The sequence below is a fragment of the Tachypleus tridentatus genome, chromosome 1 (genome assembly GCF_004210375.1).
Source record: "Tachypleus tridentatus isolate NWPU-2018 chromosome 1, ASM421037v1, whole genome shotgun sequence".
Classification (NCBI taxonomy): Eukaryota; Metazoa; Arthropoda; class Merostomata; order Xiphosura; family Limulidae; genus Tachypleus; species Tachypleus tridentatus.
The window spans coordinates 23,412,098-23,484,186 of record NC_134825.1 but is presented as its reverse complement, the minus strand read 5'-3'; the positions used below and the strand labels follow the sequence as shown (position 1 = coordinate 23,484,186).

The window sequence follows — 72,089 nt, the reverse complement described above, 5'->3', positions numbered from 1 at the left end:
TATTTTCTATGTAAAAATGGAGAAAATTGCACATTTTCATTTACATAAGGTTGAAAAACAACATATGAATCAAGATTTACATGTATTTATACTAAAGTTATACAAAAAATGTTTAGAAGTGAGTAGTGTTTCGAGATTTGCGACTTTAATCTAAATCACTTTCACGTATCAGCCCCCAAATACAGTATCCCATCATATTTTTGTTATACGCTCCTTGGTGACGACTTTCAAGCATGTTGTTACATTAAACACTAAAACCAAACAATCAAACAAACAAATTGTTACATTTAAGAGGAAGACCAAATAATCAAACAAACAACTTGTTATATTTAAGAGTAAGCAAAAACAATCAAACAAACAACTTGTTACCTTTAAAGAGGAAGACCAAACAATTAAACAAACAACTTGTTACATTTAAAAAAAAAGCCAAACAATACAAACAAACAACTTGTTACATTTAAGAGTAAGACCAAACAATCAAACAACTTATTACAGTTAAAACTAAAACCAAACAATCAAACAACTTGTTACTTTCGAACTAAGTAAGATTACAGTACTTATTAAACTTTAATATATTAATGTGTGTTATTCTTTAAAAGTATTATATTATAAAAACAGGCTTACATCAGAAAACTTTTTCCAGTTTAATAGAAATTTTCCTTTTCCAATGAGGTGTAAAACATGTATATATCTTTAAGATAAATACGTATTTTTGCATAAAGCAACATAAATGTGCGATCTACGTGAAATCAAACTTTAATTTTAGCATTTAAAAACATTTCAAACTTTTTGCTTAATTATTAGGGGACAGAAAAATAACAGAAGTTTTTTTTTTGAGTACGTTTACCGATTATAAATATTTTTTTAAGTTTTAGCATTACTAACAAGGAAGAATATTTTAAAAATATCCTTTTTTACGGTAAAAGCTGTAAACATAAAATAACTAAATATGAAATAATGTTACTATTCAATAAAAGAATTTTATGGGTTTTGATAAATAATTTTGAATTTATTTAGAAATAGCCAAGAAATTAAAGATTTCTAGAAGAGTTCTATTATCCCAGGTGTCATCCTAGTTGCTCTTCTTTGAACCGACTAATAATTGAATGTTTCTTTCTCAAAAAAGAATCTTCAAAACTGTACACAGTAAAGTAAATAATACCTTACAAGTGATCTATAAAGAAAAACAATAAAATACATATTCTTGTCTTGAATATTTCTACCCAATATGCTACTTAAAATCCTATTATCTAACTACAATTCACTGTTTGAATCCCTAAGATATTTCTAAATCACACCGTCAAGATCTTTATCTTGAACCACATTGATTAATGATTTCCCATTTAAATTGTAAAAAACCTATATGCATCATCTTATCTTTTGAATAGTTAAACATCATCTGTGAAATGTCTGGATACATTTTTCAGTATCAAACAAAACGCTTTCCAAGTAAACTTCAATTATAAGTTTAATTCTACTATTTAACTTTAGCCTAATTCTTATTAAGTAAAACAAAATGTTTTAAAGCATGTACAAATATACCATTTTAATATAAATTGTGTTTGAATACATGAAACTGTGGAATTTAATTCAGTAAAAGAAACATGAAATAGAACGATAAAGCCAATAAGAACCATCATCACCATAACATAGGAATGGAATGTGTTAAAGGGTATAATTTACATAGTGAGGGTACCTGTGAAATGAGAGAAAAATCAAAATGTGAATTAAAACGTAGAAACAGTTATAAGTGTTGAAACCTACAACGTCTCACATTTAAAACTATTATTCACTGAATACAGTCATTTAATATTAAAGAAACACACAAAAACAAAGTAGGAAACGAACTATTAAAAGTGGACAACAATGGATTAGTAGTCAAACCCCTTACACCATATACCTCCATAAACAGTGCCTAAAGATAGTTAATATATCTAATATAATAAGTATTACTATTCAACATTAATAAAAGAACTTTTGCTGTATTTATAAATTCTAATAATCTAACAGAGCACCGACCTTTGATATTATGCTGTTAAAATAATCCCTTGGTTGCGTAAATGATTGTCAGTTATCACGTCGTACAATGTTAAACAGATATAGTGTAATATCAATAATTTGTCGTTACAATGTTTATTTACTGTAGCAATTTTTAAAACTTTCGAATATAAGTAACACTACAGTACTTATTAAATTGTAATATATCAATGTGTGTTATTCTTTAAAATATTATATTCTAATACAGGCTTACATCAGAAAACGTTTTCCATCTTAATACAGATTTTTCTCTGTCCAGTAAGGCGTATAACATGTATATATCTTTAAGATAAATACGTAATTGTTTGTAGTTTTGAATAAAGCTATAGAAATGTTTGATCTGCGGGAAATTATACCCTGAATTTTAGCACCAAAAAACCATCTTAAACTTACCGCTGAGTTATTCAGGGGGTATAAAGATTATAGAAGCTTTTTTTTGAGTTTATTTAGTTATTATAAATATTAGTTTATTTTATGTTCCAGCACTTGTAGCAAGGAAGAATATTTCAAAAATATCCTTTTTTCTTTAGGTAAATGCTGTTAACATGTAATAAAATAACAAAATATGGAAGAACGTTACTACTTGATAAAAGAATCCTATGGGTTTTGACAATTATCAAAACAGTTTATCAACAAATTTTTGTTGTTGCTTATGTTAAAGGTATTTAGGTGTGAGGATATAAAAACAATGTAAGGGAACAAGCTTTTTCTAACAAATGTGTAACAAGGTACACTAGAATACCAAGGATCCTATTAAATCAAGACTCTTCATAGGTCTTGTCAGTTAAAGCAGACTTAGTGAGTCTAACTTTAAAAAAACACCCAGCAAAATAGAGTATATAATTACTTTTTCAGTGACACATTGAATGAGAGACAGCTAAACAACAACACCAAATGCCAACTCTTTTCAGAACGAATAGTGGAATTAAACCGTCATTCCACTAACGCACTCGCTGCCCCACATGACATGATTTATATTTATTTGACTAAAACGGAACTGGAACACGGAACCTTACCTCTATAGACCAACACGATGACGACTAGCCGTTCTCGGCTCTAGGTGCTGTTAATGGTAATGTTTTGGATCTAATTAACATCTATAATGATGATATAATCATTTGGACGATTACTATAAATAACCGAGACGTGAAGTGAAATGTTGATAAATATATAAATATATTATTGATAATAAATACAAAAAGATGTATTTTTATTATTTATACCTAATCTTTGGAAACCTTTTTGCACATATTCTGTTCTATGAAAGTACAAATAGTTTAATATCCACGATATTCGATGCATTAACGTTTCCCTCTTTGTAGCAGTATCAGTTTTTATTAGACCAGGAACAATGAGAGCAAGTTAGAAATATAAAAACTAATCAATTTTTCCTTCATTCACTAGATCTTATTACCACATCTGTATTTTAGTGTAAAAAATGGCCTACCCATATAACATCGTTTGTTGTCATCTTGTCTACTTTTACACGTGGCTAATCATCGTACAACAACTCCGAGCATCTTGAAAATAAACTATAAACTAAATTTTCCGTTTCATTACTATGAATATTGATGTCAAGTCTACGGACTTACAACATTAAAATCAGGAGTTTGATTCCATTCGGAGGACTAAGTAGAATGCCGTTGTTGCTTTGCTATAAGAAAAAAATACAGAAACTCTCTAATTACTAAAACCAGAAATCGTATTATAGCTGTAGTACAATGGAATCAACATTTTTTTTTTAATCTGTTTATTGCTGGCAGTAAGAAAGAAAACGTGTTTACTGTACGACGTCCAGGAGAAATACGGATGTGACAAGAAACGTAAATCCGATAATAACAAACTCAGTTTTAACTAGAGAATCTTCAACTCCAGAACTTTTAGTTCATGGAATATACACTGAATCATTAGAGCTTCTCTTCCAAATCTTAACACTTGTTTATCTCTATATCATAACCACCTGTTTAACGGAAAAGTTAATCCGATTCTCTAGAACAAGTGCATCCTACCAATAACGATGTCGTATAGCTTTGATAGATAGAACAAGTATTAATAGTGTTAAGAAACTAATTAGGTTGTGCTGCTCTTTGAAGTTCAACACAAAGCTAAACAATGGGTTATCTACGTTCTACACACAACAGGTATCGCAACCCACTTTCTAGCATTATAATTCTCCAGATAAAAGGCTGTGTCCCAGAGGAAGGATTTGGTTACACTGATATTTAAGAGAAAAAGTGTCACTTATGTATTCTAAAAGAGAAAGCGTTTTAAAAAAGGTTCATTTGGACTTGGTAATCCTTGATATTTTTACCAACAGCTCAGGATGAAAATTAAAATATTTTTGTTGTTATTTTAAGGAAAATCTTTTTATTCCGTTAAAGTATGGAAAAAAAGTACATATTTTATTGTTTATGAAGCCATTACGTTTATATATTGCAATTTGTCAACTTAATATGATTTTTAAAATAGCTTTTTCAACACATAAATTACTACAGCAAACTATAATTGAATCAGAATAAAGCTGAAGTAGCATATAAATGTTCGTGTGTGTGTGGCCTCCATAAATCCAAGAGGAATGAACCTAGAAACCTGAAATTTTGCGTGCGTTTTAAATGGATTTCGAATGTGTGTACTTGGGTGTTATTCACGAGTGTGCCTGCATATGTGACTCTTGGTATTATACCCTGTGGTCAATCGGGGAGATTAACAACTTCTAATATAGGGAAAAGCCAATGCGTTTCAACAATAGCCTTTACGTCAAATTGCTTAGCAACAACAAGAAAACCTAATTAACGAAACCGAGAAAGCTCATATCTGCAGCGTGAATCAGACATATTAAGAAGAAAAGATTATTATTGGAAAATAAATATGTTTTATTACAGATAACAGTTCTTTATTATTATATAGAAAAAATAACTCAGTATTATTAGATCCTTTATTTATGAAATTAAAGTGTCTTTTAGCCTCCAATATGCTCTGCATAAATAATGCAAAATCTAATACTGACATAAAATTATTAATAAATGCATATTTTTCATCATAAAAAAATCTATGATTTGACTGACAAGAAAGAAGTTTCTGTGAAGCAATGTGCGGTGTTATATTGAATGATTAAAACATATTTGTTTTATATAAAATTTTACACTTAATATTCGACCTAGACATCATGTTTTGATTTTACATGGTTAGGAAAGAATACAGTTTTTACACTGACAAGAAAAAGCAAAATTGTGGGAAAAAAATAGATCACGTTAATAATAACAATTATATAATTTTATTCAAAAAAAATACTAGAAACAACATTCGTTTTAATTAAATGATCTTTGTACATACGCCATGACAACATATATATAAAAATATAACCACATGCTGCTAATAATCCTCATGTCAAACTTAAACAGTTTGCTTGTTTGAGAATTTCGCGCAAAAGTAGAGTTGAATTTGCGAAAATCTTGCCTAATGTAAGACGCGGGGAAACAGTTTATTATTGTTTGTTTGCTACAGTTGGTACATAAGAAGATATAATTGTGACAAACTCTACTTAATCGAAAAACTAGAGATACTTGACATGAAACGTTCACAGATTTCGAATCTTACGCACAGCATGACTATGTGAGTTAGGCACTCAATTCATATTCCACAGGTTCGTAACACGAAATATGTTCCCACTTTCAGCCTTAGGGGCGTTATAAGTTTCCATCAATTCCACTATTCGTTGGTTAAGAGTAGCCCAGCTTTTTTTTTTACACTGTAATGCATGTTATTAAAACCATTAATTAATTATTGTAAGAGCAAGTATAGATATATTTTACTTTACAATAATGCAATATTTTATGTTTCCTACGAAGGATTTTTAGAAGGTTCTAAGAACGAAATAATAATTCCTTTTTTTTGTTAAATAACTGTTTAAAAATACGCTCACAAATAATACTGTAATAGAACAATATCTTTAAGTACCACTGAAACATCAATATTGTAAATATTGTGAATAATAAAGCTCGTAAATTCCATCTTTCAAATCACAGGAACAACAGCATAAGAAACTAATGACAAAACATTATCGTTAACATACGGAGTTTGGTTAATGACAAAATAAATCTACTTGTATACATAATATTGTCCAACATCTACATCTCACCACGTCTGTTTCAGTGTTCTATTAAACACTGCTATAACAACTCCGCCCAGATTGTTCTACAGACTTCATACTCTCCATGACCAGTAATAAAAGTGTCTAGGTGACGTCATACGGACGTCAATCTTGCATTCTCCACTAACTGAGTTCTCTATAAAAGCAGTCAGCCTATCATATCTGGTAGTCAGTCAACAGCACTGAACGAGTCCCACCAGCTATTTCAAGATCCTACCTGACAGAAGAGTGGAATTTTCAGCTGAGTCTCTGCATCACTCCAGAGGTAAATTCACATCTTTTAACTCATATAACAACCAAATCTGTACTTCAGTAACAACTTGTTATAATTAATAGTTGAAAACATTCATGGTTTGTTTGTTTATTTGAATTTTTAAAGTGGATGGGAAAGTGTTATACCTTTAAAAACGTAACATTCTATAGGAAAAAGAAACTAAAATATATACTAATTTCGTGTCGGTTTAATGTAATCATTCATGAATGTCATATAGTTCCATAATATTTGACTTATACTTTTTACCTAGTTAGAGTAACTTTCACATTTTAATCTGTATGTGTAAATGTGCTTTTTGATTGTTTTTATGTTTAAGAGGTACGAACAAATTACAAGTAAACTTCTGTTGTACCGTCTAGGACAGAAGAGATTAATATCAGTGAGCATAAAATAATTGTCTGAAAAACTGAAATATACAACACTATTTTTTTAACCTCGGGTGTATGTAGAGTTATATGATATAACGCAATGTGACGCTAATTACCAGATCAATCGTTTGACTAGTACGTCAAATGAACGATCAGTAGTTAGCTGCTATTTGCCTTTCATTAGAGCGATGTAACTTACAACTATCCTTTTAGATAATATTATCACAAGATATGTTGGCGAATGCTGTTCACTTTTTTGTCTTGCTTTTAGACTGTTAGTGTAACTATGGATTGATATCTATTTTTTTGTAGCTTTCCGCGAAATTCTAAGTCAAATAATGAAAAAATATTACATGGCCATTACAGTCACATGTGCCTTCGATATACAGGTAACAAAGCCTGTTACTTGTAACAGATGTAACATTACATTAAGTGCGAGGATCTTAACTTCAGAGACTATCAGTCTTACTACAATGTAATTTTGTTTATAGTGTTGTTTTCATAGGGTCGTTTGGTTGTGATAATAAAAGAAAGTGGCAGATCAAAAGTGGTTGGAAGTTTACGTTAATAAAATTATAAATTCTAGTGATGTGTTATCAGATAGACTTAATTTCGTTAATAGCATAGAAAGAAGGCAAACTTACTAGTCTTCAATAGGGCCTTTTGTGTTTTTATTTAAGATGCGTGTTTGTAATAATAAGTTTAGATAAAGTTTGGATACGTTGTTGTAATTCCATATTTCAATATTAATATAAATATGCAACATGTCCATTTAATGAACTATAGATCTAAACAGCATGTCCTCTATATCTTGTGTAGTTTTTGGTGTCTTAATTTCTCTGCTATCTGCAGACTTAATCAAAGTTGGACATAATGTGATATACTTTATATAATACCATTATTAACTTATACTTTGTGTCCTTTATTCTTATATAGACACTATGGTCAAAATATCAGTAATCGTTGGTTTCATTATCATGTTTCTCCTGATGTCAGTCTTGTCAGCTTCCTTGCCTCAGTACAGGTTGGTTACAGAATATTCTCGTTATTTTACAGTATAAGTTTCTTACACATATACCTTAAATTAGTGTTATACTTTACTCTTATTTAATATACTCCAGTTATACTATAGGGTGAGATATCTGATTGTACATACATACATACTTTATATGTCTCATGTACGAAAGCATTGAATTAACAATAACAACCCTATTGAGCCGAAGAGATATTTCATTACACAACATACTTACCTTAAACTATGTAAGTTAGAATTACTTTAGATTTAATTACTAGATTGTGAAGAAAGAACTACAATTAGTTAAATTATCTTTCTTTGATATCACTTTAGATTATTACTTTCTACAGCCTTGTTATCATGTTTGCTTTCGAATTCGTATTTCGTATTCAGCTAAGGAACGTTTATAACTATAGCTATATATAATCCTATTCGTTTAAAAGTGACTAAATAGTGAAAGAGTACTGGTTAATGGCTGCCTTATATTTTCTATTGTAAATATGACGCCATTCAATTTTATTACCAAAATCACGCTTCAGGCGAGAGAAGTCATTCTTAACATTACCTCATTTTCGTATTTCCAACTGAGAGGTGTAATTTCAAAAGGATTTGCTAATATCAAGTAGAATCCAAACCAACTACTTTTGCTTTAAAAGGGAAAACTGCTTATTCCAGGTCTCTTAGAATATGAGTTTCTGTCGCTGACTGCACATTGTACATTATAAATAGAAGGTAAATGCTTCATTGATTTATATTGTTGCATTGAGACAAATAACGTTTTCCAATTGAAGAAATGACAAGTAGTTGGGTGTTACGTAACAGCATTTGGATCTAATACTTGCAATATTACAGTTCATCAGGTCACTTAGAGCCGCGAACTACAGTAAAAATGTAGTTTTATGTGTAGCTGAAAACAACCTTACTTTCCCAAGAAGGCGCCAAATATTTGATTACAATATCAATATATCAGGATGTTGTTATACAGAACTAAGTATTTTTAGTTTTTGTAAACTCACTTTTAATTAAGAAGTAGATATTCAGGTGAGCTTTATTCTCTTCCACTAGCGATCGGTAAAACATTATCTGTATTGACATAAGAGTGATAGAAATTATTCTGACTGATGTAAACACGTGCTGACTGAGATGTTTTATAAAAATAACGTGTCTTTATGTACGACGTACTTAGTTTATTTGGATTGTAGCATAACGGTAAACACGAAGCTTTACATTGAAAACAAGGTTCTTTTACTGAAATATATATGATTTAAATCATTATGTAAACTAAGGGTTCCTGAGCTACGTTTAAAATTACATTAATGAAATACTTTTATCTAAAACTATTAATCTCTATTTAACAACAATAGACAAAGTAAATTTCTGTATCACATTTCTTTATTAGTAGAATTACGTATAATAATTTATTAGGTTAGTTTTGAAGTGAGTTTCATGTTCTATGTTCAGTTTCTAAATCATGTAGCCTGAAGAGAGAAAAAAAAATCAAATCGACATCTGGGTAACAACCTTTAAATATTATGAACTACTTCAGCTTTCCAATTATCGATAATTGTCAACTTTCATTCCAAAAATACAATCTATTTTACATATTTATCCAAGAGTGAACCACATCCTTTATTGATATTATAAATTTGAAATAATGATATAAACTCCTGTAACCATTCTTTTTAAAATTTGGAATAGATATATTTCCTTCCAAAGGAGGTGGTGTGAAGATAATACATTAGTTCGAAATGTATGGATTTGTCCTTTTTATAAATTTTCCAAACTTCATAATATGGGTCATATAATGTGAGGCTGAATATTTTTTATCAGTGTATCGTAAATCCTTAATTTGAATCAGAGAAAAAGCGGTAAAATACAGATCGCATGCATAATGTAAAAACAATTTAAAAATAGGATGGCTTTCATCTCATAATTAAAATGTTCGTGATTTCTTCACTTTGGTTACGTTCATTCTGCTCTTCAGCTTCGGGAATTTCTCTGTCTGTTTGAGCCAATTACTACAGCAAATAAAGTAAATATGCTTTTAGCAACATACACAAGAACTTTACTGGATAAAATACATTGGTCTGTGATTTGATCCGCAAATATAGTCGATAAATCTGGAAACTTATGTAAATTTAGTTTCTACAGCTTTACAGAGAAATAATGCACTCATTTCTGGTAGAATTATTGGCTATTGTTAAACATCACAAACTAGTAGGTATATGGGTTAGAGAGAACTCAATACAAGTCCTTGAGTAATTGGCATATACTCCAAATATCCTACACTTCTTTTTCTTAAGAAAAAAAAGTACTTATTATTCTCGAACAAGGGTACTCTACATCTAGATAAGAAAAATAAGGTTAATTATGACGTCGTAACTATCTACGTAGAAATTTATTTCTCCATAATAATATTTCTCGATATACTTTGTTTCCTTATGTTCCCGAAACACCAATAATTATGTTATACCATCTCAGGTTCATATCACGAAAATACATTATGATTTTTTTGTAATTTTATCTAGATATATTCTTCAATAAAAAGTTGCATGTTCAAAATGTATCTTTGACTATTCATGTGAGGTAGTTCTCTTTCACATTATTGACTAATATGCTTTTAGGTTTCAACGCGGTCTATTGGAAATTGAACATCCTGATGAAGCGAGGCGAGTATTGAACGGAGTAGTGGAGAGTCTGCTCGCTTCTGAAAGTGGTAAAACGTACGTAAAAAACTGTATTTGTTATTTAGTGTTTTGAAATCTCTGTACTTATAATTATTTGATTATAAGAAAAAGTATCTATAAAAAAAAAGCGAAAATTGCATTCTATTACTAATAAATATTAAAATATTCGATGAAATTGAAAGAAAAGGAAGACAGAGGTAAACTAGAGCTAAATATTTCACTGAACAATCATAGCAGCTTTCAGAACGAAGACTTTTCTGGTCTACAACTATTTTTCTTTCACTATTCAGTTTAATAAAGAAATATTATTCGGATGTATAAAATATTTTCCTTATACGTGTAAATTGATTTAGGAAATATTTGACTAAAATGTAATGAACTGCAAACATCACACAGTAAATTCACTATTTATCTGTAATACTGTTCTGCTGAACAGTTTTTGTTGTTAAATGTGTTTTCTTATAGTAATCCACATTGGGCTATTTCCTGATTTCAACGAGGGAATCTAGCCCCTGATTTGTTGTTAAATAAACAATACAACATGTTTTGATTATCTTTTATTCCGATATTATTTAGTGAGAAGCGAGGACTGGACTTAGGATTGTCCCGTGGATTTTCTGGAAGCCAAGCTGCTAAACATCTCATGGGATTAGCTGCTGCCAATTTCGCTGGTGGACCTGGTAGACGGCGTCGCGACGTTAACAATTAAGAATGAATGATAGAATTAGAGCTATTGTTGAATGTCAAGTAATAAATAAAATTAAAAAGAAATCGCATTTAAAATGGATGTTCCACATAATAAATGTAATATAGTGTACTTGTAAGAATAAAGTACTTTCTGCACAAAATACGATTTTCTTTCTTTCTTTATTTTTTGACAGCATTTTTTGTGGTAGATCATATAAGACGTTCAGTTTAAGGGTAAGAAATGTCAGGGTACATTTATTTAGTTATTGTTTTTGATTTTGTTTTGCTTATTAATCGGTGATCTAAATCTTATATTTGTTTAAATACGAAGCTGTTTTATTTTAATTAATTATTTACTTACTACCCTCAACAAGTAACGATATACTTTTTGATTTACGATACAGGTTTTCAATGCTACTGCTATTTAATCTTTTGGTATTGCTTTTTTAATTGGTACAAACAATCATAATTTAAAAGACAAACTGAATTACACATAATCTTGAATGCTTTAATACATACTATTTGGTTCTAAATTCGATTATGAAATACATACCAATATTTCGGCTGCAAGAGCTGTATTTACTTACTATGAGTATTGTTGTTGAAATGTTAGACGTGCAGGTAATTGCAAGCACGCTGTTTATTGAACTGTTAGAAATTAAAGTTTGATCAATTTATTAAATGGAAAATACAATTTGAGTAAAATTGCATATACAGTTTACCTAATTGCCCTATTACGCAAGGGACTTCCTATATTTGTTACAAATAATATGGAGAAGTCCAGAAAAAGGATGGAAAACTTTAAAGATAATATTCAACCTTAATAAAATTTGGTTGTTTGTAGATTATTTGAACTTTTCTACTTTTGTATTTAGAACACAGAGAATCTACACTCATGACTGTTATTTAAAAATTGTAATTTATTTCAGACCAGTAGCTAAGTATAGGTGATATGATATTGGTATCATTGATGGATTGTACATGATACATTATAATACATTTTATATGGTATCATGAAGAAATTTAAAAAATATGAAAGTTAATTGGATCAAGGTTTTCTTCCCACATGTCTAAGAATTATCAGCAATAATATGCAACATAATTAAAAAATCTTAGAATGTAGTGTGACATTTTCTACCTGTTCTTAGTTAAATAATATTTTCACATGTATAATAGTTAAAGTATCAGAAGTTGATGAATGTGAGGTTTATAATACGGTTTATGCGTGTAGACGATTTTACACTGGGTCTTGTGTGTGTGTTTTTCGTATAGCAAAGCCACAAAGGGCTATCTGCTCAGCCCACCGAGGGGAATCGGAACCCTGATTTTAGCGTTGTAAATCCGGAGACATACCGCTGTACTAGCGGGGGGCTACACTGGGTCAAAGAACAACAAAATATTGTACAAAAAAATATAAATTAACAGAGTCGGTCTTAGTAAAACATTTGTCAAACACGTTTAAAAATATATATTTGAATAATGTTAAACTAACACCTGAGGTGATATTAAAATATTAATTAAATACTGTAGGACTTACAAAATTAAAAAACAATCACTGTGATATACAGGGTCGTGGGTTTAGCTTCATAAGAAACGAAGTACGTGGTATTTATTTAAAACGTTGACATGGCCAAGCGTGTTAAGGCGTGCGACTCGTAATCTGAGGGTCGCGGGTTAAATTCCAGTCGCACCAAACATGCTCGCATTTTCAGTCGTGAGGGCATTATTATGTTACGTTTACTCCCACTATTCTTTGGTGAAAGAGTAGCCCAAGAGTTGACGGTGGATAGTAATGACGAACTGCCTTCCCTCTACTCTTACACTACTAAATTAGGGACGGCTAGCGCAGATAGCCCTATAGTAGAGTTACATGATATTCAAACCAAAGTACTGTCAGTTGCATATTTATGAAACTACATCGCATGCTGTAGGTGGATTTTCACCCGAATTGCTATGAATGTTCATTTGTTACATAGAACGAATTTAAACAAATTTTCATTTTGTGGTTTTTTTATGGGCTACTTTTTGACAATTACCTCACTTCTTATTAATGGATGTTCACTAAACTTTGTATGAACTTTCACGGGTCCGTGAGAAGAAACATAAATATTCAGTTTTAATTTTGCGGTTTTTGTCACAACATTTTTTTCTTCTCTTCTTAATTTATTCTACCGGTTTCGTTACTTCAAATATCATTCTTCAAGAAATAGTTTTACTGAGATTCTATAACAAATAACAAACAAATACCGTTTTAAACTAAAAATTAAAACTATGTTGTAAAGTTCATGTACAGATTAATTACAAGTGATCAAAAACAAGTAAAGGTTGAAATAAAGATGAATCTTTAGTAAAGGTAAATCAGAGTTATACCTGTTTAACAAATAAGCCTCTACGTATAGTTAATTTGTGAAGAAATTGAATTATGTTATGTTACTGAAAACAAGTAAAGGATAATTTATCACTACAAGAGCGGAAATCGCACAAAACCTTAAATGTTCCAACTTAATATTTCCAAAAATTCATAAAAATGAACAAGCAATTTTATAACAAGATGACGTATAAAAATTTAAGTAATTTTATTGGTTTACCAAGAAATGGTAGGTTTAAACAAATTCAAATGGAAAACTTCAATATCAAAACACTACCTTTTTTTTGACGAATTTAAAATGATTTTGTTTTCATAAAGGAAGAGATTATCAGAAAAAACTTCAAGAATTGGGTACCTTTATGTACTTCATCAAATATATAAATCAAACAAGGTTAATAACTTATCGTTCGAATTAAAAAAGGAATACAATAATATCAGCAAACGTCCAGATATTTCAGAAAGCTCGATTGTGGGTAGAAACTAAAAATATTATATAACATTTAAATCACGTTTTAGACATATTATTAAAATATTTCTATTTCATATTCCTATTGTTACTAAAAATTATTTGAATTTGTTTAGAAATTGCCAAGAAATTAAAGATTTCTAGAAGAGTTCTATTATTTCAGGTGTCATCCCAGTTGCTCTTCTTTGAACCTACTAATAATTGAATGTTTCTGTTTCAAACAAGAAAGTCCAAAACTGTACACAGTACGGTAGACAATATCTTACAAGGGATCTATACAGAAAAACAATAAAATATACCTTTTTTTGTATTCATTATTTCTACCCAATATGCTACTTCTAATCCCATTAGCTAGCCACAATTAATTAGCTCAAGATATTTCTAAATCACACCACCAAGATCGTTATCTTCAATCAAAATATTTAATGATTGTAAAAAGATTTAATGATTTAAATTGTAAAAAGGAATATTTGAATTGTGTAAACCTGTATGCATTATTTTGTCTTTTTGATATATAAACACCATCTGTCATGTTTTAGCTCAATGTATCAAATAATGTAAGTATTCCTGAAAGTCTACAGTATCATTGATATAGTTAGCCAACCAAAACATCTTTATATCATCTGCACACTTCACTATTTTGTTAGTAATTCCAAAGTCAATATCATTAATATCAATCACAAGCAGCAGAGGATCCAGTACAGAGACCTGAGTTACATCATTGTTACGGTGATTCAGCTTGATCTAACTATATTTATTACTACTCTTTGTCTTTTACTCTAAAAAAAAAAGGCCCGGCATGGCCAAGCGTGTTAAGGCGTGCGACTCATAACCTGAGGGTCGCGGGTTCGCATCCCCGTCGCGCCAAACATGCTCGCCTTTTCAGCCATGGGGGCGTTATAACGTGACGGTCAATTCCACTATTCGTTGGTAAAAGAGTAGCCCAAGAGTTGGCGGTGGGTGGTGACTAGCTGCCTTCCCTCTAGTCTTACACTGCTAAATTAGGGACGGCTAGCACAGATAGCCATCGAGTAGCTTTGTGCGAAATTCCAAAACAAACAAACAAAACTCTCAAAAAATGTCGAAAAATTTGATAAACAAGACTTTCCATGGTGAACCACGCTGGTTCTTTGACACTATATCAAACTGCTTTAAGAGCATCTTCAACCACATTAGTTAAACTACAGGTGTAAGTTTAACTGACCTATAATTTCTTGAACAATGTTTATCACTTTCTTTAAACATTGGACAAACATTAACCAACATTCAATATTCTAATACTCTTCCACAACTCATTGATATATATATAAAATATTAGCTCGTAGATAACAAAAAGTTTTAATTTATTTTATGACTGTGTCTGAAGAAAGTTAATGTATCTAAGTCAACAGATATCACTGTTCAAAGTGAGTGAAAGAAATTTTGCTTTTTTTATAAATTTTACTACTCTAGTATTGCACCGAAACTTGATATTATACTGTTATAATAGTCGCTCTGTGATGTACTTTACTCGGAGCTACAACGTGGTGTGAGACAAAAAGAGTCATAGTGTCATAGAAATAATTTATTATTAGAACATTTAGTTACAATAACTAATTTTGATACTTTCCATTTTAATAACATTACTATAGTTATTAAATTGTAATATTTGAATACATCCTATTATTTTAAAGTATTTTATTGAGGTTTTAATACTAGACTGGTTGGTCTCCCTCCAGTGGTACAGCAGTATGTCTGGGAAGTTAAACACTAGAAATTAAGTTTCGATAACCGATGTGAATAGAGCAATTGTCTAGCTTTAATCTTAATTGCAAAAACAGAGATTACACTATATTACGTGAGAAAAATTATTTCGAATTTATTAAAAAATATTCATTATATAAGAAAGGGTGAAAAATTTGAATACTTGTTTTGTAAAAACCTACGCAATATGCTATCTGCAGGTTAAGGTTTTGAAGAAACAAAATACTTAAAATTTGGTTAATAAGGTTAGATGGCATCAGAGGAGTATAAATCTATCCAGATATATAAATAATCGAACTTTATCTTACGTTCCTGAATTTTATGGCGTAAAAAATCAAAATATCTAATATTTGTACAGCTGGTCTGCAGTTTTAATAAATATTATTTTTGAATTATTTTAACATTGTACGCTTTTTATTTGTATGTAGTTTTTTATTTCGATGTGGAAGTGTTTATAAGATTTAAAGGCTCTTTTTAATATAAGGAAATAACTTTTTGAACTATGAATAGAAAATGTTAGACGTTTCTAAAGCTGTTGTTTTGAATTAAGCACAAAGCTACTGAAGAGTCTATCTGTGCTATGCCCACCACAGGTATCGAAAACCGGTTTTTAGCGTTTTAAGTCCGCAGACATACCGCTGATCCACTGGGAGGCGTTTCTAAAGCTTCATAATCCCAACACGTATATATAAACAAATATATATATATTAATAAACACTGATTAATCAGACTTTATTCCCAATTTTATTAAGTATTAAATTTTAATTTTACTAACAATTAATTTTTACTTTATACACCGGCTGGATTATATGTTTGTACATTTAAAAATACATGTATTTAATTTAAACTATTTATGTTTAGTTGAAAATCAATATTTGTATGTTTTCTCTTTACTGATTCCCAGTAAAACTATTTCCTATAGATTGCCGTTTGAAGTTAAGCAACCTGTAGAAATATTCATGAAAGTAGAAAAAGAACGTCTGATGTATAATTGTTTTCTTATTTGTATTCGCAGATGATTCTACTCCAATATATCTGGGATAAAAGTTTATAATTTTGAAACGTAACTAGTTATCATTAGTCACCACTTGTTGGTGAGCTATTATAATGTACTAGTGAAATTTGACCATTGCTGTTATAAAGCATGTTTATCTTCAAAGTGCGGCGCAAGTTCTTCTTCTAGAGTATAGAAGTAGTATTGGGAAACAAACCATGGATCATCATAACCTCGTATACATAATATATATATGAACATGACCTCCTTGAGCATGTTAAGTACATTTATCATAAGATTTATAAATATCATATTCATGTCTATCTATTTTTGATCCTGTCAACGATATATTCGCTCTTTCAGGCGAAACGTCACGAACATTAAATGAATGTACCTAGACAGATACATACGATCTTATAAATATCTACAAATATATATTTATATTAATAACATACTTGACCTCCCATCTATGTGTCTAATATAATGTGTAAGCCCATCTTACTTTTCGTCAATAAAGAGTAACCCAAGAGTTTGTGATTACCAACTACCATCCCCCCTAGTTTATCCCTTTTAAATTAGGAACAGCTAGGGTAAAATGCCCAGGTTCAATGTATTAACGCAAATAGGAGCATATTTATATCACAGGAACGTTTAAAATAAATTGTAGAAAGAAACGATTATCGACTGTATTATATCAACTACTTGCTTTAAAGTGTCTTGAGGTTGTTTAAAACTGTCATATTGAAGGTTAAAGAGTTTGGCAGATTTACTATCGCGTATCTTTTTTTTAAATCAATGTTTCTTTAAGTCAAATTTACGTCTAGAAATGTACAATATATGTAAGTTAAAATTCTATTATAAAATCACCTCCTATTCACTGAAATTATAGAAGATTTCCAAGTCAAATAATCAGCAATATATATGTCGGTACGCAAACCTTGTATGGCCTATATTGTTTGAAGGCTAGCATTTCTACAAACTCTCTTCTCACGCGTATAAATACATCTAAAGCGACGCACTAAGACAGAGTGTATGTATTTGGTTTGCTACAGCTGATGAGCTTCAGACCTCGGATGCTATATATATGATTACAACTGCTCAATCGGAAACGTTAAATGTATTTACTAGGAATATTTATATATTTCAAACATTAAAAGACAAATAACATCAATGGATTCACATCAGACATCAGTATTTTACGAACTATTTATATAACTTTAGTTGTCAAGAAACAAGAAGAACTTAAAGAGTTATCAGAGAACAACTATTTAGCTATGTACATATGTCAGTTCAAAATTAAGTCGCTTCTAATAAAACCTCTGTAAGATATTCAGTTCCAGACCAGACAGAACACTCAGTATTTTTGTGAGTTTATAAAACGTTTTTATATAAATCCTTATTTGTAGTAACTATTGGTAATGATCGTTATTATATATTGTTTATATATTAAAATACATTTCTTTAAAATACAAAATTGTGTGTACCAATTCCGTCGTCAAATACAAAAAATTCGATACATATCGAAATTTACTTAACTTTTAAATAATAATTTACATTTTAACTCACTTTCAGGCTGTTTGAAATTGTAGTATGAAACATAATAATAACAAACGGAACTTGTGGCTTGATATATTTTAAACTTGGAAGATTTGGAATAAAACTTTTCGACCTGTTTCAAACAAATATTTCTTTTAACTTCTATAAATCAATCTTACTTCTATAAATCAATCTTACTTCAGGAGTTCCTATCTCCGCTAATTGTTTTGTGATCAATTTCAAATTTGTTATAAGAAAAGCTGATAACTCTTCACATTTTCAAGATATAATTTACACTAACTAAATATTTATATCACAGATACGTGTAAAAATAACTCTCACAGCAATTCGATATCGACTGTCTGACATCAAGTACCTGTTTTAAACACTCTTAAGGTTATTTTAACCTCTTATTGAGAAAAAGAAAGAAGAACATACATGACAAAGAATTCTGTTTTCATGTATTTCAGAACTTTGAATATTTAGAGTAAAGTTTAAATTGTTTAAAATTCTTAAGAGAATATAATTTTGAAAAAGGAAATTAGGTTAATTAAAAACAGACAACATTTTATACAAAAGCAAAATCACGGTTATTATTAACTTAAATAAACAAAACGCATTTCAACTAAACTTCAATTATAAGTTTAATTCTACTATTTAACTTTAGCCTTATTCTTATTAAGTAAAACAAAATGTTTTAAAGCATGTACAAATATACCATTTTAATATATAATCTGTTTGAATACACGAAACTGTGGACTTTAATTCAGTAAAAGGAGCGTGAAATAAAACGATAGAACCAATAAGAACCAGCATCGCCATAACAGGGAACATTTAACATGGGAAGGAGTGTGGCAAAGGGTATAATTTATACAATGAGGGCACCTGTAAAATGAGAGAAAAATTAATATGTGAATTTAAAATTATAAGCAGCTATAAGTGTTGAAACCTACAACGTCTCAACTCTGTATACAGTCATTTACCATTAACATAACACACAAAAACAAAGTAGGAAACTAACTATTAAAAGTGGACAACAATGGTTGTTAGTCAAACACCTTACACCATATACCTCCATAAACAGTGCCTAAAGATAGTTAATATATCTAATGTAATAAATATTACTATTCAACAATAATAAAAGAATTTTTGCTGTATTTATGAATTCTTATAATCTGACAGAGCACCGACCTTTCACGTTATGCTGTTAAAGTAATCGCTTGGTTGCGCGATCGTGTCGTACGGTGGTAAACAGACATACTGTAATATAAAATAATTGTGGTTATAATGTTTATTTACTTAAACAATTTTTAAAAAATTTGAATTTAAATAACACTATTATACTTTTTACATTTTAATATATTAATATAAGTGTTATTCTTTAAAAATATTATCTTTTAAGACAGGCTTACATCAGAAAAGGTTTTCCAATTTATTACAAATTTTTTACTGTCTAATTAGGTGTAAAACATGTATATGTCTTTAGGTTAAATTAAATACGAAGTTGTTTGTAGTTTTGTATAAAGCTACACAAATGTGCGATATGCGGGAAATCAAACCTTGAATTTTAGCATCTAAAAGCATCTCAAACTTACCGTTGAGCCATTCAGGGGTATAAAATTATAGAAGTTTTGTTGAGTTTATTTAATGATTATAAATATTAGTTTATTTTGAGTTACAGCACTTGTAGCAAGTAACAATATCTTAAAAATATCCTTTTTCACGAGAAAAGCTGTTAACATGTAATAAAGTAACAAAATATGAAAGAATGTTACTACTTTATACAAGAATCCTATGGGTTTTTTAAATTATCAACACAGCTTATCAATGTGATGGAACAAGCTTGTTGTGACAAATGTATAGCAAGGAACACGAGAATACCAAGGATCCTATTAAATCAAGACTCTTCATAGGTCTTGTCAGTTAAAGCAGGGTTAGTGAGTCTAACTTTAAAAACAAAACACAGAAAAAAGAATAGTTTTTATTAAAACGTGGTATATAATTACTTATTTTATAATATTGTGACACATTGAGTGAGAGACAGCTAAATAACAACAACTACAAACTCTTCTCAGAAGAGAATAGTAGAATTAAACCGTCACTCTACTAACGCACTCGCTGCCCCAAATAACATAATTTATATTAATTTGACGAAAACGGAACTCGAACACGGAACCTTACCTCTATAGACCAATACGATAACGACTAGCTGTTCTGGGCTCTATGTGCTGTTAATGGTAAAGTTTTGGAACTAATTAACATCTATAATGATGATATAATAACCTGGACACTTACTATAAATAACAGAAACATGAATGGAACTGTTGATAAATATATAATTATGTTATTAATAGTAAATATGAAAAGGATGTATTTTTATTTGTATACCCAATCTTTGGAAACATTTTTGCATACATTCTGTTCTATGAAAGTAAAAACAGTCTAACATCCACGACATTCGATGCATTAACATTTCTCTCTTTGTAGCAGTGGCAGGTTTTATTAGACCAGGAACAATGAGAGCAAGTTAGAAATATAACAAATAATAAATTATTTCTTTATTCACTACATCCACTTACCCCATCTGTATTTTAGTGTAAAAAATAGCCTACACATATAACAACGTTTGTTGTCTTCTTGGCTACTCTTACACGTGTCCATTCATCCAATGACAACCCACAGCATCTTGAAAATTTAAAGATATAAACCAAATGTTCCGTTTCATTAATATCAATATTAGTGGAAAGTCTATGGGCTTACAACGCTATAATCAGGAGTTCTGTTCCCTTCAGTGGACTCAGTAGATAGCCCGTTATAGCTTTGTTGTAAGAAAAAACACACACGCTAGGTGTATTAAAACAAGGAATTGTATAAGAGCTGTAGTATCACACAATCAACAATTTTTATTGTGATCTGTTTATTGTTGACTATAAGAAAGAAAACGTGTTTACTGTATGGCGTCCAGAAAAAAAAACTGGTCTGACAAAAAACGTAAATCCGATAACAACAATCTCAGTTTTAACTAGAGAATCTTTAACTCCAGAACTTATTAGTTCATGGAATATACACTGAATCATTAGAGCTTCTCTTCCAAATCCTAACACTTGTTTACCTGTATGTCATAACCACCTGTTTAACGGAAAATTTCATCCGATTCTCGAGAACAAGTTCATCCTAGCAATAACGATGTCGTATAGCTTTGATAGTCAGAACAAGTATTTATAGTATTAAGTAACCAATTAGGTTCAACACAAAGCTAAACAATGGTCTGCCTGCTTTCTACACACAACAGGTATCGAAACTCAGTTTTTAGAGTTATAATTACGCCAAAAAAAAGGCTGTGTCACAGGTGGAGGGTATGGTTATACTGACAGTTAATAAATGAAATTGTCACTCATGTAGTGTAGAACAGAAAGTGTATTAAAAAGCTTCAGTTTAACTAAGTAATCCATGATATATCTAACCACAACTCAGGATGAAAATATTTTTGTTATCATTTTAATGAAAATCTTTTTTCTTCAATTAAAGTCTGGAAAGAAATATATTTTTGTTGTCAAAAAAGTTACTACATTTATATATTGCAATTTGTCAAGTTAATAGAATTTTTAAAATAACTTAAAATATATTTTTTCAATATATAAATTACGACAGCATAATATAATACAACCAGAATAAAGCTGAATAGATACAAGTATCACAAGGATAAACCTAAAGTAGGATGTAAAAGTTCGTGTGTGGGTAACCGCCATAAATCCAAGAGAAAAGAACCTAAAACCTGAAATTTTATGTCCGTTCTGAATGGATCCCTAGAATGCACACTTGGGTATTATTCACGAGCCTGCGTCCTTATGTTACTCATAGTATACATTATAGTCAATGTATAGTCAATGGCCTTGACGTCAAATTGCTTAGCAAAAATAATAAAACCTAATTAATCAAATCTAGAAAGCGCTAATCTACAGCATGGATCACACTTTTAAGTAGTAAAGGTTATAATTGAAAAATAAGTATATTTTTATCACAGATAACAGTTTTTATTATTATATAAATACAATAACGTCCTTTATTTATAGCATTAAAGTGGCTTCTACACACCAATATGCACTACATAAATAATACAAAATCTACTACTGCCATTAAATTACCAATTTTCTGTTAACTCTTTTAAAATAATCGCATTTATTTTATATAAAATAGAAAAAAAGGAATATTTTTCATCATAAATAAAAAAACAATATGATTTTAAATCCAAGAAGGCAGTTTCTATGTAGTAAAACTGTATTGAGTATTTATGGGTAACGAATATGTGTTTTTTTATCTTTGAGTTAAGCATAAAGCTACACAAATATTCCGCTGTACCACTGATGAGCAACTCAATAGGTGCGGTGTTATATTGAATGATTAAAACAAAATTGTTTTATGAAAAATTTTCACTTAACATTCGACCGAGGAAGCTTTTCTTCATTTTATGTGGTGAGTAAAGGACACAGTCTTTCACTAACAACAAAAAGGAAAAATGTGAGAAAAAATGAGATTACGTTAATAACAATTAAATAACTTTTATTCGAAAAATGTTAACAAGAACAGTCGTTTTAATTAAAGGATATAAAATAGTCTTTGCACGTAAACTATGACATATCACTGCATACAGCAATTATTTAGCATGACACACGTAGCTTGCCTGTGTCAGAATTTCGCGCAAATGTACACGAGTGTTATCGCCAATTAAATATCCGAGAATCTTGCCAAATCTAACACTAGGGAAAACAGTTTATTATTGTTTCTTTGCTACAGTTAGTATATCGGAAATTATTATCAAAATAAACGCTGGTTAATCGAAAAACTAGAGATACTAGACAAGAAACGTTTTTAGATTTCGAACTTTACAAACTTGGGCCCGGCAAGGCCAGGTGAGTAAGGCATTCAACTCGTAATCGGAGGGTTTTAATCCTCGTCACACCAAATATGTTTACCCTTTCAACCGTGAGGGCATTAAAAATTCCACTATTTGTTTGTAAAAGAGTAGCTTAAGAGTTGGCGGTGGGTGGTGATGACTAGCTGCCTTCCTTCTATTGCTCTTTATAAGAGAAATATAGTGAGAGAAAGTAAAATCACAACCACTTTATTCTAACACATATCTCATAAATGTGACGGTCAAATATTAACCCAAGAGTTGACGGTGAGTGGTAATAACAAGGTGCCTTCTCTTTAGTCTTACTTTGCAAAATTAGGAACGGCTAGCGCAGAAAATCCTGGAGTAGCTTTGCGCGAAATTCAAAACAAACAAATTAACAAACAAACTTTAGTGAATTAACCCTGGAAGTTAGTATTTGCCCGAGAACATAAAATGTTTTCGTCGGTAGAAATCCTTGCAAGCGAAGAGGCTAGATTTTACCCGTCAAGAAAAGCGTACCCGTGTTTATTATATATAAGATTTTATTTATATTTAAAAGAAAATTGTGTATATCAAATTATTTGGCAATTATAATAAATTTGAAACATATAGACTATCAGTTAGCTTCCAAACTAAAATATTTCTGGCTATCTCAAATTGTAATACGTAAAACAATAAGTAGTAGACTTGAGAGAGATAATTTATAATACGTCAATAGGAACTTTACACATATTCTAAATGTGACGAAATACTAAAGCAAACTAAACAAATTTCTTAAGAAGTGTAATAAGAAAATATTGCATTATTTTTTTTACATTATAATGCATGTTATTAAAAACATTAATTAATTATTATAAGAGCAAGTTTAGATATATTTTAACTTGACACAAATGCAATATCGTATGTTTCATACGTCGAATTTTTGGAAGGTTATAAAAACGAAATAATAATACCTATTTTATTAAATAAGTGATTGAAGGATACGCTAACAAGTAATACTGCAATAGAACAATATCTTTAAGTACCACTGAAACATCAATATTCTGAATGTTGTTAATAATAACGTTCATAAATTCTATATCTCAAATCACAGAAACAACAGCATAAGAAACTAATGACAAAACATTATCGTTAACATACGGAGTTTGGTTAATGACAAAATAAATCTTCTTGTATACATAATATTGTCCAACATCTACATCTCACCACGTCTGTTTAAGTGTTCTATTAAACACTGCTATAACAACTCCGCCCAGATTGTTCTTCAGACTTCATACTCTCCATGACCAGTAATAAAAGTGTCTAGGTGACGTCATACGGACGTCAATCTTGCATTCTCCACTAACTGAGTTCTCTATAAAAGCAGTAAGCCTATCCTATCTGGTAGTCAGTCAAGAGCACTGAACGAGTCCCACCAGCAATTTAAAGATCCTACCTGGAAGAATAGTGGAACTTTCAGCTGAGTCTCTGCATCACTCGAGAGGTAAATTCATATCTCTTTACCCATTCACACTATCAAGTCAGTAGTTCAGTAACAACTTGATATAATCAACACTTGAAAACATGCATGGTTTGTTTGTTTATTTGAATTTTTAAAGTGGATGGGAATGTGTTATACCTTTAAGAACGTAATATTCTATGGAAAAAAGAAGCTAAATCCCATACAAATTTCGTGTCTCTCTTTCATGAATCTCATGTAGTTTCATAATATTTGACTAATACTTTTTATGTAGTTAGAGTAACTTTCACATGTTAATCTGAATGTACAAATATGCTTTCTAGTTTTTAAGTTTAGGAGCTACTAACAAAGTACAAGAAAACTTCTGTTGTACTGTCTATGACAGAAAAGTATAATGTCTTAATCAGTGAGCAATAAATCAGTCTGAAAAACCTGAAAAATACAACCTAATTCTTCTTAACCTCCGTGTGTATGTAGTTATAAAATACATCTAATTCTTCTTAACCTCCGTGTGTATGTAGTTATAAAATACATCTAATTCTTCTTAACCTCCGTGTGTATGTAGTTATAAAATACAACCTAATTCTTTTTAACCTCCGTGTGTATGTAGTTATAAAATACAACCTAATTCTTCTTAACCTCAGTGTGTATGTAGTTATAAAATACACCTAATTCTTCTTAACTTCCGTGTGTGAGTGTGTGTGTAGTTATAAAATACACCTAATTCTTCTTAACCTCCGTGTGTATGTAGTTATATCCTGTAACGCAAAGTAACCGCAATTACCAGATGAATAATTTGCCAACTGCGTCAATTGTTGCCTTTTATTGGAGCGGACGAAATGTAAAAGTGACGTAACTTACAACTATTCTATTAGTTAACATTATCTCAAGACTTGTTGGCGGATGCTGTTCACATGTTATCTTGCTTTTAAACTGTTAGTGTACCTACGGATTGATACCACTTTCCTGTAGGTTTGCGCGAAATTCTATGGCAAATAATGTAAAAATATTACACGACCGTTAGAGTCACTTATGCCTTCGATAAACAGGCAACAAAACCCATTACATTAACTGCGAGGATCTTAACTTCAGAGATTATCAGTCATATTACACTGTAATTTTGTTTTAAGTGTTGTTGTTTTTATATGGTTGTTTGGTTGTGATAATAAAAGAAAGAGACAGTTCAAAAATGGTTGAAAGTTTTCATTAATAAAATGATAAATCCTAGTAATATTTTTTCAGGTAGACTTAAATTCGTTAATAGCATAGAAAGAAGGCAGACTCACTAGGAAACAAACACTTATGTTTAATACGGCTTTTAGTGTCTTTACTTAAGTTCTCGTAATATAACAATTTTTGTTTCCTTATCTTCCCGAAATGAAACATTTCCTTTTGATGAAGTTTACGTCTGAACAGCGTGTCCTCCATATCTTGTGTAGTTTTTGTTACCCTAGTTTCTATACTGTGTGTAGACTTAATCATAATTGGTCATTATGTAATATACTTTATTTCATCCTGTTATTAACTTGTATTTCGTGTCCTTTATTCTAATATAGACACTATGGCAAAGATATCAGTAATCGTCGGTTTCATTATCATGTTTCTCCTGATATCAGTCTTGTCGGCTTCCTTTCCTCAGTACCGGTAAGTTTCCGGATATTCTCAATATCGTCAAGTATAAAATCTTATGTATATATATAGATCAGTGTTATAGTTTATTCTTATTTAGAATACTCCCGTTATACCATAGGTTGATATATCTAGTAGTATATAGATATATACCTTTTATGTCTCATGTACGAAAGCTTTCAATCATTAATAACAATTCTATTGAACCGAGGAGATATTTCGTTCTACAGCGTACTTATATTAAGCTATGTAAGTTAGAATTATTTTAGATTTTATTACTAGTTTCTGAAGACAGAACGCCTATTTGTTAAGTTAACGTTCCTTCATATCACTTAAGATTATTGCTTTCAACAACCATGTTACCATATTTGGCTTCGAATTGGTATTTCGCATTCATATAAGGAACGTTTATAACTATAGCTATATATACTACTATTCGGTTAAAAGGGACTAAGTAGTCAAAGGTTACTTGTTAATGGCTGCTTCAGTTTTGCCAACTGTTGTAAATATGTCGCTATTCAAGTTTAAATTCCAAAATAACCCTTAAATAGTTGCAGTTGAGAAAACACATTCTTATCATTACCTTATTTTAGTATTTCCAAATAAGAATTGTAATTTCAAAAATGATTTGCTAATATCAAATGGAATCCAAAATATTTACTTTTGCTTTAAAAGGGAAAACTGCTAAGTCCAGGTCTCTTGGAAAATGAATTTTGTCGCTGACTGCACATTGTACGTTATGTGTAGAAGTTATGTACTTAAGTCATTTGTATTGTTACGTAAAGACAGATAACGTTTCTCAATTAAAGTAATTATAAGTATGTGAGTGTTATGTAAAAGCATTTGGATCTTATATTCCAAATATTACAGTTAATCAGGTCACTTAGAGCCGCAAGCTACAGTAAAAATGTAGTTTTTTGTGTATCTGAAAACAACTTTACTTTCTCACTAAGGCACCAAATACTGAACGCCAGCATCAATATTTCAGGGTGATGTTATACAGAACTAAAGATTTCTAATTTCTTTAAATTTACTTTTAATTAAAAAGTAGATATTTTGATGAGCTAATGATCAGTAAAACATAAACTGTACAGACATACGATTGATAAGAAATGGTTTGGATTTATATAAGCACGTCCTTAGTTTATTAATTTCTAGAATAATTCTAAACACGAAGCTTTACAATGAAAACAAGGTGCTTTTACTGCAATGAATATGATTGAATTCATAATTTAAACTAAGTGTTAATGAGGTACGTTAAAAATTACACTAATGAAATACTTTTATCTGAAACTATTAGCCTCTATTTAGCAACAATACACAAAATAAATTCTGTTTCACGTTTCTATATTAATACAATTACTTATAACAAATCATTAGGTTGGTTTTGAAGTGAATTTCATGTTCTGTGTTCAGTTTTCCATCATGTAGCCTGAAGAGTGAAGACAAAAAAAACAAAAAACACGGACCGCCATCTGGAGAACAAACTTAGAAGATTATAAGCTTCAACATTTTTCCAATTATCGCTAAATGTCAACTTTCATTCGAGAAATACAATCCACAATACATTTTAGTCCAAGAATGTACCACATCCTTTTTGATAATATAAATTCGAAATAATGAGTAACAAAACCCGTAACCATTTTTTTAATATCTGTTATAGCTATATTTCCTTCGATACGAGATTGTCTGAAGATACTACATTTTTCGAAATATAGGGATTTGTCTATTTTAAAAATTTCCGAAACTGCACAATATGGGTCAAATAATTTAAATCTGAATATGTATTAGAAAGGAGTTAATGGATTTATCATGTTATTTTCGTAATAATTATCTATTTCTAAGCGTTTTATAAGCCTTCAGATTATGAATTACCCTCTGTGGTTATTATCATAATAATATATTTTATCGTAACTTTATCTATTTTTATCCTTAAATAACAAGTTCCAAATGCGTAAAATATATCTATGACTATACCATAAGGAATGTCTGTTTCACATTATTCCCTAATGTATGTTTAGATTCCAACGCGCTCTAGTGGAAATTGAACATCCTGAAGAAGTGAGACGAGTATTGAACGGAGTAGTGGAGAGTCTGCTTGCTTCTGTAAGCGTTAACACGTACGTAAAAAACTGGATTTGATATTTAGTGTTTTGAAATCGCTATACTCATAATTAATTAATTATCAGAGAAAATATATAAGAAAACGATCAGCCTGATGAAGCTGTTATTACATTATATTGTTTATATTCAAATATACGACAACATTGAAAGAGAAAAGAAGACTTGAAATGGTGCTAAATATTTCACTTAAGTATCAAAGCAGCTTTCAGAACGAAGACTTTTTCAGGTCTAGAACTGTGTTTCTTTCACTATACAGTTTAATGAAGAAATTTGACTTCGGATGTATAAAATGTTTTACTGTTACTGTAAATTAATTTAGGAAATCTTTGACAGAAATGTAATGAACTGCAAACATCACAAAGAAAGTTCCCTATTTATCTGTAATACTGTTTTATTGAACAGTTTTTTTTGTTAAATATGTGTTTTCTTATAGTAATCCACATTGGGCTATTTCCTGATTCAAACAAGGGGAATCGAGCCCCTAATTTGTTGTTAAATGAACAATACAACATGTTTTGATTATCAGTGATGTCGAGAAACCCACTTGTTGAGAAATTTATATGCAAAAACGGCTCGTTTGGGTTGAGAAAATATTTTACATAGAAGAGCGAACAACGTTTTGACCTTCTTCGGTCATCGTCAGGTTCACAAGGAAAGAGGTAACTGACAGGAAGCTGACCACATGTTTGAAAGGGGTTGTGTAACTGATTGTCGGAATGTAGAGGGCAGTGTTAGGTGTTTGAATGCATAATTTTATTTATTTTATTATTTTAATATAGGTATAAAGGCGTTCCTTTATATTGGTTTATTTTGGGTTTAAGTTGTTGTATAAGTAAGGCTTCTTTAATTTTGCGTTTGTTTATGCGTTTTGTTTAAATAAAGAAACGCAAAATTAAAAGAGCCTTACTTATTTTGAGTTTAAGTTGTTGTATAAGTAAGGCTTCTTTAATTTTGCGTTTGTTTATGCGTTTTGTTTAAATAAAGAAACAAACATAAACAAACGCAAAATTAAAGAAGCCTTACTTATACAACAACTTAAACCCAAAATAAACCAATATAAAGGAACGCCTTTATACCTGTATTAAAATAATAAAATAAATAAAATTATACATTCAAACACCTAACACTGCCCTCTACATTTCGACACTCAGTTACACAACCCCTTTCAAACATGTGGTCAGCTTCCGGTCAGTTACCTCTTTCTTTGTGAACCTGACGATGACCGAAGAAGGTCGAAACGTTGTTCGCTCTTCTATGTAAAATATTTTCTCAACCCAAACAAGCCGTTTTTGCATATAAATGTTTTGATTATCTTTTATTCCGATATTATTTAGTGAGAAGCGAGGACTGGACTTGGGATTGTCCCGTGGATTTTCTGGAAGCCAAGCTGCTAAACATCTCATGGGATTAGCTGCTGCCAATTTCGCTGGTGGACCTGGTAGACGGCGTCGCGACATTAGCAACGAAGAATGAATAATAGAATTAGATCTATTGTTGAATCTCAAGTCTTAAATAAAATAATAGCAATTTAACATTTTAAATGGATTTTTCCACATTAGAAATGTAATATAGTGTACTTGTAAAAAATAAAGTACTTTCTGCAGGAAATATTGTTCTCTGGTTCTATTTTCATTGACTGCATCTTTTGTGGTATATCATATGAGATGTTTATTTTAAGGGTGTGGCATGTCCGGATACAATTTTCAGTAATTGTTCTCACTTTTTTTTTATTACTCGGTGATCTAAATCTAATATTTGTTTGAATACGAAGCTTTGTTTTATTTTAATTAATTATTTATTCACTACCCTCAACAAGTAACGATATTTTTTTAGGTTTTATGATACAAGATTTTACTACTATTTAATCATTTGGTATTGCCTCTTTAATTGACATAAACCATCATAATTTAAATTACAAACTAAATTACACATAAGCTTAAATACTTTAATATTAATATTTGGTGCTAGATTCGATTGAGAAATACGTACTAGTATTTTGGCTGCAAGAGCTGTATTTACTTACTATGACTATTTTTGTTGGAAATTTAGACGTATAGGTAATTGTAAGCGCGCTGTTTATGGAAGTGTTAGAAATGAAAGTTTGATTAATTTATTGTATGGAAAATACGATTTGAGTAAAACTGCATATACAGAATACCTAACTGCCCTATTACATACTGGACCTTCTAGATTTGTTACAACTAATATTGAAAGTCCAGAAAGAGGACATAGAAATTTAAAGATAACGTTCAACCTTAATAAAATTTGGTTATTTATAGATTATTCTATCTTATTTTATAATATTATTTCAGTAAATAATCTGCTTTTTCTATTTTTGTATTTAGAACACAGAGATTCTACACTCATGACTGTTGATTAAAAATAGTAATTTATTTCAAACCAGTAGCCAGAGGATATGATATTGAAATCATTGATGAATTGTACATGATACATTAGAATACATTTAAAATGGCATCATGTAAAAATTTTTTAAAAATGTGATATTCAATTACATCAAGGTTTTCTTCCTCTATGTCTGAGAATTATCAGCAAGAATATGCAACATAATTTAAAAAAATAAAACATTAAAATGTAGTGTATAATATTCTACATGTTGTAAGGTAAATAATATTCTCACCTGTATAAAAGATATAGTATGGAAGTTGATGAACGTGAGGTTTATAATGCTGCTTATATGTGTGAATCATTTTACATTGGATTTTTACAAAAAACAGGCGTGAGAGAAGTGTAAAGTCTTTCAATCGTAAAATTAATTGGACTCATCACGGAGACCTGAGGAACATCACTTGTTACTGTGACCCAGTTAGATCAAACTCGTATTATTACCACTCTCTGTTTTCTACCACTCTGGTTCTTCGACCCTATATCAAACTGCTTTAAGCGCATCTTTAACCACACTATTTAAAACTCTTCCAACTACTGATGTAAGATTAACTGTCATTTAATTTCTTGAACAATGTTTATCATCTCCTTTAAACATCGGGCAAACATTAGCTAACTTTCAATCCTCTAACACCCTTCCACAACTAATTGAAACATAAAAAATATTACTTTTTTTACTCATACTAAGGGTTTGTTTTTATTTATTCACTGTCTGATAATATGTTTGTATATTTGAAAAGAACAGGTATTTAATTTAAACAATTTATGTTTAGTTGCAAATCGGTATTTATATGCTTTCAAGTTATTGATTTTCAGAAAAAGTATTTCCTGAAGCGTGACCTTTGAACTTTGGAAACCGGTAAAAAAATCATGAAAGAAGAGAAAGACAGTCTGACGTTCAATTGTTTTCTTATTTGTATCCATAGACGAGACTTCTCCAAGACTGTCTGCACTAAACGTTTATAATTTTAAAAAGTAAGTCGTTAACACTATTCACCACTAGCTCGTGCGCTATTATAACGTAGTAGTGGAATTTGACCACCAATGTTATAACGTAACTATAACCTCAAAGTGCGGAGCATGTTCTTGCTTCTAGAGTAAAGAAGAAGTTTCGAAAAGTAAACCATGGATCATTATAACATTATATACACAGTATATATATCAACATGATCTCCTAGAGCATATTTAGTACATTTATCATAAGATTTATAAATATCATATTCTTGTCTACCTATTTGTGATCCTGTCAACGATATATTCGCTCTTTCATCCGAAACCTCACGAATATTGAATCTATGTAGATAGACACATACACACTCTCTTATAAATATGCATCTGTCTAAGCATTGTAATGTGTAGGTCCATCTTACTTTTCGTTAATAAAGAGTAACCCATAAGTCAGAAGTGGTTTGTTATTACTGCTCTTTCCCTCTATTTTATTCTTTTTAAATTAGGGTCAGCTTGGGCATATAGCCCTCGTTCTATGTATTTAGTCACATAGGTGATTGCACTTTTGATAACTTGATTAAAACTATAGATTCCAAAGATTATCTCATGGATATATAAATATAAATATTATTTAAATATTTATATACATTTTTTCGACCTGAAACTTATTTAGCTGTTATAAATCAGTAGTATTTCAGAAGTGTCTATCTCCGATAACTGTTTTTTTCTTACGAATTTTTCAGCTTTTAGAGGAAATGTTGACAAATCCTCACATTTTTCAATTTAATTATTTTACAATCAGTAGATATTTATATCACAGAAACATGTAAAATAAACTGTAGCAGCAAATCGATATTGAATGTTTTGTACGAAGACCTTCTTTAAAAAATGTTAAAGTTGTTTTAAACTATTTTTTGAAGCTAAAAAGAGTTTGACGGATTTACTATCACATATCTAGTTTTTTTTAATCGATGTTTCTTTAAGTTAAATTTATATTTAGAAATGTACAATAAATGCATGGCCAGGCGATTATGGCACTTGACTCGTAAACTGAGAGTCACGGGTTCGAATCCCCGTCATACCAAACATGCTCCTTCTTTCAGCTGTGAAAGCGTTATTATGTAACAGTCAAACCCACTATTCGTTAGTAAAAGAGTATCCCAAGAATTGGAGGTGTATGTTGATGACTACCTGCCTTCCCTCTTGTCTTACACTGCTAAGTTATGGACGGCTGGCGCAGATAGCCCTCGTATAGGTTTGCGCGAAATTCAAAAACAAACATTATGTTACGTATTACATATTAATAACTAGAAACCTGAACTTAATAACTTATCAAACTTGTGATATCTGCCAACAATATTGATATACCGACCATTTTTTATTAACACAGATAAATTTTAATATACAAAAACCAATACAATATTTCATACAGATAATTATTCGTGTAAAAAAATTTACAAAATCACAGAAACATTCAGTCTTCTGTTTTGTCCGGAATTTAATATTCTATCGACGGTCTAGTTCCACGAGGCGCAAATTACTTTTATGTTGATACGTTTGTTTGTTTGGAAATTTCGCACAAAGCTACTCGAGGGCTATCTGTGCTAGCCGTCCCTAATTTAGCAGTGTAAGATTAGAGGGAAGGCAGCTAGTCATCACCACCCACCGCCAACTCTTGGGCTACTCTTTTACCAACAAATAGTGGGATTGACCGTCACATTATACACCCCCACGGCTGGGAGGGCGAGCATGTTTAGCGCGACGCGGGCGCGACCCGCGACCCTCGGATTACGAGTCGCAGGCCTTACGCGCTAGGCCATGCCGGTCCGTTTATGTTGATACACAGGTTTACTTCACCTAACAGGTATGGTAGCTAGCTCTATTCGTGTTTGGCTTAACGAAGTTTACAAGCATACATTTCACAGTGGAAGATACATATCTAATATCCTCGTAGAAACACTAAAGTCCGAAGTTAACTTTATGAAATTGAACGGTTCGTAAAGTCCAAAATCTATAAATGTTCCTGGTGAAATTATGTAGTTTTCCGATTAATAAATTTAATCACAATTGTAACTTCTGACGCTTATTCTATACTGACTGTGGTTGACAAACATTAATCTATCGCTGTCTCTCGGCTAGCTTTTATACCAATTAGGAAGAAAACCTTTAAAACACTTTTTTATTCTAGAAGTTGTAACTTATAATGGAATAACAAAAGATGAAAGAATGTTACTATTTGCTGAACAAATGCTGTGAGTTTTAATAGTTATCATAACAGTTTATCAACAGCGCTAGTGTTGTTAATGTTGAAATTAAACGTATATGTTAGTGAAGTTTTACAGAAATTGTGAACGGAGAAAGTTATTATGATAGAAACATAACAAAGAACTTTACAACACAAATAATCCTAATAAATAAAGATTCTTTGTGGGTCTTCACAACTAATGTAGATTTAGTGAGCTCAATTTTTGTCTGTATAGAAAACAAAGAAAAATCGAGTAGTCATTAATTAAAACTTGGGTAATAATTATATATTGTAATACAGTAAAATATTATAATAGGCAACTGAAAAAGGTTCTAGCTACTGTGAAAAACAGTATACGAACTGATTAACGGCTGTGATCATGACATATTCACCTCTACCCTTATTGTTACTGTTACTACTGAATTTGTAAACTTTCAGTCAGCTGATTTATGAATGTTGTATATATAAAATGTATTTTTATCTTGTATGTATCTTCTTTGGAAACACCTTTGATACTCTCTGTCCAAAGACATTACAAGTACTGAAAGATCCATGACGTGCGAAGCACTAACATTACCCCTCTTTGTTACAGAATCAGTTTTGTTTAGTCCAGGAACAAATAGACAACATTAAGAATGAAAAAAGAGAATAATCCATTATTTCCTTTAGTCACTAAATCTTCTTTCTCCACCTATAATTTAGTGTGAAAAGTGTTTTACCCATATTAAAACGTTTTATTATCCTATAAAACCAGTAACTCTTACACCTGTCTATTCAGTGGACAACAATGAGGAGCATATTGAAAATTTGAATGTCTAAACTAAATATTGCATTTTATTTTTACGATTTTAAAACCAGAAATTTACACGAGCTGTGGTATAACAGTCACGAACCTTTTTGTTAATATCTTACCATTGGTAGCTCCAAGAAAGAAAGTGTGGTTAGTGTACGATGCCCAGGAAAACTATTTTGTCAAGAAATATAATTCTAATAATAACAATTTTAGTATGTAGTAGAGAATCTTTAACCCCAGAACTTATCAGTACGTGGAAAATAGACAAGGTCATTTAGAATTCTCTCCTTAATCCTAACTCCTATTTAGCTCTATGTCATAAACACCTGTTTAAAGGGAAATTTAATCCGATTCTTTGGAATAAGTGCGCCTTACCATTAACGCTGTTTGTTGTTTTTTTTAGAAGAAGTATTTATAATATTAAGTAATTAAATAGGTTGTGTTGATAACTATTAAGCTTTAAGTTTGACAAGTAACACAGGATAGAAAATATTTACATAAATTATTCTTCGAATTTTAAACTGAAGTTTAAATTGAATAAATTTATTCAAAAACCAGGCACAAAACTGAGGTCTATACTATGTAAAAACTACACTGACAAACACCACACCAACATTATTTACAAAATACAATGTGATAACTTCCACGACTTCTATATTGGAGAAACAAGTAGAAAAATGGAAACCAGATTCAAAGAACATAAAAAGTCACCTTCACACGTTTTCGAACACTGCAAGTCAAATAAACACAACATAACCATAGAAAACACTCAAATACTAAATAAAGAAACAAACATAAACAAACGCAAAATTAAAGAAGCCTTACTTATACAACAACTTAAACCCAAAATAAACCAATATATAGGAACGCCTTTATACCTATATTAAATATAATAAAATAAATAATATAAAATTATACTTTCAAACATCTAACACCGCCCTCTACATTCCGACACTCAGTTACACAACCCCTTCCAAAGAAGTGGTCAGCTTCCGGTCAGTTACCTCTTTCTTTCTTTGTGAACCTGACGATGACCGAAGAAGGTCAAAACGTTGTTCGCTCTTCTATGTAAAATATTTTCTCAACCCAAACGAGCCGTTTTTGCATATAGATTTCTCTACAAGTGCCTTTTTTCTACTTTTCTATTTAAAACTCAGAGAATCTACACTCATGATTGTGACTTAAAGATCAGTTACTTATTTGAAACATGCAGTCAGGAACAGAGAACATGATCTTGAAATCATTGATGTGTTATGTAAGATACATAAGAATAAATTTAAAATATCATCATGTAAAAATTTTTAAAAAAGTATAAAGTTGATTACAATAAAGTTTTCTTGTTATATGACTAAAAAGTATTAGCAAGAATATGCAACATAACGTAAAAAACTTGTAGAAGGTAGTGTAGCATTTTCTACGCTTTGTAAGTTAAATAATATTCTCAACTGTATAAAAGATATAGTATCAAAAGTTGATGAATGTAATATTTATAATATTAGTTATGTGTGTGATCGATATTGCGTGAAGGAAACTGTGCAAAAATTTTAAATTTAGGATCAATGAACCTAACAATGTGCTACTAAGTGTAAATTAACGGAGTCGGCCTTTGTGAAACATGAGTCATGCGCATTTCGTATTATTTATTAGAATAATGTAAACTAATAAATCTCATGAAATAAAAATGCTAATTAAATATTGGAGAAATATAGAAATTGAAAAATAAAACATTATGATGAGCAGGGTTGATTCAGTTTTATAAGAAACGAAGTACCTGGAATTTGTTTATTAATTATACATGGCGCAAATGAAGAGAAAATTTGCGCATTTATGAATAAAGTGTTTCAAGCTATGGATTTTTATTACAGAAAGTGTGCTTAAAATTAAACATTATTGAGATTTCATAACACACACTTAATTATGTATATAGGTATATAAAATAGTATTGCCTGTTGTATGTTTATTTAACTACTTCGCATGTTAAGCATGAATCTTCACCCAAATTGGTGTCCAAGCGGGGAGTACAAACAATCTTTCTTTTATAAATGGATGTTTACTAAACTTTCACTGGTCTGCAAGAAGATCCATAAATTTTCAGTTTTAATTTTGCAGTTTTCACCAATACTTTGTCTCATGTTAATGAAGCTTCACCAACTTTGGAATGAAAGCTAGTTGATTCCTTGCGATAAAACATACAAAGTTATGGTTTCTCATTTTAAGAGCGACTACTGCCATTATTTGTATTGAAAATAAATTTTCCTATGATAATAATTCATTCATCATGAATTTATTTTACTTTTTTCTAGTAGACGTGTACTCCATCTGGCAAAATTAAGAAAACAAAGCTTTAGTTGAAATTCAACAAACGAACAATATTTTCTTTGCACATATATATATAACCAAAACATCAATTAGATCGTCTGGTGATACGGGTAGAAAAATGTTTGAATATCAGGCTTTTTTCCTTCTTTTGTTAATTTTTTTTACCGGTTTCTTTACTTCAAAGGCCACTCTTAAGGAAATAGTTTTGCTGAGAATCTAAAACAAATAGTTGCAGTTAATTTGTTAAAAAAAAAGCGAATTATACTACGTTACTGCAAACTAGCAAAAAATGTATCGTTAAAATAGCGTAAAACACCCAAAAATTTAAAGTATCTAAATCGATATTTCAAAATGTGGATGAAAATGACCAAACTATTTTATAACCAAATTATGTATAAACGTTTAAGCAATATAATGGTGTAACAAGAAATGGTAAGTTTATACAAATTGGTATGCATGCCTTTGGATAAAATAAAAATTAAACTTTTTGCTGTCGAATTTAACATGTCTTTTTTTTTAAGGTGAGTAAAAGAAGTTTTGTTGTTTTTATAAATGTTACTACTCTAGTTTAACACCGAAGCTTTATTATACTGTTAAAATATTCACTCTGTTGGATACTTGATTGGCAGCTGCTATGTGACGGGTGTTAAAAGAGGCCTGGTGTCAGTTTAGTAACTACAACAAATTCTGATAGTTTCGAATTTGAGTGACACTTCAATATTTTATGAAGTTTAATATTTAAATAAATCCTATTATTTAAAAGTATTATATTAAGGTCGTATTACAAGACAGATTTGTCTTCACCACTGGCACAGCGGTATGTATGCGGTGGGTACAGCACATATAATTTTGTAGCTTTATGTTTAATTCCACAAAACAAACTACACAAGCCTACATGAGAAAAAAGATTTTCAGCTTATTAAATATTTTTGATTGTAGAATTAAGTGTAAACAGTCTATTTACTTAGTTGTTTGTTTTTTGACACAAAACTACGCAATATGCTATCTGCAGATTCAGGTTTTGAAGAAACGAAATACATGATATTTGTTTAATAAGTCTAGATAGCACCAAAGGAGTATAAATCTGCCCAGATATATAAATAATCGAACTTTTTCTTGCGTCCCTTAAGTAGGTGACGTTGAACGTCGAAATAGGTAGTCTGTTTATGGCCGGTCTCTAGTTTTAATAAATTTTCTTCTAAAATTATTTCAACATTGTAAACTTTTTATTTCGATGTAGTCTTTTGTTTATTTCGATGTGCTAGTGTTGTGAAGTGTTAATAAATTTTAAAGGCTACTTTTAACGTTAGGAAATAACTTGTTTGAAACTATATATACAAAATCCTAGACGTTTTTAAAGCATCATAACCCCAACACATATATATAAAAAAATCTACATATATAAGTAAACTTTGAATTATCAAGCCTTTATTCCCTCTTTCATTAAGTATTATCTCTTTTTACTTTTACTAAGGATACATTTTCAATTTATACATGATCTGTATTATATGTATATTATAAGTATATTATTTATTCTCAGCAAAATTATTTCCTGAAGAGTGACCTTTGAAGTCAAGAAACTTGTACAAGAAATTCATAAAAGAAGAGAAAGGAAATCTGATGTTCAGTTAGTTTCATATTTCTATCCACAGATGAATCTACTCCAAGACTATCTCGCTAACTGTTTCTAATTTTGAAAAGTAACCAGTTAACACCACTCACCACTTGCTTGTGAGGTGTAGTAACTGGAGATAAACCATCGATCGTAATAACATTATGTACATACTATATATGGACATGATATACTAGAGTGTATTTAGTACATTTACCATGATATTTATTACGATCATATTCTAATCTATATGTTTGTGATCCCGTCAATGACATATTCGAATATTAAATACATATTTATAGACACACACTATTATATATAAATATATATTTATACGTATAACATACTCGCACTGAGCATTATAACGTGTAGATCCTTCATCTCGCTTTTCCTTAATGAAGAGTAATTGAAATGCTTGTTATTACCTGCTACGTTCCCTCTTCCCTCTAGTTTATTACCTTTCAATTAAGAAAAGTTAAGATAAATAGCCCTCGTTCTATGTATTAATTCATATAGGTGCTTTTACTTTTCATAACATGAGTAAAAGCTGAAGACTGCAAATCATATCATGGATATATAAATCTAAACATTAGTTAAGTGTTTAGATACATTTCTTTTATCTGAAACTTGATATAACTTTTATATATCACTCGTAGTCCAAGAGTGCCTATCTCCACTAATTCTTTTCTTCTGATCAATTTCTCAACTTTTGTAGGAAATGTTGACAAATCCTCACATTTTTCAAGTTAACTTTTTAGAGTCAGTGGATATTTATATCACAGAAACATTAAATAAACAGTAGCAGCATATCAATATCGACTGTTTTATATCAAGGACCTGCTTTAAATAATCTTAGGATTGTTTAAAACTATTATATTGAAGGTGAAAGAGTTTGATAGATTTACTATCACTTTTTTTTTTTAAATTGATGTTTCTTTAAGTTAAATTTATATTTAGAAATGTACAATAAATGTAGGTTAAACCTATATTATGAAACTACCTCCTATTTACTAAAATTATAGAAGATTCCCAAGTTAAAGAATCAGCAATATATATGTGGGTACACAAACCTTGTATCTCCTACATAGTTGTGTGAGCTAAAATTTCTCTAAACTCTCTTCTCACGCCTACAAATACGTCTACTGCGACGCACCAAGAAACAGTGTATGTATTTGGTTTGCTACAGTCGATGTACTATAAACCTCCGGTGTTATATATATGATCGCCGCTGAATAATCGGAATCTTAAAATGTTTCCGCCAGGAATACTTATAAATTTCAAACATTATGAGCAACTTAACGTCAATGTATTCACATCCGACATCAGTATTTTTACGAAGAAATTATATATCTTCAGTGGTAAAAAAAATTAAAAAGCTTAAAGCGTGAACAAGGAAAACAAGTTAGTTATTCATTAAGTGGTATGTCAGCTCAAAATTAATTCGCTCATAGTGAACCGTCTCCCAGATATTCAGTTTCAGACCAAGCGGAATACTCAGTATTGTCTATCAGTTTATGAAACATTTTTATATGAATCATTATGTGTAGTAACTATTAGTAATGATCGTTATTATATATTACATTATTCTTTACATATTAAAATATATTTTCTAAATAAAAATATTGTGTGTATCGATCCTGTAGTCAAATATCAAAGATTCGATACATATCGGAATTTACTTAACTTCTAAATCTCAAGTTACAACTTAACTTAGTTTTAAGCTATTTGAAAGTGTAATATGTATTTGAATTTCGCGCAAAGTTACTCAAGGGCTATCTATGCTAGCCGTCCCTAATTTAGCAGTGTAAGACTAGAGGGATGGCAGCTAGTCATCATAACCCACCGCCAACTCTTGGACTACTCTTTTACCAAAGAATAGTTGGATTGACCGTCACATTATAAGCCCCCAAGGCTGAAAGGGCGAGCATGTTTGGTGCGACTGGGATTTAAACCCCTGAACCTCAATTTATGAGTCAAATGCCTTATCCCACCTGACCAAGTCAGACCCTAATTATGAAGAAAATATTAAAATTCAAAGACGAATTAAATTATTTAAAAACCGACAACGTTTTTTTTTTTATATAAGAACAAGATAGGACACATTTAAAAGAATAACCAATAAGAACCAGCGTCGCATAAACAGGTTACATCGAAAGGAATTTGGTAAAGTTGAAAGTCTGTACAATGAAAGAAAAAATAAAATGTGTATTTAATAATTAAACACAGCTAAGAGTGTGGAAATCTGCAACGTCTCACATGTTACAATATCATTCACCGTATTTTACCATTAGGTATTAACGAAGCAGGGAACAACTAGGACGGAAAACTAAAAGAAACTAGCTGTTAGAAATGGACAACAACGAGTTATTAACAAAGCAGCCACAATGTAATAAAAATAATCTGTTGTTAGAACGTTTATTTACTATAACAAATTTCGATACTTTCGAATTTAAATAAAACTTCAAAATATTTTAATATTTGAATAAATGTCATTAATTAAAGGTATTAGGTTTAGGTTTTGTTAATAGACATGTATACTCGACAAAAATATTTGCAATTTATTACTTAGTTTTGTCTATTTTTGTATAAAGCTTCACAGTGGTGTATCTGCATGATATTACGTATAATAATTTAATTCGGACGAATCTCCCATTTATTAAGTTACTCATTACGATTTCAAGTAGGTAGAAATCTGAATTTGAATTAAGAAGTTAATTGAAAGTCGATATGTATCAAATTTATGTTATTTACCAACAAGATTGATACACCCAATTTTCTTTCTTAACACAAATATATTTTAATATTCAAAAAACGATAGATTTTTAACAACGGCTACTGCAAATATTTCATACAAATAATTATTTATATACAATAAAATACAAACTTACCGAAATATTCCGTCTTTTATCTGGTTTCAAACTTAATATTTTATTGAAAGTCAAAGTCGAGGAGACACAAATTACTTTTATGTTGGTACACAGATATACTTCACTTAACAGAAACGCTGGCTAGCTTTTTTCTTGTTTATCCTGTCGTGATTTACAAACTTACTTTTCACAGGGGAAGACAGATATCTAATGTCCTTGTAGAAATACTAACTAACGTACGTAGTTAATTCTCTGAAAACGAACGGTTCAAACTCTATAAATGTTCCTGGTGAAATTATGTAGTTTTCCAATTAATAAATTTAGTCACAATTGTAACTTCCGAGAGGTATTCTATACTGACTGCACCTGACAAACAATAATCTCTTTCTGTCTCTCGGATACCTTTAATGCCAATTAGGCGAGATTTTCAAACATGACAAAATTCGAAGATACGCTTGTAATTTCGTAAATCTTCTGTTGTTGACTTTTGCTCAGGAGAAACTTCTACAGATTTAGAGAACAAGCAAAACTAGCACAATACATGTCAACGATACACATCAAACGCCCTTAAACTGAAACAAACATAGGTATTAAAATGTATTGTGTATAATAGTGAATCTTTTACAATGGATTCACTGTCAGAAGTTTAGCCCTTTAAGGTCTCACGTTTATGGCTGACATACTTAGGAATTATAAAAGGATGAAATAATTATTATATTCGTGTTAAATTTATTAATTAATTATAAATATTATATTGTTTCAAGATACACATTTCCTAGTAAGGGCTACGTATAGCCAGGCTGTTAAAGCGCTCGAGTCGTAATCTGAGGATCGCGGGTTCAAATCCCCATCACAACACACACACACTCTCCTTTATCAGCCGTGGAAGTGTCAACCCCACTATTTGTTGGTAAAAGAGCAGACCAAGTGTTTGCCGTTGGTGATGATAATTAGCTCCATTCTCTCTAGTCTTCTACGGCTAAATTAAGGACGGCTAACGCAGATAACCCTTGTGTAGCTTCGCGCGAAATTCCGAAAACAAAGAAATAAACAATTCGTGTAAAGGAAAAAAAAACTTTTAAAACATTTTTTTTATTCTAGAAGTTGTAACTTATAATAGAATAACAAAAGATGAAAGAATGTTACTATTTGCTGAACAAATGCTGTGAGTTTTGACAGTTATCATAACAATTTGTCAACAATGCTGCAGTGTTGTTAATATTAAAATTAAACGTATATGTAAGTGAAGTTATACAGAAAATGTGAACAGAGCACGTTATTATGATAGAAACATAACAAAGAACTTTACAACACAAATAATCCAATAAATAAAGATTCTTTGTGGGTCTTCACAACTAATGCAGATTTAGTGAGCTCAATTTTTGTCTATAGAGAAAACAAACAAATATAGAGTTGTCGTTAATTAAACTTTAGAAAGTAATTTAATAATGTAATATAGTAAAATATTATAATTGGCAACTGAAAAAGGTTTTAACTACTGTGAAAAACAGTATAAGAACTGATTAACAGCTGTGATCATGACATATTCATCTCGATACTTATTGTTATTGTTACTATTGAATTGTTTAAACTTTCAGTCAGCTGATATATGATTATTGTATACATAAATTGGATTTTTATTTGGTATATCTCTTCTCTGGAAACATTTTGGTAATTTTGGTTCCATGAAATTAAAAATAGTCTAAGATTCGCGATATGCGAGGCATCAATGTTTCCACTCTATGCAACAGAATTACTTTTGGTTGGACACAGGAACAATTAAGACAACATTAAGAATGGTAAAAAAGAATAATCCATTATTTTCTTCAGTCATTAAATTCTCTTTCTCTACCCATATTTTAGTGTGATAAATATTTTACACATATAACAACGTGTTAGTTTCCTCTTGACTATTCTTATATGTGTCAACTTAGTGGACAACAGTCAAGAACATATTGAAAATTTAAATGTCTACAAGAGCTGTGGTATATAGCAGTCATGAACCTTTTTGTTGATACATTCTTACTGCTGGCTTCAACATGGAAATTGTATTTACTGTATGACGTCAAGAGAACATCTTTCGTCAAGAGCTATAAATCCAATGATAACAATCTCAGCTTCAACTAAAGAATTCTTAACATTAGAGCTTATCATTTGCGTGGAAAATAGACAAGATCATTTAGAATTCTCTCCTTAATCCTAACACCTATTTAGCTCTATGCCACAAACACCTGTTTAACGGGAAATTTTATCCGATTATTTAGAACAAGAGCACTCTACCACTAACGCTGTTGTTGTTTTTTATAGTTAAGAGTAAGTATTTATAACATTAAGTAATTAATTAAGCTGTGTCAATAACAATTAAGGTATTGGCTGGACAAGTAACACAGGATAGATTTTTTTTTTTACAACTATTCTTCGAACTTTAAAGTGAAGTTTAAGTTAAAATATTTTCCACTAACATAGTCTAGAAAATAACACGGTTTAAAAATATTCAACTGGATTATGTTGTCTTTGGAACGTTTAAGGACATAGAATGAACACATTCTTGTTTACCTTTTACGGAAATGTTTTACTATATATAAAGGCTGGAAAATAAGTGTTTTTAACCTCCGCGTGGTAAAAGAGTTTATATATTGTTGTTATGAAAATTGGTAGAATACTTAAAATAGCTTAAAATGTATTTTCTTATTACTTAATAAGTACAGTTAAAATGTATAAACAGTATAAACCTAAGATAGACTTTAATTAAGAAGTAATATAAAAAATAGAATGGACTTTCGCTCGCTTAATTTCAAGAAACAGGAGATTCATAAAAGTGAAAATAAGTTAATCAAAATAGAAAAGTTTGATTTCTGTCTTCCCATTAAGACTTTAATGATGGGGTGTACGTGCTTCGAAGAGGTTGGGCCTGGCATGACCAAGCGCGTAAGGCGTGCGACTCGTAATCCGAGGGTCGCGGGTTCGTGCCCGCGTCGCGCTAAACATGCACGCCCACCCAGCCGTGGAGGCGTATAATGTGACGGTCAATCCCACTATTCGTTGGTAAAAGAGTAGCCCAAAAGTTGGTGGTGGGTGGTGATGACTAGCTGCCTTCCCTTTAGTCTTACACTGCTAAATTAGGGACGTTTCATGTGTCTAAATATAAAACGAATTTGTAACAAATATAATTCAGTTGCTGTTCTTTATGTGGTATGGGATAGATTTTAAAGTTACAATTCTTTGATCTATGTTCATTTTTTTTATTCTTTTATTTGGGATTTTAATTATTTATATGTAATGTTCACAGTAAAGTAGCTCAGGGTCTTTATGTTAATTTCCTTGTGTGGATAATTTTCAAAGAACATAAGGTAGTTTGATTTTGATAGCAAAACAAAAAAGTAGATAAAAAAAATGATTATAAATTTACTTTTAAAGAACGATAAAATGCTAGTTATACAGACAGGTACACCTACCTTCATTAATAACAAATATACTAGAGAGGATCACATGGGGAAAACACTTGTGCTTAATAGAGAATATTTGTCTATTTACTTAAATTACACATTCGTCATTTGTTATATAATATCTGTATACCTTGTAGGTTGTAATATAATGTTAATTTCATATGAAGGCTGATATCAGTACTAATATAAAGTACATCAACGTATATAGAATTAGACTCATATAGCTACGTTCTGCTTTTTCACCTTAGTTTTCTGTAAACAAACCTGTTAATTTAATGTAGAGTATACCTTTAGACGACATGTCCTCAAATCTTTGTGTAGTTTTAGTTAATATAGTTTGTTCATATAATATTAAATACTTTATATACTCACATTACTAACTTTAGTTCGTTTCGTCTACTTTAATATAAACACTATGGTCAAAATATCACTAATCAACGGTTTTATTTCCATGTTTCTCCTGATGTCAGTCTTGTCAGTAGCCTCGTCAGCTTCCTTGCCTCAGAATCAGTGACTTACTGAATTAGAATTCTCAGATTGTTGTAAAGTGTAATTTTGTTCTATACACTTCTTAAGTTAGTGATATACTTTACTGTTATTGGGCTTAATCTACTTATATCATTGGCTAACTTATTCATCACTAAATAGATACATACTTTCTATGTGTTATATACGAAAGCTTTCAATTATTAGTAACAATTCCTTTGAACCGATAAGAAATTTCCTTATAGAGCACACTTGCATTATGATGTATGTTTGAATTGAGTTTAAGTCTAATTATTAGATTATAAACACGGAAATATTAAATTGTTAATTTTTTTTTTCATATTAATCAAAATTATTAGATTTATAGCGAAGATGTTAACATGTTTATCTTCGAAATCGAAGGTCCGCGGTTCGAGCCGAGAAATGTTTCTGTAAACATTTTTTAACCATAACGATCAATATTAAATTCGTTTAAAAGTGACAACGTAGTAAAAGAGTACTGGTTAATGGCTGTTTCATTACTGTCTACTGTTTTAAATATGACGCTATTCAAGTTTAAATGGCGCAGGTAGCCTAGTAGCTTTGCGCCGTAAAACGCCAAACTAACTAACCAAATCAAGTTTAAATATCAAATGGAACCCAAAAGGATTACATGTGTTTTATGAGGACAAACTTCCAAGTTCAAAACTCAGAAGGAGACATTCGAGCTCAGATGGAGTATCTGCATTAGATATAGATGCTAAATAGTTAAAAGATTTGTATTATTATATAGTTATATTGTTTACCATTCGGAAAGTCGTTCATAAGATTATAAAACATAACCGCATTATAAATGATAAAGATCTTCCTAAACCTACCTCAAAAGAATACAGCTCAACTCAGAAATGACGATGGAAAATCTTGAAGAAAACGTTCACTCATGATAATATTTAATAACCTAACTAATATTTTAATATTTAGTTTCTCTTAATAATCAAATACAATACTGCACTTACAGTATATTATCTGCGTTTTCTACATTTGTACTTAGAACTTATAGAATCTACACTCATAATTGTGACTTAAGATTAGTTAATTATTTCAAACATGTAACCAGATACAGAGGATATGACCTTGAAATCATTGATGTATTATACGTGATACATTATAATAAATTTAAAATTTTAATTAAAGAATCTGTAAAGTTCATTACATGCAGGTTTTCTTGATATATGTTTAAGAATTATCAACAAGAATATGCAACATTATTAAAAAATTGTACAATATAGTGTAACATTTTCTACCTGTTGTTAGTTAAATAATATTCTCACATGAATAAAAGATTAACTATCAAAGGTTGATGAATATGATATTTATAGTATTCCTCATGTGTGTGGACGATTTTATATCGGATCAAGGAACATAAAAATGTTCTACATAAATATAAATTAACTGAATCGGTCTTTATAAAATATTTGTTAAACGCATTTAAAAATATATATTATAATAATTAGAGTCAGCTTTTGTAAAACATACGACAAGCACATTTGATATTATGTATTAGAACAGTGATGGCGAACTAACCAATAATAAATAAATATAAATATAGTTAAATATAGATATAATAATTACCGTTATTGCTAAGTGTAACAACGAATGATTTTTTTCCAACCCGGGAGCAATGAGAAATGTTCACAGGAGAAGTCTCACGACCTCTTGGTGCCAGTTTTGCAGTTGCAGGAACATGTGACATTCGATGACATGTATTGAATTCGTCGCAGACCCAGTATACACATCAGTATTTGAGCAACAATGAAAGTAAACTGTTGGTATTAGCTTCGCTCTGCTTAAATTCTGGCCCGGCATGGCCAAACGCGTTAAGGCGTGCGACTCGTAATCTGAGGGTCGCGGGTTCGCATCCCCGTCGTGCTAAACAAGCTCGCCCTTTCAGCCGTGGGGGCGTTATAATGTGATGGTCAATCCCACTATTCATTGGTAAAAGAGTAGCCCAAGAGTTGGTGGTGGGTGGTGATGACTAGCTGCCTTACCTCTAGTCTTACACTGCTAAATTAGGGACGGCTGGCACAGATAGTCCTCGAGTAGCTTTGTGTGAACTTCCAAAACAAACAAGCTTAAATTATTTTTTTTTATGAATGAGCACTGGATATTTAATAATAATAACGGTAAATATACATTTATTTTTTGGAAATATATGAATTATATTAGTGAAAGTATGTTATGTGACATGGGATGCATATATTTGTGACCATTCAGTTAATTAAATATGTAGTTTTATATCAATTGCATAAATTCTCACTTGCTGTTATTTTACAATAAGTTAAGTTATCGTATTTAGGTTAATTTGTGAGTTGGTTGGTTGGTTGGTTTTGGAATTTCGCACAAAGCTACTCGAGGGCTATCATTGCTAGCCGTCCCTAATTTAGCAGTGTAAGACTAGAGGGAAGGCAGCTAGTTATCACCACTCACCACCAACTCTTGGGCTACTCTTTTACCAACGAATTGTGGGATTGACCGTCACATTATAACGCCACCACGGCTGGGAGGGCGAGCATGTTTGGCGCCACGCGGGCGCGAACCCGCGACCCTCGGATTACGAGTCGCACGCCTTACGCGCTAGGCCATGCTGGGCCCTTAATTTGTGAGATAATTTTAAATTGTATTTACAATTTTCAGCTCATCAAAATTTCAGCTTATCCAGAAAATAAACAAAAATATGTTCAAATGAAAGGAACAGCGACAGATGTTTTCAAAACTTGTGGACTGAAATATTTGGCACTATCACAATGGGTGATAAAGCACTACGCATCTTATGTTCTAAAACACTGGTGTGCAGGACTTTCTCTGTAAACGGCTTTGATAAGGGTAAGCAAGAACAGAAAGAACATAAATCTCGAAATGTCAGCAACGACAACATGCAGTCATATTTCTGATGAAACTGGTTTCAGGTAGTTCCAGCTTTGTTGCTGCTAGTTTTTAGAGTTCAAAGATTATTGCTAAACATGGAAAACCACTTTGTGATAGGGAGTATATTACACAATCTTGGTTGGAATGTGCTCCTTTCCTTTTTGACGGTTTTCCAGAAAAAAATTAAAAAAAAATTATTCAGGGCATTAAGGAATTGTCAGTGACGAGAAACACAGTAAAAGATTAAAGATGGAAACAAACATATCTAACAAAAATGTATTTCAGAACGACTGGTATGGGTAATAACACTTATTGATAAGGAGAGAACAACGTTTCGACCTTTCTAGGTCATCTTCAGGTTAAGAAAGACAGAGTTTGAAAGTGACTATTGCCGGACTTATGTCTTAGGGACGAGAGCATAAACGGTTAACGGATTGTAGGGGGCGTTGCAGGTGTATGCTAGGTTATTAATTAGTATAGGTATAAAGGTGTTCCTTTATATTGGTTTAATTTTGGTTTTAGTTGCTGTATAAATAGGGCTTCTTTGATTCTGCCTTTGTTTACATTTGTTTACCTACTTAATATATGGGTGTTTTCTTTGGTTCTCTTATGTTTATTTGACTTGCGGTGTTCAAAAACGTCTGAAGGTGTTTTTTTTTTTCTGTTATTTGTATCTAGTTTCCGTTTTTCTACTTGTTTCTCAAATATAAAAGTCGTGGCAGATATTGCATTGTATTTTATAAATTATATTGGTGTTGTGTTTGTCAATGTAGTTCTTACATAGTATGGACTTTAATTTTGTACCTGATTTTTGAATAAATTTGGTGTTTACTGGAATGTTGTGTTTTGTTATAAGTTTTTTTTTCCAAATGTTGGTTATTTTTTCGCTGATCGTGGGAACATATGGTATGCATTAGTATAAGGTTTTGTGGTTTGTTGTATCTTGGGATTTATTGTTGTTTGTTTGTTGTTGGTCTAGGTGTGTGTGTATGATTTTTTTCACGGTTATTTGAGGAAATTTGTTGATGTTGATGAAGTGTGGTTTTATTTTGTTGATTTCATTGTTAATTGTATGGGGTAAACATAGTTTTATGGCTGTGTTTATTTGGTTTTTAATATGTTAAGTTTTTGTTTTGTTTCATGTGCTGACTCCCATGGAATGTATAATCCAATATGGGCGATTTTTCTGTGGATTTCAATTTTAAAATGTGTATCAGTTCTTATGATCTTGAGGTCAAAAAATGCCATTTGATTAGTTTTCCTGTTCACAGGTGAACTTAATGTTGGGGTGTATCGAGTAGCTTACAAAAGATATTAGTTCATGTAAATTTCTTTCCATTTGATTTTAATGAGTGCAATGATATTACATCATCATAATTGCTAAATTTTGTAGGTTAGATGTAATCTGTGAAGAACTGATTAGCTTGGTAATCTTACTAGATCATACTACAGGGGCTGAAATGTGTAAAACAGCAGTAAACTAATTATTCAATCGACAGGTTGATCTTTCAAAAATAGCTTCTGTGAGAACTGACGATGCACCTAGTATGATTGGTAGAAAAGTAGGTTTTGTAACGATGTTTGCAAAATATGTTGGACGTTCATTGGTAGGCTTTCATTGTATTATACATGAGGATGTTTTGTGCGCAGAAGCTAGCCTTAAGAAGATTGAAATGAATAAAGTGATGGAAAGTGAAACCAAGGTAATTAATATTATTTCTGCTCATGCTTTGGAAAAAAAAGACAATTTCAGAGTTTACCGAGAGAAGCGAATTGGTGTACACAGAACTATTTACGTAGGACAATGTTCGTTGGCTAAATCGAGGTTTTGTCCTTAAACGATTTGTTGAATGTTTGGATAAAATTTGTCTGTTTTTTGACAAATGAAAGATTTTCTTGCTAAGAATTATCTGATGTTGTGTGGAATTGTAGGTTGATGGGTTTTATTTTTCAAATTTATCTTCAGATTTAAATGACTTGAACACTAAACTGCAGGGATCTGGCAAAATACTTGCCAAAATACAGGTTTTTGAAATCAAACTGAAAACTTTGAAACATTGTGTTTACAGTCGCATTTTTAAATATTTTTCAAACCTAAAAAAAACACATGACAACTCTTAAAGTTCATGAGAAAATATAGATTCCGAGCTTTCAAATGCAATTTTCAAGCATTATTAATTCAACTTTTGAACAATTTTGTTTGGGATTTAATACGTTCAGGTTATATGTAGAAACTGCAAAATTGAAAGAACAACACAGAAAATTACAAAAACTGAGGCTCTGAAATTGTGGAATTCTTTCCATGAAACTTTTAACTGTCTAAAAAATGTCGTAATGTTAGTATTAACAGTATTTTCCTCAACATAATTTGCGAGTCTTTAATTTCAGAGATAACTGTGTAAAGTGTAACTGTAGGAATAGATATGCTGATGGAACTTGTGCTGCATCTCAAAATAACCAAATACAAGCCTGATATAAAATATCTGTCATCTCTGGTGCAGCAGCAAAAGACTCACTATGAGTAAAATATGTTTATTTTTTTTACCTGATTTTTATATTACATAATATGATCCAAAGCTTATCATCTCTCAAAATGCTTTCAGTTAACAGTAAAACAATGAATAAGCGTAAATACGCACTTAGAATCCTTCTTGTTCCTTAAAAAAGTCCATTATTATTATTTCTAATACCTTTATTTTATTTATTGTAAAGTAATATAGTTATCAATAACGTCTAACTCCTTAGGATATTTCGTTTATAATAATTCAGAATAATAATAATAATTGATAATATACTGTTAAAAAGTGCCACAGGCGTGCATGAGAAATTCTTAGATTATCCCCAATTTGTGCACACACTCTCAAAAAGGCTCGCCATCCCTGTATTAGAATAAGGTTAAACTAATAACTCAGGTGAAATTAGAATGTTAATTAAATATTGGAGAACTATAGAAATTGAAAAATAAAACATTGACATGAACATGGACGTTGGTTCAACTTCATAACAGACTCCCGCTAGTACAGCGGTATGTCTCCGGATTTACAACGCTAAAATCAGGGGTTCGATTCCCCTCGGTGGGCTCAGTAGATAGCCTACTGTGGCTTTGTTCTAAGAAAACGCACTAAACTTCGTAAGAAACGAAGTACTCAATATTTGTTGAATAAGTATAGATGGCAGCAAAAGAGGGTAAGTTTGTGTATTTATAAATAAATTGTTTGAAGTCATAGATTTTTATTACAGAAAGTGCGTTTATGTTAAAATTAAATGTCATTTAAATTTAATTACACAAACACACACACACAACTTTATATGTATCTATATAAGCAAGTACTACCTGTTATATGTTTATGTAACTACTTCGCATGTTGTGGGTAGATCTTCACCCAAATCAGTATGGAAGTTCATGAAGTCCAGTATGAACAAATTTTCTCTTGGTATGAATATTTCATTCATCATGAATTTATATAACATTTTTTTTACAGGAGACGGGTACACAAACTAGCATATGTATAAGGAAATAAAGCTTTGGTCGAAATTCAAGAAACAAAGAATATTTTACTTACCTACATATACGCGTATATAACTAAAACATCAATTAGATTCACCTGTAGATACGAATAAGAAAACAATGGAATATCATACTTTTTCTTCTTTTGTTAATTTCTTCTATCGGTTTCTTTACTTTCAAGTCCACGCTTTAGGAAATAGTTTTAATCTCAATCTATAACAAATAACATATAAATACGGCTTTTCAACTAAACATAAATACTTAAAATTAAATGTGTATTCTTTCCAAATCTAAAAGAATATAGTGAAGTTCATGTATAGATTAACTACATTACAAGTGTTAAAAAACAAGTAAAGGCTGAAATATATATGAATTTTCAGTAAAAGTTTAATCAGATTTTAATTTTGTTAAAAAAAATTGTTTGTTTGTTTAGGATTTCGTACAAAGCTACTCGAGGGCTATCTGTTCTAGCTGTCCCTAATTTAGCAGTGTAAGACTAGAAGGAAGGCAGCTAGTCATCACCACCCACCGCCAACTCTTGGGCTACTCTTTTACCAACGAATAGTGGGATTGACCGTCACATTATAACGCCCCCACGGCTGGGAGGGCGAGCATGTTTAGCACGACGGGGATACGAACCCGCGACCCTAAGATTACGAGTCGCACGCCTTAACACGCTTGGCCATGCCGGGCCGCATAACTTTGGTAAAATAAAAAATTAAGTTTTTTTTTTGTTGACGAATTGAAGATGATTTTTTTTTAAAAGAGGAAAATATTTTTTAAAAAATTTCAGAAGTTGGGTATTTCTACGTAATTCCTAAAATACGAAAACTAAAGAAGATTAATGAATTATTGTTCGGAATAAAAAATAAATATAGATTTTTGGGGGAAATTAAAAATATTACTGAACATTTAAATGACATTTTGGATATATTATTAAAATCTTTATTTGTATCGTATTTCTAGTGTTATAAAGGATAATTTTCAATTTGTTGAAAAACTGCTGAAAAAATTAGAAGAAAATTCAAACACGAATACAGAATTCAGGCTACGACAAGTGTTTTAGATAAACAGAAAAATAACATTATCCCACGTTTAATAAAAATGTTTGTCTTGAAGGGTTTATATATAGTTTTCTATTAGTTTTATTATTATGAAAAAACAAATATTTTGTCAAACTTCTCGTAAAGAAATGGGAACAAAAGTCGCTCCAATTTATGCTAATTTCACTATGGTATTTTTTTGAATTATAATTATTTAATATACTACCTTATTGTTTTAGACGTAATTACACAGCTTCAGAGAAAGTCAGTTTACAACCTTTCTCCATAGAACAGTCCTACCATCCCAGGTGTTATCTAAGTAGCTCTTCTCTGAACGTTCTCCAGTAGCTATTGTTCAAATAACTTAAATTTGTTTTAATCACACTATCAAAATCTTTTTTCAACCACATTATTCAATGATTACCCATTTAAATTATATAAAAAAAAGTTTAAATTGTGAAAACCTACATGCGTCACCCTACCTTCAGGATAGTTAATCATCATCAGCCATGTATCAGCCCAATCTATCAAATATTCTAAGCCTCCATATAAGTTTATAGCATCATTGATACAGTTAGCCCAACCATAAATCTTAATATCATCCGCAAACTTCACTATTTTGTTAGTCATTCCAAAGTCAATATCATTAATATCAATAACAAACAGCAGAGGATGCAGCACAGAGACCTGAGGTACATCACTTGTTACTTTTATCCTCTTAGATCTAACTCCATTTATCACTACTCTCTGTTTTCTACTCTTAAAAAAATATCAGAAAATTTAAGTGTATCTCTGATCCCACTGTTTAAAACCTTTCCAACTACTGATGTAAAATTGACTGACCTATATTTCCAGAACAATGTTAATCACCTCCTTCAAATATTTAATTTCTTTTAAAACAGTGCCTAAAGAAAGTTAATGTATCTAAGTCAACAAATATTGCTATTGAAGGTGAGTAAAAGAAGCTTTGTTGTTTTTATAAAGTTTTCTACTATATTACAGCACCGAACCTTGATATTATACTGTTACAATAGTCGCTCTGTGTGGTACTTTAGTGGCAGCTACCACGAGGTATGAGAGAAAAGACACATCGTGTCATGGAAATAATCTGTTATTAGAACGTTTAGTTACTAAAACAAATTTCGATACTTTCGATTTCAAGTAGCATTTATTCTACAAATTTGTCAACGTTGAAACCTTTCTATTCTTATACAGTTTTTTATTTCGATGTTCTACTGTTGTTAAGTGTTTATAAGTTATAGAGACTGCTTTTAATATCAGGAAATAAATAGTTTGAAATTATGTATAGAAAATCCTAGATGTTTCTCAATCTTCATAACCCCAACACATATATATAAACAAATATATAAATATATAAGGAAACACTGAATTATCACTTTTTATTCCTTACTTTATTGAGTATTTTTTAAATTTTATCAAGGATTCCTTTTTACTTTATACAATATTTGTATACATTTGAAAAATATATGTTTTTAATTTAAATTATTTATGTTTAGTTGAAAATTGGTATTTGTATGTTTTCTATTTATTGATTCTTAGTAAATCTATTTCATGATGAGTGACCTTTGAAGCCAAGAAACCGGTAGAAGAAATTCATAAAAGATAAGAAAGAAAGTTTTATGTTGAATTGTTTTTATTTGTACCCACAGATGAATCTACTCCTGGACTGTCTGCGTTAACACCACTCACCACTTACTTGTGAACCAGTATAATGTAGTGTAATTTGACCATCAGTGTTATAACGCACTTATAGCCTCAAAGTGCGGGGCATGTGTTTGTTTTTTTTCTAGAGTGAGGAGTTGTAACGGGAAACAAACCATGGATCATCACAACATTACGTACACAGTATATATAGACATGGTATACTAGAGCGCGTTTAGTAGATTTACTATAAGATTTATTAAGATCATATTCTAGTCTAAATATTTATGAACCCATTAATGACATATTAGAATATTAAATACATGTTTATAGACCCACACTCTTATATATATTCATATGTATAACATGCTCGCACTTCCATTCGTCTATGCATTATAATGTGTAGGTTCATCTTACTTTTTGTTAATAAAGAGTAACCCAAGACTTAGAGCTGGTACCTGATACCTTCCATACAGTTTATTCCTTTTAAATTAAGGACATCTAGAGTAAATAGCCCTCGTTCTATGTATTAAGTCATAAAGGTGCTTTCCACTTTTCACAACTTGTTTAAAACTACAGATTCCAAAGATTATATGCATATATAAATATTTTTGATGACGAGAGACCAACTTGAAATAAAAGTGTTAATACCCATACCAGTTGTTCTCTGCTTATCAATAACGGTGTTAATATCCATACCAGCCGTTCTGAGATATAATGTCAATATTATTCAAGTGTTTAGTTACACTGTTTTATCTGAAACTTGATTTAACTTTTATAAATCACTCGTACTTCATGAGTACTTATCTTCACTAATTCTTTTCTTCTGATCAATTTCTCAGCTTTCGTAGGAAATGTTGACAAATCCCTCACATTTTTCAAGTTAACATTTTTACAGTCAGTGGATATTTATATCACAGACACATTTTAAGTAAGCAGTAGAGGCAATATTTTACACCCTTGTGCAAATTAAATGAAACAAGAGGGAAAATTACGATTTTTTTCAGTTTTTTGCGTTTTATTTCTCAGAATCCAAAAATTACTCACAACGTAATACATGATATGACTGCCTTTATTTTTCAGAAGATCGTTAATCCGCTTTGGCATCGTGTCTACGAGTTGACTGCAATTTTTACTCATTTTTGGATCGCAGTACCACACCTCAATTATGCTTATCTTTCATAGTACAATCTTTTTCCCGAAGTCTTTCTTTACAAATCGCCCAAAGATTTTCAATAGGATTTAAGTCCGGAGAGTTTCCAGGCCAGTCTAGCACCTTTATTGTAGTCATAAAATTATTCACAACTTTCGATGTGTGGCACGAAGCCAGATCTTGCTGAAAAATGCCAGATCCATCTGGAAATCACTTTTTCAATTCTGGAACGACTCTTCTCTGCAAACGACTCTTCGATATACTGTGGTCCTCGCATCATACCTCCTACGATATGTAAGCCTCCGACGCCATAGTAGCTGAAAAAGCCCCAAAACATCTTCTTCAAGGGATGTTTTACGAACTCATTGATGTGAGATTCTCGAAGTTTCTCACCTGGAGATCTGTGAACATGCAGACTTCTTCGACCCTGTACGAAGAAATAAGTCTCGTCACTGAATAACACCTTCCTCCATTGTTCTTGCGTCCAGTTCTTGTATTTCAGACCACATTGATACCGTTTTTGATTCATTGAGTTGGTAAGAAGTTATTTTTTGACTGGTCTCCTTGCACTTCTAACGCAATTTCGAATGACGTAATATTCCTCAAAATTTGTTATATATCCCAAAAATAAATCGACCATACTGCAAAACATAGCTAATGACGCCGTCTGTGTGAAAAAATGACTGTTAAAGGAAATCAGCGGGTCCAGCAAGCTTACACCGGCCGCTATGCTGAAAATATTGTAAAATGACCATTTGTTTCAATTAATTTGCACAAGGGTGTATATCAAGTCTTAAGGTTGTTTTAAACTCTTATATAGAAGGTGAAAGAGTTTGAACAAATCACTATCATATATATTTTTTTAACATCGATGTTTCTTTAAGTTAGATTTATATTTAGAAATTAACAATGAATGTAGGTTAAAACTGTATTATGAAATTACCTCTATTTACTAAAATTATCGAAGATTTTTAAGTTTAAGAATAAACAACACATATGTGGGTACGCAAACGTTGTATCGCCTATATTGTTGTGTCGGCTAAAATTTCTAGGAACGCTTCTCTCACGCCTTTAACTATATCTAATTCAACGCGCCAAGAGACAATAAATATGTGTATTTGGTTTGCTACAGGTGGTGTATTATAAACCTCGGATGCTATATCTATGATTACCGCTTATTAATCGTTAATATTTATAGATTTCAAGCATTATAAACAATTTAACGTCAGTGGATTCTCATCAGACGTTAGTATTTTTACGAATACACTACACAATTTCAGGGGTAGAAAAACAACAAAAAATTAAAGTTTGATTAAAGAACAGCTAGTTGGCTATCCGTTAAGTGATATGTAGAAATTTCAGTTCAAAATTATTTAGTATAGTGAATACCCCATTGAATATTCAATTCCAGACCAAACGTAAGACTCAATATTGTTTGTGGGTTTATAAAACGTTTATATATAAATAATTATTTGTATTAAGTGCTGATAATAATCGTTATTATATATTACACAAATATTTGTATATTAAAATATATACCTTTAAAATAAGAAATTCTGTGTATCAATTCTGTAGTTAAATAAAAAATTCGATACATATCGAAAGTTACAATTTAATGCAGTTTTAGGCTACTTAAAACACGTAGCACAATAATAACAAACGGAACATACATGATGAAGAATTCTAGCTTCATATATTTCAAAACTAGGAAGATTTAGAATAAAACTTTAAAAACTTTGAAATTTTAAAGAGAATATTAAAATTCAAAGCGAAATTAAATTATTTAAAAATCGACAATTTCGTTTTATAAAAAGAAGGGCACATTTAACAAATTTGACTTGACCAATAAGAACCAGTGTCGTATAAACAGTGTACAATTTACATTGGAAGACTTATGGTAAAGTGAAATATCTTTAAACTGAGAGAAAAAAAAATGTGATTTTCAAAATTAAAGTCAGCTACGAGTGTGGAAATCTCCAACGTCTTACATCTAACATATCTATCGTTTACTGAATGTAACACCCTGGCATGGCTCGATGATGTAAGTACTCAACTCCTAATTCAAATTGTGCGGGTTCGAATCCCTGCAATATCAAACATGCCTTAGAGTGGTATAATGTTGCGATTAATTACACTTTTCGTTCGTAAAAGAATAGTCCAGGAGTTGGCGGTGGGTGGTGATGACTTGCTGCCTTCCCTTTAGTCTTACACTGCTAAATTAGGTGTTATAATATAAATCGGACGGATCTTTGATTCATTATGTTACGTATTACGTATTAAGCAACTAGAAATCTGAATTTGAATTAATAAGTTAATTGAACGTTGATATGGAATCAGATTTATGTTATTTTCCAACAATATTGATACATTTTTTCTCATAACGGTTATTTCAATATTTCATACAAATAATTATTCATGCAAAAAAATTTACAAAATCACAGGAACTTTCAGTCTTCTATCTTGTCTGGAACTTAATATTATTTCGATGGTCCAGTTCCACGTGTTTATGTTAACACGTAAATATTATTCACTTAACGGGTATGGAAGCTAGCTCTATTCTTGTTTGGCCTAACACAGTTTACAAGCATACATTTCACAGTGGAAGATACATATCTAATATCCTCATAGAAATACTGACGTCCAAAGTTAATTTTATGAAATTGAGCGGTTCGTAATTTTCAAAATCTATAAATGTTCCTGGTAAAATTCTGTAGTTTTACGATTAATAAATTTAATCACAATTATAAACCCCTTTCGAGGCTTATTAAGCATCCAGTTTAAACAAACATGTGTATTAATATGGAATGGAATCACAGCATTTAAGTTCTCAAATTTATGGTTGAATTACTCAAGTGTTAAAAAGGATGAAATAATTGTTACTTTCGTGTTGAATTTATATACTGATTATAAATATTAGTTTGTCTCAACTTTCAGCTGACGTGGTAAGTGTCCTTCATGGACGGATAGTTAAGGTGCTCAACTGGTAATCTTAGGGTCATGGGTTCGAACCGCGTCACTCTAGATATGCTCGCCTTTTTCAGCCGTTGGGATGTCAATTCCACTACTCGGTATTAAAAGAGTATCACAAGAATTTGCGGTGGGTGATGATGACTAGCTCACTTCTCTCTAGCAAAAGTAGCCCCCGTGTAGCTTTGCTCGCAATACCATAAATAAATGAACATTTCATGGAAAGGAGGAAAATTTTAAAAACGCTCTTTGTGTTTTCTTGTTGTTGTAGAAGTTCTAACATATAATGAAATAAGAAAATATAAAGAATATTACTATTTCTTAACAAAGGCTGTGGGTTTTAACAGTTATCAAAACACTTTATCAACAATACTATCGAATTATTTATGATAAAGTCAAACGTATATGTCAGTGAAGTTATACAGAAAATGTGAACGGAAAACGTTATTATGACAGAAATATAACAAGGAACTTTACAACACAAATAATCCTATTAAATAAAGACTCTTCGTTGGTCTTGACAACGAGTGTAAAGATAGTTAGTTCAATCTTTTTTTCAATAGAAAAATCAAACAAAAATCAAGTACTCGTTAATTAAAACTTGGAAAGTAACTATGTATTGTAAAACAGTAAAATATTGTATTAGGCTATTGAAAGAGTCTTTAGCTGATATAAGAAATAGGGTCTACGAACTGATTAACAACTGTGATTATATCATATTCACCTGTTGTTAAAACTGAATTTGTAAACTTTCAGTCAGCTGATATATGAATGTTGTAAATATAAATTGGATTTTTATTTTGTATGTATTTCCTTTGGAAACACCTTTGATACTTCTGGTCCAAAGACGTTACGAGTATTGAAAGATCCATGATGTGCGAAGTACTAACATTACCCCTCTTTGTTACAGAATCAGTTTTGTTTAGTCCAGGAACAAAAAGACAACATTAAGAATGAAGAAAGAGAATAATCCATTATTTCCTTCACTCACTAAATCCTCTTTCTCCACCTATAATTTAGTGTGAAAAGTGTTTTACCCATATTAAAACGTTTTATTGTCCTATAAAACCAGTAACTCTTACACCTGTCTATTCAGATGACAACAATGAGAAGCATATTGAAAATTTGAATGTCTAAAGTCTCAACTAAATATTCCCATTTTATTTCTACGATTTTAAAACCAGAAATTCTACAAGAGCTGTAGCATAACAGTCACGAACCATTTTGATATTATCTTCTTATTGGTGGCTCCGAAAGGGAAACCTGGTTTACTGAACGATGCCCAGAAAAACTCTTCTGTTAAGAAATATAAATCCAATGATAACAATCTCAGGTTCAGCTAGTAAATCCTTAATTCCAGAACTTATCAGTGCGTAGAAAATAGACAAGATCATTTAGAATTCTCTTCTTAATCCTAAAACCTATTTAGCTCTATGTCATAAACACCTGTTTAACAGGAAATTTAATCCGATTCTCCAGAAAAAGTTCACCTTACCAATGACGTTGTTGTTGTTGTTGTTTTAATATTAAGAAAAAGTGCTTATAAAATTAAGTAATTAATTAGGTTGTGTTAATAACAATTAAACTTTTGGCTTGACAATTAACACAGGATACACAATGTTTATTTAATCTCTGCGTGATAAAACATTTTTTGTACGTTGTTATTTTTCAAATTATTAGAAAATTTAAAATAGCTTAAAACTTATTTTTTTTAATATATTAGTTACTATAGCTAATCAAACAACAAAACAGAACATTGTATGACAATAACATATTTTGATGAGTATCATAAAATAAATGTAAAATAGAATTTATTTACAAAGTAATATAAAATATTATAATGGAATTAATAATTAATAATATCAGACTAACGTAAATACATTCTTTCTAAATAACTAGACTAAAACCAAGTGAATTTCTGAATCAAGCTCTTTTCTATCATATCACTAACGTTTTTTGATAAAAATAAACCTCTTTAAGAAACATAGACTCCAAATTAATAAATCAATAAATATTTTACAGTAAATACTTGAATTGCATAAACCAACAACAGTATTAGGCTATACTTTTGTTACTGTGCAACATGACCCATCTTTTGCTGAAATCTAGTTTTACCAAAGCACTCCGACTTTTACATATATTTCAATTGTTAATCTAACTGGGTTTTACAAATAATTATTCAATGAACACATCATGAATCAATAGAATGAATAATCTTAATTTTCATTGACGCACAAAAGGAATTTCTTGACATTTGACTGTCTCGACTGTACTTCTCTGCAGTTTTGTTATTCAAACATAATTTCGCAATATTTACTTATTTAAGCTGATAATGATATATGAGGTTAGGGTGGATAATGGAGTGTGGGCGGTAGCTCTTGACCCTTCATCATCTGGCTGCTCATAAATTATTGTAGAGTAAGGTGAACAGTAAAAACATTCCAACAAATAATGCTACTGAAGGTAACATCTAACTTTATTTAAAACTAGGGGAAAAGATAAAGTAACGAAAAAATGGTGAGTGAAAATTGGCAAGAAAATATTTTTTCCAAAAAACATTCAAAATCTGATACATACGTCTCTCCATCTGCCTTGAAGAGACTCCTATGGATGTATATTACCTATAAAAGCTATAAAGGCATTTAATCCTCACAAAGAAGTGACGTGGAAGTGAGGAACTGGTATTCATATAAATATAGGAATATCTATTACATGTTTTACAGTTATCATGACGTTTTACAATGATTTATATATTTTATTTAAGTTTTCATTATTTATTTACCCAAACGCCTGTTATTTAATATCTTATAACGATCTTATAACACCAAAACGGTATTTTACTTTAACGGGGCACTAATAATATTTTTTACATCCTCTTCAGGAGTGTTATACCATAAAACGTAAAATAATTAACAATACAAGAATTCAAATTTTAAAGTACGTTATAATTGAAAGTATATCGTGCTTTCTATATCGTGCATCATACTTAGTGTCGGTTATTTCCCAGTTAATGAACTGTTATTTCAATAATACATTTCACTACATAATACATCTACGTCACGAAGTAGATTGAATTTTAATTTATTCTTTAAATCAGTTATAGCTTCGTACTGTCAGTTATGTTTTGTTCTTTAGTTTACTGCACCTGAAAAAGGAGTAAAGTGCAATGTGTAGTGTATAATTAAAGAAATATGATAATTTGATATTATTAGATCCTTTATTTATAGTAATAAAATGTCTTCTATACACCATTATGCACTACAGAAATTAGATTATATAATCAACTACTGCTATGATATTAAAACTATTGTTTTAAATATTCTACAAGGTACGTATTTATTTTACAAGAAACAGATACAAATGTACCATTTTCACATTAAATAAGTAATTCAAAAATCTTGACTCCAATTAGCTAGTTTCTAAATAACAAATCTCTACTGCGTATTTCAACGTACATGAATGTGTGCAAGGTTTACTGAATGATTAAAATATTTGTTTTGTTAAGTTTCATCACTTAGTTTTTGACCTTGTTAGCATGTTTTGATTTTTTATGGAATATAAAGGATTCATAACGAACACAATCTTATCACTGACAACAACAAGTAGAAATTTTCAAAAAGATTCAAAATATTTTCATAAAATAAAAGTTTTTTTCTTAAAAAATATCAGCAGTCAGAGTTGTTTTAATTAATTTGTATGTTAGAGTATTTTTACATTTGTCACGACAACGTTTATACTCTTCAAAAACAGAAACACAAAAGGCAAAATATGAGACAAATTGTTAACAAGTTTATTCCGGGTAGTTCTCTCTAAAATATTTTTAGACGATCATTGGACATATAAAACCTTATTGGTGAAAGGAATTATGGTCGTATTTCTTCCGTTACGTGTTTAAGAAATCGTATATACATTATGAATGATGACATAATATCAAAGCAAAGTAAACAGACTACTTAAGTTTTATGAGAGGATTTTTAGCATATTCTAAGAAAGAAATAATAATTCTTATTCTATTAAATAATTTGTTGAAGAAATAGCTCACAAGTACAACTGTAAAAGAATAACATCATTAGGTACCACTTTAATATGGTTTAAAAACTCTCATAAACTCTGTTTTTAAATCAAAGAAACAACAGCGTGAGAAATTAATGAAAAAAACATTATCGTTAACTTTCCAAGTTTAGTTTCAGACAACATAAATCTACTTGTACATATAATATTGTCCAACATTTACATATAACTTAGTCTCTTTCAGTGTTGTATTAAACACTGTCAAAACAGCCCCGCCTAGAATATTTTTAAAACCTTTTGATCTCCTTAACCAATGATAAAAATGTATAAAGTGACGTCATAAAGACGTCATTCTCGCAATTTCTACCAATGAGATCTCTATAAAAGCAGTCAGTCTATCATATCTCGTAGACATTCAACGGCACTGAACGAGCTGCATATACAATTTTAAGAACTACCTGGCAAAAAAGTGGAACTTTCAGCTCAGTCTTTGCATCACTCTAGAAGTAAGTTCGCATCTCTTTACTCATATACGCTATCAAATCAGTAGTTCAGTAACAACTGAAAACTTCTAAGTTTTCTTCACTTACCTGAAATTCTTTTAAATGAAAGAAAAAACTTATATATGTTTCAGAAAAAGGAGACTTAACTTCAAACAAACATTGTGTTGCTTGTTTGTAAGCACTTAAGAATGTAACATAGCTACATAAAATTTGTGTAAAACTTGTAACGTAGTGAAAATAACCATCAATTTTTATTATATTACCTAGAACGGATTAATGTCTGATTTGTGAGTTGCACTGGCTGTCAGTGTGCAATTAATAATTACTTAAAAAATGTAACAATACAACATTATATCAATTTATCTCAGACTGCATCTATTCTTGGATTCGTAGTTAAACGATTCACCGTTAACTGCTTGTGGCTGCTAAAATACACCATACATTTTTCGAAGTTGATTTTTCGTGAAATAAAAAACAGTTCCCTGTATTCTTTAAATGAAATTTCAATTATACAGTTTTTATTAGTAAAACTTACATGTAAAATGTGAAAAACTAAAATTTTCATATACTTAAATACATAACGAATTTACAAGAAATATAATTCAGTTGCTACTCTTTATATGTAAAGTTCACAGTAAAGTAGCTCAGGGTCTTTATCTTAATTTCCTTGTGTGGATAATTTTCAAAGAACATAAGGTAGTTTGATTGTGATAGCAAAACAAAGAAGTAGGTAAAAAATTGTTATAAATTCACTTTTAAAGAACGATAAAATGCTAGTGATATAGACAGGTACACATAACTTAATTACTAACAAATATACTAGAGAGGATCGCATGGGGAAAACACTTGTGCTTAATAGAGAATATTTGTCTATTTACTTAAATTACAACATTCGTCACTTGTTATATAATATCTGTATACCTTGTAGGTTGTAATACAATGTTAATTTCATATGAAGGCTGATATCAGTACTAGCATAAAGTACATCAGTGTATATAGAATTATACTTCATATACCTACGTTCTGTTTTTTCACCTTAGTTTTCTGTAAGCAAACCTGTTAATTTAATTGAGAGTATACCTTTAGACGACATGTCCTCAAATCTTTGTGTAGTTTTATTTAACAAAGTTTGTCCATATAATATGATATACTTTATATACTCACATTACTAACTTGTACTTCGTTTCCCTTACTTTAATACAGTCACAATGATCAAGCTATCAGTAATCAACGGTTTCATTAGTACGTTTTTCCTGATGTCAGTCTTGTCAGTAGCCATGTCGGCTTCCTTACCTCAAAATCAGTAAGTTACAGATTTAGTATTTTCAGACTGTTTCTTCTTCTTTTTTTTTTCTATACAATTCTTAAATTACTGATTTATTGATTGAGTTTAATCTGCTTATATCATTGGCTAAGTTATTCATCTCTAAATAGAAATATTCTTACTATGTCTTATATTCATGTAAGCTTTCAATTATTAGTAAGAATTCCGTTGAACCGATAAGGCATTTAATTAGATATCATACATACATTATGATGTAGGTTTGAATAACCTACATTTAGGTTTAGATCTAATTATCAGATTCTAAACATAGAACTACCAAACAGTTATAATTTTTTCATACTATTCAAGATCATTAGTTTTTATAGCCTAGCTGTTATCATGTTTGTATTCGACATCGTAGGTCCGAGGTTCGAGCAAAGAAATGGTGTTGAATACGTTTTTTTTAACTATAATAATTGATACTGATATTCTGTTAAATGTTACAACGTAATGAAAGAGTACTAGTTAATAGCAACCTTATTATTGTCATCTGTTGTAAATATGACGCTGTTCAAGTTAAAATACCAAAATAACACTTAAATAGTTGCTAGTGAGAAGAGTCATTCTTACATTTATTTGAAGAAACAATACCTTCGTTGTGTCCGACTGAAAACTGTAACTTCGAACTGATTAGGTAATATTAAATACAACCCAATTGCATATGCCTTAAGTCCAAGCCTCCGAAGGACACCTTCGTGCCCGGAATGAACATCTGTATTATAGATGCTAAATGCTTGAGAGATTTATATTGTTTACCATTCGGAAAGTCATCCATGGCTCATCTCCAATATTAAAGAATCACAAAACTAAAACAGGGTTTCGGTTTCCGTCGTGTTTTAAACACAGACAGCTAATTGTGTAGTTTCTGCTTAATTACAGACAACTAGATGTACATAAGTAGATTAAGGATACAGAAAAATTCTAACCCGAAATTTTTAAGTATTTATATCTTACACTCTTAACTTTGATAAATCGCAAAATTAATTCATGAAACAAATGAAATAATTTGGTGAAATTCTACACACATTTAAACGTCGATAGACATGTTACAGAAGTCAAATGACGCTAGCAATTAATAAATAATAATTTGTACTAAAAAGATGAGTGATAGAGATACTTTAGATTGATGTCAACAAATGTTGACTGATATATCATGAAAACCATGTCTCTTTATGCACAAAAATCTATATTTTGTGTTGTTATATATAATACAAAGAACGAGTGCTGGTTATAACGTAAAGTAACACGTAAACAATACATAAAGCCTTATAAAGTATCTATTTACCAAAAAACAAAAACAGATACATTTCTAATTTGTTTATTTATTAATACTATTACGTGTAAGAAATCAGTACGTTCATTTTGAGGAGATAGTTTGTGCTCCATATTGAGTCTTTGATCGTGTATCATGAAGAAGGAAACGTAAAACTCGAAACACATGTGGTCAGAAACTTAGAACATTATAAAACATAACCGCATTGTAAATGTCTATAGCTCATCCTAGACCTAGTTCAAAAGAATACAGCTCATCTCTGTGAATTTTGCATCCAGTGAAGTCAAAACAAATACAATTCTGATAAAATAATGTTTTACTAGCACATAATAAATATATCCTTTTTCACAACAGCTTTGAAATACACAAGACATTTGACAAAGCTTAATCTGTAGTTATAAATCTAACGAATAAACAAAAACTTCAAAACTTTAAAGAATAGCTCAACACAAACTCTTGTTTCAGAGAAAAACTGCTCAAGAGTGAACACAAGGGTTTGACCATTCTATGTCTTTCGGAAATTATACACTTAGGGTTAAATGGTTTGAAACTAAAATATTTATTATGAATTTATTATTTATTATGTTACTTACTATTTTATCAGCTTATTGCCAACCTATAGTTTAGAATTTAAATCACAGAAAAGCTGATACAAATAAAGGTCGTATGCGCAATGCAGAAAACTTTAAAATAAGTTGGTTCCTATGTTGCCATAGCAACAGGGAAGCACTCTTCCAATAATTACACAATGTAACAAACTTTTTACTTTTTATTGTTCCTGGAAAGAAAGTGTTATTTCCCAATTACTTATGCCTAAAGTAAATGGAAAATACCTATTTTTCTCTTCAAACTTTGCTTTTGTGACCTGGGAGCGTATAACGAAAACGTGATGGTAGACTATATTTCGGGGCTGATACGTGAAAGTGATTTACATTACAGTCGGAGATCTTGAAAAACTACTCACTTCCAAAACATTTCTGTTCATTTTGGTATAACTTTAGTATGAATATATGTAAATCTTGATTCATATGTTGTTTTATTCAGACCTTATGTAAATGAAAATGTGCAAATTAACCCGTTTTTACACAGAAAGAAGGTTAATTTCTAAATTTCATTATCCAAGCCACAAAAGCAGAGTTTGAAGGGAATAATGACCATTTTCTGTACTTTTACAACATAAGCAATCAAGAAATAACATACAATCCAGAAACAAAATTTGTATTACTTAGAGTTATGATGTACCCTCCTGGACTATTTCTTTATACTAAAAAACAAGTGTATTGTTTTATTAATGGTTAACTAATTTTTTCTCGAATGCGACAAGCAAGTAAGACAATAAGACGCTTAAATTTTCAAAATGCATTTAAAACTGTCTTGTGATTAAGTTCTGTTTCGCACTACAACCACATCTGTTATTTAGGTTCGAACGAGCTCTAGTGGAAATAGAAAATCCTGATGAAGCCATTCGAGTTTTGACTGGGGTAGTGGACAGTCTGCTTGCTTCTGAAATCGGTAAAACGTATGTAAAAATAGGATTTATTTTTTAGTCTTTAAACATCGAAACAGTTATATTAATGAATTATCAGAGAAAATATATAAGAAAACGGAAAACTTGATGAAGCTGCAATTATATTCAAAGGAAAAGTAAAAAAAAAATTCATTCTTGACTTATCTATCAAGTCAGTGACCAGATGACAGTTCTTTTAGGCCTAGAACTTTGGTTTTTTTTTCTACCATGGATTTTAATAAAAAAAAACGTATCAGTTTGGTTGTATCTACTACTTTCCAGTTAAATATTCGATCGATTTTAGACCTATTTCACTGAAATGTAATGAATTTGGAAACTTCACGCAGAAAATTGTCTATTTCCCTGTAATACTGTTATTGAACAGCTTTTGTTCTTAAATAAACAATACAACATGTTTTGACTATCTTTCATTCCGATATTATTTAGTGAGAAGAGAGCACTAGACTTAGGATTGTCTCGTGGATTTTCCGGAAGCCAAGCTGCTAAACATCTAATGGGATTAGCAGCTGCCAATTTCGCTGGAGGACCTGGTAGGCGGCGTCGCGACGTCAGCAACGAGAAATGAATCATGTAATTAGTGCTATTTCAAGTATTAAATAAAGTAACAAGAATTTCACATTTTAAATGGAATTTGCATATTAGAAATATAATCTAGTTCACCTGTAAAAATAAAGTACTTTCTGCACGAAATATGTTTCTCTGTTTTATTTTCATTGACCGACGTTAACTTTAAAGATTCGAAATGTTTGGATATAATTTTTAGTGACTTTTTTCATTTTGTTTTTTTTGTTCGGTGATCTAAATCATATATTTCATCTAATTAATTAATTACTGCCCTCAACAAATAACGATATTCTTTTAGGTTTCATAATAAAACTCTACACTACTACTACTGAAATATTAAATATTGCTTCATTAAATGGTGTGGACCATAAAACCTTAAATGACAAAATAAATTAAATATAAGCTTGAATTCTATAATATTAACTGCTTGGTGCTAGTTTCGAGTAATGTTTGATCACTTTATTATATGGAAAATACGATGTGGTTAAAAATGAATTTACAAATAACCTAATTAGACCTATTACGCTCAGAAACTCCTAGATTTGTTACACCTAATGTAGGAAGTCCAGAAATAAGGATGGAAAAGTTTGAAGATAACGTTCAATCTTCATAAAATGTGATTACTTATAGATTATCCTAATTTATATTTAAAATTTTAAGCTTTATATGAAACATGAAAATAAATTTAAATTGTCATCATATACAAAATAAAAAAGTATAAAGTTGAATACATGAAAGTTTACTTCCTATATCTCTAAGAATTTTACTTGGATTAAACGTGCAGAAGTTTGAAATTTAGGATCAATGAACACAAAAAGGTGCTACAAAAATATAAATTGAACTGAATTAACTTTTGTGAAACATATGTAAAACTTATTTCATATTGTATATTAGAATAGTGTTAAACTGATAAATAAGATGAAATTAAAATGTTAACACAACATTGAGGAAACTATACAAAGTGAAAAATAATTCATTGTGATGAACAGGAACGGTGTTTCAGGTTCATAAGAAACGAAGCACTTCGTATTTATTGAATAAGTATTGATGGTGCCAGAAGAGTGTTAAGTATTTATAAATAAAATGTTTGAAGCTATGGATTTATATTAGCAGAAAGTGTGTTTAAAATTATACGTCATTGAGATTTCATAACACAAACACACAAATCTATATATGTATATAAAACAGTACTGTCTGTTGTATGTTTATTTAACCACTTCGCATGTTGTGGGTGGATCGTCACCCAATTTGGTATGGAAGTTCATTGTGTCCACGCTGGGAGTATAAACAAATTTTCTTTTATAAGTGGATGTTCATTGAGCTTGATGTGAACGTCCACAGGCACATAAGAAGGTACATAAATTTTCGGTTTCAAGTTTGCTGTTTTTACATGTATTTTTTATTTTTCTCCTACTACATCTTCGCCTGTTAGTGAAGCTTTTATCACTTTGACATGAAGGTTTGTAATGTAAATTTACGGTTTCTTATTTTATGGGAGACTATTACTATTACATGTAAGAAAGCACCTTTTGTTAGATAATATTTCGTGCATCATATTTATTAGAAGATATACGTGTCAGTGGTACTATGGTATTTCTGAGGACTTAAACGCTGGAAATCGGGTTTCGATACTCGTGGTGTGTCAGCACAGAGAATCCATTGTATAACGTTAAATTTAAATCCAAACAAACAAAATGTACATGAGAAAAATGATTTCCAGTTTATTAAAATTTATGTATAATTAAATGTAAAAAAATGTAAATACTTAGTTGTTTTGCACAAAACTACACAATGTGCTATCTCAGGTTCAGGTTTTGAAGAAGCTAAATAACTGACATTTTTTAATAAGACTAGATAGCACCAGAGAAGTATAAATCTGCCTAGATATATAAATAATTAAACTTTGACTTGCGTTCCTAAAGTTGGTGGCAGAGAACATCGAAATAGGTAGTTTTTTTTTCATGGCCGGTCTTTAGTTTCAATACCTTTGATTGTACAATTATTTCAACGCTGTAAACTTTTTATTCGCATGTAGTTTTTTTAATTTCGATGTGCTACTATTGTTAAGTGTTTATTAGTTTTAGAGGCTGCTTTTAATATTTGGAAAAAAGTTGTTTGAACCTATGTTAAGGAAATTTTAGTCGTTTCTAAATCCTTATAACCCCATCGAATATATATTAATAAATTTATAAGTATGAGAAAACATTGAATTATTAGGCCTTTCTTCCATCTTCATTAAGTGTTATCTCTTTTTATTTTTTAATTATACTTTTTTAAATTTATACACGGTCTGTATAATATGTTTTTACACTTGAAAAGTATATCTATTTAATTAAGACTACATATGTTTACTTGAAAATCCGAATTTTATGTTTTCCATTTATTGATTCCCAGTAAAACTATTTTCTTAAGTTTGACGTTTGAAGACAAGCAACCGGTAGATATCATTCATAAAAGAAGAGAAAGACAGTCTGATGCTCAAATGTTTTCTCATTTGTATCCACAGATGAATCTACTCCAAAACAGTCGGGGCTAACAGTTTCTAATTTTGAAAACTAACTAGTGACATCACTCACCACTTGCTTGTGTATTAGTATAACTTAGTAGTGTAGTTTTACCATAACTGTTATAACCCTATTACAACCTCAAAACACGGCGCACGTTGTTTTTTAAAGTAAGGAGTACTAACTGGAGACAAACCATGGATCATAATAACATTATGAACATAATATATATATACATGATATACTAGGGCGTGTTTCGTACATTTACTATAACATTTATGAAGATAATGTTCTAGTCTGCATATTTGTGATCCCGTCAACGACATATTCGAATATTAAATACATGTCTATAGATACACATACTCTTATATATATATATATATATTCATACGTATAACATACTCGCACTTATATCCGTGTATGCATTATAATGTTTAGGTACATCTTACTTTAGTTTTCCTTGATAAAGAGTAACATAACAGTTAGTGGTGGTTTGTGATTACCTGCTACTTTCACTCCAGTTTATCCCTTTTAAATTAGGGACAACTAGGGTAAATATCTTTCGTTATATGTATTACATCATATCGGTGCTTTCATTTCTCATAACATGGTTAAAACTACAGATTGAAAATATTATATTATGGATATATAAATATCACTATTACTTAAGTGTTTATGTACATTTTTACAAGAAATTTGATATAACTTTTATAAATCACTCGAACTTCATGAGTGCTTATCTTCTCTTGTTATTTTCTTCTGATCAGTTTCTCAACTTTTGTAGGAAATGTTGACAAACCCTCACATTTTTCAAGTTAATTTTTCAATTCAGTGGATATTTATATCACAGAAACATATTAAATAAGCAATAGAAGCAAATCGATATCCACTTTTTATATCAAGTCTTAGGGTTGTTCTAACCTCACATTTAGAAGGTGAAAGAGTTTGACGAAATAACTATCATATATCTTTTTTCACATCTAAGTTTCTTTGAGTTAAATTTACATTTAAAATGTACGATAACAGTAAGTTAAAACTGTATTACGAAATTACCTGCTATTTACTAAAATTACAGAAGATTGAAAAATTTAAGATTCAACAATAGGTACGCAACCTTGCATCGCCTTCATTGTTGTGTTGGCTAAAATTTCAAGGAACTCTCTCTTACGCCTTTAATTATATCTAATGCCCCGCGGCAAGAGCAGTATATATATTTATATATATCTGGTTTTCCACAGTTGATATACTATAAATCTCGAATGGTATATGTATGAATACCGCTTGTTAATCGGTAACTTCAAATATATTGACCAGGAATATTTATAAATTTCAAACATTATAAGCAAATTAACGTCAGTGGATTCACATCAGACGTTAGTATTTTACGAAGACAATTTCAGGGGGAAAAGCAATAAAAACTTAAAGTTTGATCAGAGAACAACAAGTTAGCTACGTGTTAAGTGATATCTACAAATGTCAGCTCTAAATTAACTCACTATGTATAGTGAACCCTCTGTAAGATATTTAATTCCAGAACAAATATAAAACCCAGTATTGTTTGTGAGTTTATCAAACGTTTGTATATAAATCATTAT

General features: G+C 30.6%; 3 protein-coding genes across 3 annotated transcripts; all 3 read left to right on the top strand.

The window, feature by feature from the left end:
• Positions 1-6,351: 6,351 nt before the first annotated feature.
• LOC143244686 (diuretic hormone class 2-like) lies at positions 6,352-11,379 on the top strand. The gene is made up of 4 exons (XM_076489831.1): positions 6,352-6,452; positions 7,766-7,853; positions 10,469-10,567; positions 11,108-11,379. The coding sequence occupies exons 2-4, from the start codon at positions 7,771-7,773 to the stop codon at positions 11,238-11,240; spliced, it is 315 nt and encodes a 104-aa protein (XP_076345946.1). The 5' UTR covers positions 6,352-6,452; positions 7,766-7,770; the 3' UTR covers positions 11,241-11,379.
• Positions 11,380-24,608: 13,229 nt separating this feature from the next.
• Positions 24,609-30,030, top strand: LOC143244634 (diuretic hormone class 2-like). Its single transcript, XM_076489703.1, has 4 exons — positions 24,609-24,702; positions 26,235-26,322; positions 28,329-28,427; positions 29,766-30,030. The coding sequence occupies exons 2-4, from the start codon at positions 26,240-26,242 to the stop codon at positions 29,902-29,904; spliced, it is 321 nt and encodes a 106-aa protein (XP_076345818.1). The 5' UTR covers positions 24,609-24,702; positions 26,235-26,239; the 3' UTR covers positions 29,905-30,030.
• A 33,167-nt stretch (positions 30,031-63,197) lies between these two features.
• Positions 63,198-68,116, top strand: LOC143244538 (diuretic hormone class 2-like). The gene is made up of 4 exons (XM_076489462.1): positions 63,198-63,304; positions 64,505-64,604; positions 67,319-67,417; positions 67,853-68,116. The coding sequence occupies exons 2-4, from the start codon at positions 64,510-64,512 to the stop codon at positions 67,989-67,991; spliced, it is 333 nt and encodes a 110-aa protein (XP_076345577.1). The 5' UTR covers positions 63,198-63,304; positions 64,505-64,509; the 3' UTR covers positions 67,992-68,116.
• Positions 68,117-72,089: the final 3,973 nt, after the last annotated feature.

Coding starts and splice junctions, on each gene's coding strand:
- LOC143244634 (XM_076489703.1), top strand. CDS start 26,240: ATGGCAAAGATATCAGTAATCGTCGGTTTCATTATCATGTTTCTCCTG. Junction 26,323..28,328: donor GCTTCCTTTCCTCAGTACCG/GTAAGTTTCCGG, acceptor ATGTATGTTTAG/ATTCCAACGCGCTCTAGTGG. Junction 28,428..29,765: donor GCTTCTGTAAGCGTTAACAC/GTACGTAAAAAA, acceptor GATATTATTTAG/TGAGAAGCGAGGACTGGACT.
- LOC143244686 (XM_076489831.1), top strand. CDS start 7,771: ATGGTCAAAATATCAGTAATCGTTGGTTTCATTATCATGTTTCTCCTG. Junction 7,854..10,468: donor GCTTCCTTGCCTCAGTACAG/GTTGGTTACAGA, acceptor ATATGCTTTTAG/GTTTCAACGCGGTCTATTGG. Junction 10,568..11,107: donor GCTTCTGAAAGTGGTAAAAC/GTACGTAAAAAA, acceptor GATATTATTTAG/TGAGAAGCGAGGACTGGACT.
- LOC143244538 (XM_076489462.1), top strand. CDS start 64,510: ATGATCAAGCTATCAGTAATCAACGGTTTCATTAGTACGTTTTTCCTG. Junction 64,605..67,318: donor GCTTCCTTACCTCAAAATCA/GTAAGTTACAGA, acceptor TCTGTTATTTAG/GTTCGAACGAGCTCTAGTGG. Junction 67,418..67,852: donor GCTTCTGAAATCGGTAAAAC/GTATGTAAAAAT, acceptor GATATTATTTAG/TGAGAAGAGAGCACTAGACT.